Source organism: Gossypium raimondii, chromosome 12, assembly GCF_025698545.1.
Source record: "Gossypium raimondii isolate GPD5lz chromosome 12, ASM2569854v1, whole genome shotgun sequence".
Taxonomy (NCBI): domain Eukaryota; kingdom Viridiplantae; phylum Streptophyta; class Magnoliopsida; order Malvales; family Malvaceae; genus Gossypium; species Gossypium raimondii.
The window spans coordinates 1,507,121-1,579,209 of NC_068576.1; the positions used below are offsets into that span (position 1 = coordinate 1,507,121).

General features: G+C 35.0%; 4 protein-coding genes and 2 long non-coding RNA genes across 6 annotated transcripts in view; 3 read left to right on the forward strand and 3 right to left on the reverse strand.

Annotated features, from left to right (window-relative positions):
* Positions 1-10,092: 10,092 nt before the first annotated feature.
* On the forward strand, positions 10,093-23,043 carry LOC105786966 (uncharacterized). Its single transcript, XM_052625411.1, has 15 exons — positions 10,093-10,324; positions 10,409-10,548; positions 11,473-12,018; positions 12,391-13,608; positions 13,723-14,047; positions 14,279-14,534; positions 14,630-14,846; positions 15,071-15,423; positions 15,536-16,075; positions 16,830-18,027; positions 18,359-18,706; positions 19,141-19,378; positions 19,457-22,182; positions 22,324-22,475; positions 22,591-23,043. The coding sequence occupies exons 2-15, from the start codon at positions 10,477-10,479 to the stop codon at positions 22,880-22,882; spliced, it is 8,481 nt and encodes a 2,826-aa protein (XP_052481371.1). The 5' UTR covers positions 10,093-10,324; positions 10,409-10,476; the 3' UTR covers positions 22,883-23,043.
* Positions 23,044-47,647: 24,604 nt separating this feature from the next.
* Positions 47,648-49,591, reverse strand: LOC128035421 (uncharacterized). Its single transcript, XR_008191918.1, has 2 exons — positions 49,321-49,591; positions 47,648-47,975 (listed from the first exon to the last, which is right to left on the reverse strand). It is a non-coding gene; the product is annotated as an uncharacterized LOC128035421 (long non-coding RNA).
* A 1-nt stretch (position 49,592) lies between these two features.
* LOC128035420 (uncharacterized) lies at positions 49,593-50,426 on the forward strand. Its single transcript, XR_008191917.1, has 2 exons — positions 49,593-49,726; positions 49,845-50,426. It is a non-coding gene; the product is annotated as an uncharacterized LOC128035420 (long non-coding RNA).
* A 2,465-nt stretch (positions 50,427-52,891) lies between these two features.
* Positions 52,892-60,381, reverse strand: LOC105761889 (uncharacterized). The gene is given in 9 exon segments (XM_052624813.1): positions 52,892-56,523; positions 56,795-56,940; positions 57,178-57,476; positions 57,479-57,969; positions 57,971-58,035; positions 58,081-58,603; positions 58,694-58,765; positions 58,895-59,150; positions 59,295-60,381. Coding segments are annotated over 9 exon segments (6,399 nt in total). The 3' UTR covers positions 52,892-53,063.
* A 4,931-nt stretch (positions 60,382-65,312) lies between these two features.
* Positions 65,313-70,734, forward strand: LOC105762701 (exopolygalacturonase-like). The gene is given in 7 exon segments (XM_052625086.1): positions 65,313-69,040; positions 69,161-69,301; positions 69,373-69,549; positions 69,632-69,866; positions 69,869-69,920; positions 69,992-70,220; positions 70,317-70,734. Coding segments are annotated over 7 exon segments (1,260 nt in total). The 5' UTR covers positions 65,313-68,842; the 3' UTR covers positions 70,545-70,734.
* Positions 70,735-70,771: 37 nt separating this feature from the next.
* The window catches only part of LOC105762702 (cysteine protease XCP1), a 1,526-nt gene continuing 208 nt past the window's right edge, over positions 70,772-72,089 (reverse strand). The window contains exons 1-3 of the mRNA XM_012580546.2: positions 71,473-72,089; positions 71,220-71,360; positions 70,772-71,139 (exon numbers count right to left, since the gene is read on the reverse strand). The exon at positions 71,473-72,089 is cut by the window's right edge and continues 208 nt beyond it. Coding sequence (XP_012436000.1) covers positions 70,924-71,139; positions 71,220-71,360; positions 71,473-72,089 — 974 coding nt within the window. The 3' untranslated portion in view covers positions 70,772-70,923. The remainder of the gene's footprint in view (positions 71,140-71,219; positions 71,361-71,472) is intronic.

Genomic DNA, 72,089 nt, shown 5'->3' on the forward strand with positions numbered 1-72,089 from the left:
GTTAGTGAAAGTGTTTCATAAGAGTTGGAAGTAACTTCTTCTGATAAGATTTTTGGGGACGAAAATCCCTAAAGGGGGGAGAGTTGTAGTAGCTCGAATTTGGGTCTAGTCAGAACAGTGGTTTTGGGACCACAAATTCGACGAGAAAAAATGTAATGGCCTGAATTTTCAGAGGTGTTGGAACGGTGATTCGAGATCACTAAATTCGACAAGTGGGTAGAAAATATTATTAATTTAGTAAGTATAAGTTAAATGTGAAGTTAGGAAAATTTTTGAAATAGTGAATAGTGCACTAGAAATAAATATTAAAATAATTAGAATCAAAATGAGGTATCAAGACCTCGGGGATTTTAAACCGAGCCATAAATATTTCTATAAATATTTATGGAGTGTTAAAAAGTTAGTATTAAAGTTTCGTTAAGAAATTTTAAAGTTCCGATAATTAATTGAACAAAAAGGACTAAATTGTAACAAATGCAAAATTTTGGAAAATGATTAAATAGCTTAAATGATAAAAGGAAGAGGGCTTAAAAGGAAAATAGACCCAAGGTATATTTGGGCTGGACGGCAAAGGCATGAAATAAGCAGGAAAGTAAGGAGAATTAAGGGTAAAATTTAAATATTGCAAAATTTGCTTAATAAAGTTAGGACCAAAGTGGAATTATCTAGATTTCTCTTTATTTTTCTGCATTCTCATCAGCTAAAACACCATTGAAGGGTTTTCTTAAGCTGGTTCTTCATATTTTTACTGTAGGTAAGTGCAATTCTTGATTATTTCTTGAAATTTTTATGTTTTTGTGACTTTTACTACTAGGCCCACTTGTTGTATTCATTAGTTTTTGATTATATAAAAGTAGTTGAAAGTTGCTATGAATACATACTGGAAGTATATGATGATTTAGCATGGAATTAAAGCTTTAAATTGTTCATATGCTGATTTGATTGAAAGAATTGAATAGAAAGTGAATGTTTGGGACCTAATAGTAAAAGAATTTGAAGTTAAGGTTTTATGTAGAAATTTTGAATTTCAATAGTTGTGAAATAATTTATAATGTCTAGGTAAAGTACTAATTGAGAAAATTTAGGTTAATTGAGGGGTTAATTGAGCAAGGACTGAATTGTATGAACTGTGAAATTTGAGGCAAAATGGAAATCAACTGACAGGGGATTGCGCGTGGACCAAGATCGAGTTGTCAAGTCACAAAAAACTCCTACGAAGCTCTAGACGATCAGATCTGAAAACAAAACAGAGAATTAAAAATTAGATCCAATCAGATCCGAAAACAAAATTCCCAAATCAATTAATGGACAGCAAGAAAGAAAACACCTCAAGAGATGCAAATTCTTGGAAGCTAAGAACTCAATTTGAGTTTAGAGAGAATTCCCAAACTGCCGAACCTATCAGCACCAAGAGAAAACAAATTAAAATTCAGATAAAAAATAATCAGATTAAATAGAATGCTAGGGTTGGGGAGACAAGAGAAAAGAAAAATTGATGAATCAAAAACAATTCTTGATGCTCAAGAAGGTTGCAATTCTGCCCAAATCGAACCAGCAAACTAATTTCCCTAAATTCTAGCAATCGAGTTTTCGAACAGAATGGAGAGGAAGTAACGGCAAGATCTCTGGAAAAGATGGATTTTGATCGATCTTTGCTGCCAAGAAAGGGGGCCGACCAATTCTTTAATGTTGAAGAGGGCTGGAAACACAACAAGAAGATTTAAGAAGTCAAGATAAGAAATCGACACAAAACATAATTTAAAAAGAAAAATTGAATAGCAAGTAATTAAGATAAAGTCCTAAGAAGCCTTGAAATCCCGAAAGATTTCACAACTCCCTTCAAACGGCTCTATTCTCCCCTCCAATGAAGATCAATGGCAAGAAGAAGGCTGAAGATGGCTCCCACAATCAAAAAGATTGTTAAAACTACTTCTAAAGAAAACTCAAGAGAAAATTCTTGGAGAACTCAAAGAGAATTTTCACTCAAAGCAAATCTAAAATTTTCAATGTAATTGTAATGTGTATCACAAGGTGGCTGGCCATGCCTATTAATAGGCCTTCTAACTATTTCCTAATCTAATTAGGAAAACTTAAAAAAAACCTAATTAATAAATTGAGAGGGAAAATTCGGCTAAGGCATTTAATGGGCTGCTTGGGCCAAATTTTTTTACATAGATAATAATCCTAAAGTCTAAAAATTAAACTAGGTATTTAAACAATTAAAATTTTACAGATTGGGCCACTTTAACAATTTGGCCTGATTTTCAACTAAGTATGGTTTGGACTTCTTGGTTGGGCTTGGAATTATCTTATTGGGCCTTGCCTTCAAGAACTTGGGCTTGTAGTCTATCTCCTACCGAAATTGGTTTGTTGATGCTCGAAACGGAGATCCAATGCGCTTTAGCTACAAGATTCGATTTCTTGGACCAAGATTTTCAAGATTTGAAATCTTGATTTTCTTGATTCTTGAAATCGCTCCAAACAGCAAAATTGGACCAAGATTTGGTTTCTTGATTTTCTTGAAAACAAGAAAGTGAATCTTGATTTTCTTTTTCTTTCGTGTACGCATCTAAGGCCTTGCTAACAAATTCCTGAATGGTTCCATTTAATTTTGAATGCATTTGTCTGGCCTTTGATCTCATTATTGGGCCTTGTGGTAATTTGAGCCCATCACGTTCTTGAGCTTGGGTTGGGCCTTTGTGACTCGTATCATCAACATTTTACACTAAAATAGTTTTGAATAGCAGTAGTGGTTCAACTTTGAAAAATCACCAAAAATTGTGGGAATTGAATTAGAGGGAGAATAAAATATAAAATTAAAGCTTATTGAGTCTAGTTTCTCATAGAAGAAATGGTGTAAGGAATGGAATTGTAAATTATGAGATATAATAAATTTTGTGAGACAATGTCAGAATGATTTCGGGTTCCCCTATTCTAAATTTGGGAAATCATTAAAAATTGTACAAAAATTATTATGAGTTACAATTTATATGGTTAGAATTCTTAATGAGTCTATTTTTAGAAGAAAGAAACGGAAACATCATCCAAATTCTTTACAACGAGATAATTAATTTTTAGTGAAGAGTGATCGGAACTGTCAGATAGCGGAACATGAGAAATTTTAAAGAATAAAATGTACTATTTGGATGAACCAAAAATTCTGAAAATTTTATGGCAAGAAGATATGTGAGTCTAGTTTTAGGGAAAATTAATGGATCTTAATTTGGAGCTCTGTAGCTCCAGATAAAAATAATTTAGTGACTCTAACTCGGATAAACAGCTTTGAATATACATGTGAGTGAATAGTAAAATTATAGTTAATGTTGTTTAAATGTGTTATACACATTAAGAATGTGGAATGGAGAGGAGGAGGAGGAAAATTGGGAAATATATGAATGATTTGTGTATAATTGGTCATATGCTTGATTATAATTGATAAACGATAAAATAGAAATGATGCTTATATTTGTGAATTATTGGACATGGTCTAAGCTCATGTGTGAAAATAAAGTTTCATAGTATGTGTGAATAGTATATTTGGTATATGATTGAGCATGAATTAATGTCATGAACGGTTTATGAATTAACACATGTTGGTAAGTGTGGTACAGTAATAAATGTTGTGCTCATCCATGCTTATAATGCTTATGCTATATGTGTATTTGGCTATCATATTTGGTATACATGCTTAGACTTTGGCAAAGTTGTGGCTGAATTATGTCACGTTCAACCTAAAAGTTATGCATTGAAATAATAAGAGCATGAATGGAAATATGCTTGTGATATGCATAAGCAACGGGTGTGGAAAGGTAATGAAATAGTAAGTTTATATGGCTGAAATTTAATGATTAAATGTTAAATTCATGAATTATATAATGCATGATGAGATATATTTATCGTTGAAATGAGAACAAAAGAAAAATGTAAAAACTGACTAAATGATCAAATTGAGCGGAACGCCGGATTTGAGTACTTCTGATCAGTGACAAGTGACAAAGTGATAAGTGGTAGCTTTAGCTACACTTGTCTGATCAAGTGACAAAGTTATAAGTGGTAGCTTTAGCTACACTTATCTGATCAAGTGACAAAGTGATAAGTGGTAGCTTTAGCTACACTTATCTGATCAAGTGACAAAGTGATAAGTGGTAGCCTTAGCTACACTTATCTGATCAGGGACAAGTGATAAGTGATCATACATAAGACCATAGTTATACTATGGCAAAGTGAAAGTGAAGTACTCAATTTTCCGTAACTGTTCCCTAATTTGATTAAGAATGGTAAGTGACAAATGGGCCCAAAAGAATTAAAGCAAATGGATAAGTGGTTGTGTATTTATACCAGGATGATGTTGTTATTTAAGCTAAAGTGATATTTTCATTACAAAATTTAGAATTTCATAAATGTGTTAATGAATGGTATAATCGATAAACGTTGAATTAAAAGGTAAATACGTATTAGTGTTAAACTTAGTGACATTGAATTGTACGTGAATTAAATGGAAATTGCTAGTGATATGATTTAAATTATGAGCACGAGAAATTGCGAATTGAATGAAATGGAAACGAAGTATTGAATTGCATGAGTATGTATCGGGTCTCGTAGGCCTTATTTATTATGATTATAATATTTTGAGGATATATTGTGAAGAGTTATAAAAGCATGCTAATAATTTTGAAAGTTTTAATTTAGATGAAATTTTATAACTCGGTTAAATACGTTTACAAGTGTATGTGTTCTAGTAAAGCCTCGTACTCTATACTAGTGTCGGATACGAGTAAGGGGTGTTACAGTTCATGAACCTTATTTTGTTTTAAGACCTTATTGTTTTGCAAACCCTATTCACAGAGGTAACCTCGTCTGGAAAATTTTAAGAATCTTCCAGTATGTAGCACTTAGCAAAGTCATTAAGCAAACCCCTAGTAGCCAATAGACGAACCCCTATGTGAAACTTTACTTGTTAAAGTATGTAAACCCTTATTTGTTCCGAGCTGTGACTAAATGGAACTTAGTTAAGTGCTTTTATTTAAGCGTTTTTACCTTCTTGAAATTTCGCTGCATATGAGTAATTTACGCATATATATCTTATTTTCATGGTGGTGTGATGGAGGTTAGGTTGGGAGTTAACGAAGAGTCATTGATGTGGCTAATGTGGCGTTCCATAGCTCAGGTTCGACAATCAGACTGTGTATAGGGTGTTACATATACTATCCTCAACGATTTTGCACGCAAAGCAAAATTGGAGCAAATATCAGCTCACTAGTTATCTAACATTTAACTAATATTAAGAAGTATTGCATTGACTGATCGTAATACAAAAATGCATCTTATATTAGTAGATCATCTAAATACATTACTAGTCTAATCAGAATTGAGCAAATCAATTGAAAGGCTAATATGTCGTCTATCAAGTCCAATTGGGGAAATATCTCGTCTTGAGTATTGGAGCGAATAACTCCTAAAAGATAAAGACATAGATGTGACTAATTACACTAATAGTACATCGAACAGGACCCAAGTAGAATAGATCCTAGATTTGTTTATGAATTTATTCTCTTATGACATTCATAGTGTGACATACCTTAATCCTTAGTGGATGATGGATTATGTCTGTGTGACTCATATTCTTTGATGTAAATGAAAGCCTAAGTTCAAATAGATATGAAACTAAAAGCTAGAACGTTGGGTGTATAACTTCGCTTGCCACCCCAACCTGACTGTTCGATGTTCTGCCTGCCGCGGTGTAAATCAAGGGTCGAGACAGATGAGTGTTTTCCCATTGATAATTCCGGGATATCATAATGAGAAGTTTCTAACAAAGTGGTGTACCCACTACACAACTGTGTTGTTGGACTATCGGCATGTTCTTCCGTTCTGGCATCCAAACATGAACAGATGTCGACGTCTGAGGGCCTTGGTGGCATTGAAAACTCGACATATAACTCAAGAAACAATGATCCACTATCCAGATGCGTTTGCACCATCGCCTCCAACCCCATCGCACTCTGATATCGAAAGCATCATATCTGACGGGGTCATCTGAAGCACAAAATCGATATTTAAGGGACTATACTCTCAGTTGGTTGGATCCAATGATTTTTGCCTAATTCTTGTTTGTAGTTCTAGCAATTGTATGTTTTGGTTAAAAGTGAGTCGCATTGTGTTATTTGATTAAAACCCCATTCTCGTCGTCACGCACTTCACCGTCATAACAAATAATAGCATTAATCCATCCATTCATTTTCAACCAAATAATCAGTCGGGAGACTTTCGAAACAAAAGCATCATGCAAAAAATTAATGCTGCAACTAAAAATGAACAACAAAAATCAATGCATACTTTTACCCAAATTGTGTCATTGCTCCAACTTATTCGTACCCCACGAACTTCTCTTCTTCTAATCTCCTTAAGAACTTTTTTTCCTCGTAAATGGCTTATGCACTCGAGCCTGAAATATATTTCATTTATAGTCAAAGATGAACTCCAAGTTCATTCTGAAAATTTTCCTCGGCTAGTGAGGGGTTAAAATTTGTAGAAAGAAAACGCTCCAAGTAGGATGCACTGTCAGCAAAAGTATTGAAAGCGCGTCCAGCTGGAAGCGGTTTCAGCTGACATGGTACTGAAAATGCTTCCAACTGGACGCGCTTTCAATACTTTTGCTGATAGTAAATGCTGCTTGGAGTATTTTCTCTCTACAAATTTTAACCCTACTTGGACATAAAACATATCATATATCCTGGGAATCTTGGGATATATTTTTAAAACCCATATCGTAAGTATTAAAAATGTGCAAAAATTTTAAAACTAATATTTCATTCCAAAAGAGTACTCCGAGTTTCGATGAAAATAAGATGTTTTTAAATTTCAAATGCAAAAAACTTATTTAATATTTCAAAACCCTAAATAATCTTAACTCAAAAACTCTAACCTTAAATCCTAAAACAAATAACCTTAACCCTAACAAACAAAACCCTAACACTGAAAGACACATGAGAAAAATGCTTCCAGCTGGAAGCTTTTTCGATTCACCTGTCAGAAAATGCGTTCACCTAGAAGTATTTTTCTGACAACACATTAAAAACGTGTTTACGTGGAAGCGCTTTCAGCTCACAACTCTAAAAACACGTCCATCTAGGAGCATTTTTCTAAATTACACTTGAAAACGTGTCTACCTGGAAGCGCTTTCAAAAAGTCGGCCTATTTTCATAATTATTTCAAAAAATAGCCTAATATGGTAACTTTCAAAAAAAACCATCAGCATTTTTTTGATAATTTAGTCCATTGGTTTTGAACATTTTTCTTAGATTATGATTTGGAATTTTTTAGCCGTTTAACTATCAGAGTACAGAATCTTTACCAATTTTTGCAATTGTTAGAGTAAAATCAACCCAGAAGAAAAAGTGTTATTCATTGTTCATTGTTCCACTTCCACTGTCAAAAAGGAGAATGGGGGACGGAGATAGGAATGGCTTTTGGCATTCATGCATTTCAATTGCCCTTGTAATTATGTCAATTAAAACAAAGACAAAGAAGAAAAACACATTGAATCAATAATGATTCTAAAAAAGAACTAAAGAAGGAAAAAAAATGGCAATTTTGGTATCATCTTCTTCCCTCATTCTTGACTCATTTATCTTCCATATGCCGAGAGGAAAACCAAATTGAAAAAAAAAAGTAGTTTTACCAATGAGAATTTTTTTTTGTTCCTTTCATATTTTAAGTTTTGCGGTTTTATTCAAAGATTTCTAGGTTTTCTAAGATTTTGGGTTTTCTCATTCAGATTTGTTGCTAAGATTTCTAGCTTTCCTATTTTCTCAATGCTTTAGTTAAAAACAGAAGGAAGGAAACACTAATTTTTATTGGTTTTTCGTATTCTAATAAGAATGAGAAGATGAAGGGGAATTAAGAAAAACCTGAATGAGAAAATGAAGGAGAAGGAAATATAGAATTAAAAACATAGGACGTGGGAAAGATAGAATTTAAAATATATATAATTTTATTTTTATTAATAAAATCGTAAGTGTACTTTTAATTAAAAATAATTATTTCTTATATATATTTTATATATAATTTTATAATTTTATTTAGATTTTATATAGTTTTTTCTCAATTTTATATATTTAATTACTTCTTATATAGTTTAGAGTTTATATATACTTTTTATAGTTTGTTTCCTATTTTTATATATTTTTAGATTGTATATATATATATACATATTTTTTGAAATTTTATATATTTATTTCTATTTTTATAATTTTTAAGGTTTATATATGTTTGGTAAAATAAAATATATGCTTTTTAAAAATGACAAGTGGTGTCTTCTTGTCGACTAAAATACTTAAAAGCGACCTTCTTTTATTGTCTATATATTTTTTTAATGTCTAGGGTTAAAAAATATAACTTATACAAATTTAAGTACTAACTTGGGATAAAAAAGTTTAAGTATCAAAATGAAAAGATGGGTATACTTCAAGCGTAGAGTTGCTCATGGGTTGGGTTGAGTCGGGTCCTAACAAAATTCTAGGCCTGATCGATATGCTTAGACCCCACCTAACACGAAAAAATAGGTTTAAATTTTTACCCAAACCCGACTTGGATAAATATGCTAAAACTTCGGTGTGACCCGCCCCGTATTAAATTTTTTATATAAAAAATTAAAAAAATATATAATACATCAAAAAATTAAAATAAATGCTTCCCAACAAATTGCAAAATAAATTTAAAAAATCTTTATATTTAAACAACACTAGATTAGGTGTAATTTAATAAGCAAATGCCTCTAAAATAATAGCAAAATTCACAATAAAACAAAAGTTATACAATACTCAAACAATAACAACAAAATAATAGTAACATAATAGTGAGATAACAACAAAACAATGGAAAAATAGCAGCAAAATAATGAAAAACAACAACAAAACAACAAGTTTTTTTTTGCCAAGTCGGCCCGACCCGAGCCCAAAAAACCTTACTCAAGGCTCGACCCATTTCCTAAACGGGTCTTTGTTTTTGCTCAAACCCGTTTTTTGGGCCTATATTTTTGTCCAAATCTAACCCAATTTTCCGGCAGGCCTTCGGGTTGGGCCACTCGGACAAGTCTATTCAAGAGTCAAATCATGAATTAAAACCTTTTAATTTTTTTTATAAATTTTTAATAATTTATTTGATTGAATCAAAAAATTAATCAAATCGAGAACTATTAGTTTGGCTGGTTAATCTATTAGTCTAATCTTTTAAGAAAAAATTTAAAAATAAAAACAATCTATATAAAAGAGAAAATAATACTTTTTGTCTTTTTATTGTTGCATGTCAATTTTTTAATTGGTTATCTTTTTAACGAATAAACTTAAACAATTTAACTAATTATTGAACTAAGAGAGGTCCATATTGGGAAAAGAAACTAGTTTAGGTACTAATTCTAACAAAAAAATATTTAGGTACTAAAATGAGAAAAATATATAGTTTAAGTACTAGGTTTTTAAAAGCGAAATTAGTGGTTTGATTAATAGAGGAACCAACTTGAAAAAAATGGTTTGAGTACTATTTGTGACAAAAAAATTTAAATACCAATTTGTGAATTAAGTTATTTAGAAAATTTGACATTTTTTTGTATTTTTGGTCTTTATTTTGTATTTTAGAAATAAAAATATTCTTTTTATTTTTGGGAATTTGATATAATTTTTATAACTTTCCTATTTTCTAACTCTTTTTTATATTTTTGCTATTTTCTAATTATTTTTCCATTTTCCTTATTTTTGAATTTATTAAAAAGAAATTAAGTGATGTGACATGTTGAGACTAAGCAGCGTATCTTTTACTAATGCTTAAAGTGTCGAAAATTTTAGCAAAGTGATAATTGAGAGTAAGTTTGAGGGTAAGTGATGCATTTATCCAAATTTTTTGTTCAATATGTAATATTTCATATCGTGTGTATTGCAATAAATACTAAACATTTTCCAAAGGAAACAAAATACGAGACATGACAAAACCAAAAAAAAAAAAAAGAAAAATACGAGACGTGAGACCAGAGCGCTAAAGTAGAAGAAGAATGGTCGTCCTTTAAAAGAAAGAAAAAAAAAATAAAGGCAAAAGAGTTAGAAGACTTTTTTAAGACGATTAAGACCCATTTTTTTCTCTGATTCTCCTTTTTAAGGTTTCTTCATTGTCATTTGGCGATATAAAAGCATGGCAATGGAAATGGCTTTCTATTTCTGTTGGTGATGTCGAATAAAGTGTGATAAAGCTTAGCTTGATCATGTCGAATAAAGTGTGATAAAGATTAACTTTCATATATGATATATTCATCTTTCTTCGGAGCTAAGAAACCGTACACTTTCTGTTTGTTTTTTTGTGGGTTTCTTTTGAAGGTTGAAAGTTGAAGTGAGCTTCTAACTGTGTATGTTTGCAACAGATATTCAGAGGAACGATAGGAGGTATAGGTTCAAGTGAGCAGAGTATTGAGTATTGATTAAAAAAGATATGGGTTTCATTGATATTGTGTTTCAATGGTCTCTTGAAGACATATTCAACGATAATCTTTATAAGGATCAGGTGGGTTTGCTTTGTTCTCCATCATAATCATCATCATCACCCTTGATTCTTTGGTTTTCTTTTTTTGTTAGACCTTATTTATGGGTTTTCTTTGCAGCTTTTGGAATATCCACTTTTATGGAAGTTGAAAATGATTGCTCTTATACTTAAAAATAGCTGTAGCAGTGAGCTGGAATAAACTTTCTTTGTGTGTGTGTGTGTGTGTTGCAGCCCTAGCCCATTGCTGCATTCTATATTGTGTACGTCTTCCTTTTAGTCGGTCATTGGCAGCTATTTAAAAGTGGCATATAGTTACGTAGGTAGTGAATCGAGTATAAGACTTGTGAAATTTTTGCTAACAAGGGAATTAGGAACTAATGGCAGCTAAAACACAATAACTTGTTATTTTCTTGCTATTAAACTCTTTTGAAATTTTACTAATAGAACTTTTTGTTACTATAGTTGTTGTGCACGTTATAAAATACCTCAGAACATTAAAAGCCCTTGAGTTGATCTTAAGCTTGTTTAGTTCAACCAGAGAGCTGAATAAAGATTGAACATAATAAATTTGTTGAATGGTTGAGCTTGGCTTCTAAAGGCTGAAATTTCCTTAAGTTTAAGATGAAAATGAAAAATCAGTTAAAAAAGCTGAAGTAAGTAGCTCATATATGCCTCATGTGTGTTAGTGCATTCTTTAACCTTAATTATGTAGTTTGATCTAATCAGTACCTTTAGGCCTTCCATTTGTTATGAATTTAGTCCTTGAGTTATTTGTTTTGGAAAGCCAGGGAAAACGATATAAGAGATTTGTTATTGCACTAGTCTCCAAAATGGTTGTCTGAATCAAAGGATTAAACAATTGCAACTTTTTCTTCTCTCTCTATTGTTAGTCTGTTGACTGTTATGGATTGATTTGATCTGTTTCAATTTGATCTCAATTGCTAGGTGGAAATGATTCCAGTTTCATTTCAGTCGGTGGAACAATATTTTGGGTCATATCTTTTGCCTTTGTTGGACGAGACACGCGCAGCATTGCGCTCATCTATGGAAGTTATAGCTAGAGCACCATACGCCGAAGTGACATATCTTAATGAGTCAAAGTCACATGGAACATTGCTGCTTGATGTGAATGTTGATTACTGGAGAAACAGGTTCAGTGATCGTGAGAAGGAACCATACAAAACATTGCCTGGAGATGTTTTTGTGATAGCAAATGTGAAACCTGAAACTGCTTCTGATTTACAAAGGGTAGGAAGAACCTGGATTTTTGCCCTAGTCACAAATATTCAAGAGGATGATGATGAGGATAATAGCTCATCTACTTCCTTCAAAGTGAAAGCACTGGAAGACTTTGTTTCTAAAGATGAAGCGCAGAAATCACTATTTGTAGTTCACTTGACAAATCTAACCACAAACACACGAATATGGAGTGCATTGCACATGGAAAGAAACTTAAAGATTATCAAAGAGGTTTTGCACGCCGATTCCATGGTATGGTACCACAGTGCAAATATGTTTGAGATTTCCTTCTGTAAATGTGGCATTATACTGGATGATTTGCAATTGCTTTTCATCGTTAGTGGTTGCTTATGATGCAAGTGGCTATGTTTATTAAGCATCATGCAATATGCTTATTCTTTGTGTTGACAAGTTGAGACCTTGCGTTTGTCCTGCACAATTAACGTACCATGAGTTTTGCATTTCATATTTTCCTTTTCGTTTACATGTGTTTCAATATAACCTCATAAACAGTTTCCATAAACTTATTGTTATTACTTGAGGACCATGTCTGAGGAATTTATTGTTGCTTTAATGGTATATATTCGCAGGAATGAATTTTGTTAAATTTCATGTTGTATGTAGGTAGCAGAAAGCTGCAGTCTCTGTTCCTCAGATATTGGTGGAAACTGGAATGAGATTTTTCTGAAAAACTTGCTATCTAAACTGAATGAATCTCAAAAGAAGTCGCTTGTTGCTTGTCTCAACAAAATGTTGTGCAATCACAAGTCTCATGTGGAACTTATTTGGGGTCCACCAGGAACTGGGAAAACTAAAACTGTTAGTGTGCTGCTGTTTGCTCTGTTGAGGATGAAGTACAGAACACTCGCTTGTGCCCCGACAAATATTGCAATTACAGAAGTAGTTGCACGTGTCTCAAAGCTGGTAAAAGAAGCAAAGAAAGCATGCTCTGTAGCTGATGATCAGTTTTGTTCGTTGGGAGACATCCTCTTATTTGGCAGTAAAGAGAGACTTAAAGTTGATTCTGAGATTGAAGAAATATTTCTGGATTATCGTGTAAAAAGGCTTACAGAGTGCTTTGGGCCACTAGGTTGGTGGCACTGCTTTACTTCAATGATTACTTTTCTTGAAGATTGTGTTCCTCAGTACCATATTTTCTTAGAAAATGAATCAACCAAAAAGCAGGAACATGTTAGTGAAGATGAAAACCAGGAGAAAGGATGTTGCAGTGAAACTGATGATAAGAAGGGGATACACAAATCATTTCTTGAATATGCAAGAGAAAGATTTGCCACTACTGCATTACCACTGAGAAGATGTGTGTCAATTTTACACACTCATATACCCAAAATCTACTTTCAGGCACATAATTTCAAAGACCTTGAAACTCTTTCAGGCCTGCTCAATTCATTAGAAACATGCCTGTTTTTTGATGGTTTAGCTTCTGAAGAAGTGGAGGAGCTCCTTTTACGTTCAAAAGATGATAAATTGCTTCCCCAAAATCTTTGTGATCCATATCGCTTGTTGTGCTCAATAAGAAGCCAGTGTCTTTCTGTTTTGAGAAGGCTCCGTGATTCTCTCGGTCAACTTAAACTGCCAAGTGCAAGGAACAAAGATTCCTTAGTACAGTTCTGCTTTCAAACAGCTTCTTTATTCTTTTCCACTGCATGCAGTTCTTATAAACTATATAAACTGGAAATGAAACCACTGAATGTGTTGGTAATAGATGAAGCAGCGCAGTTGAAAGAATGTGAATCAGTCATACCCATGCAACTGCCGGGTATTGTACATTCAATTCTTATTGGTGACGAATGGCAATTGCCTGCCACAGTTCTAAGCAATGTATGTAAATTATACTTGGTTTCTTGTCTTCTTTTATCTCCAAAATTCCTTTGCAAATTTCCCCTTCATTTATTTCCGAAAGCAACGTTATCAATTTGTATCTTTTCATTATAGGTTTCTAATGAAGCTGGCTTTGGAAGAAGTTTATTCCAAAGGTTGACTACTTTGGGTCATTCAAAGCACCTACTGAATATTCAGTACAGAATGCATCCATCAATCAGTTTCTTTCCAAATGCGTGTTTCTATAATAAAAGGATCTTGGATGCAGCTGGTGTTAAGCATAAGAGTTACGAGAAACATTATCTTCCGTGGCCTATGTTTGGCCCCTATTCCTTTATAAATGTCTCTGGAAGAGAAGAAAAGGATGATGCTGGGCGTAGCCACAGAAATATGGTTGAGGTAGCCCTTGTGCAGAGATTGGTGCAAACTCTGTTCAAAGGTAATTATCTGGAGCTTAATTTGTAATGCTATAATATATATATTTTAATATAATTTTGCTTATATCTGGATGATTAATTTTCTGCCCTTCGCTGCATTGCCTTAAAGGAGATGGTTCAATTTAAGGGCTAGATGAGGCCTTTCCAGTTCACTTTATATTAAAATCAGAAAGCAATATTCATGTATTATTAGATTGATTTATTTTTGTTATATTGGTTGCTTTTTCATACAGCATGGAATAGCTCAAGAGAGAGGCTCAGCGTTGGCATAATTTCTCCCTATGCTGCTCAAGTTGTTGCAATTCAGGAGAAACTTGGTAGGAAATATGAGAAAACTGATGGCTTTGCAGTGAAGGTGAAGTCAGTTGATGGGTTCCAGGGTGGTGAAGAAGATATTATAATAATATCAACTGTGAGATCCAATAGTTCAGGAGCACTTGGTTTTGTATCCAATGCTCAAAGAACTAATGTTGCTCTTACGAGGGCTAGGTATTTCCTTGGATTAACCTTTTTTTATATCTCTCCAGTTTCTGCACTGCTGTGATAAGTTGCAATATATTACATGTTTTTTTTTGCTTTCTCAGGCACTGCCTCTGGATTTTGGGGGATGGAAGAACACTGGCCAAACATGAATCTGTTTGGCAGGGTTTAGTTCATGATGCAAAGATGCGTCATTGTTTCTTTAATGCTGATGAAGAAAAGGGATTGGCTAAAGCTATATTTGATGCCAAGAAAGAGTTTGATCAGCTTGATGACTTGCTTAATCACGATAGTGTTCTATTCAAGAATGCCAGGTGGAAGGTTGTAACTTATACTGGTTAAAACTTGTTATCATGCTAGGTCTATCAAGTTATTTTTGTTGGCATGAAATCATGTTTGAATTTTGTAAGTTTGACATAAAATTTTTTTATCGAAGCTAACAGTGACATGATTTGTCCTTATTTTAGTTGACGAGATTGCATTAGATACTATGACATTTTACACTTAGTGGTGAATTAATTTATTTTCATTTTCTATGACTTCAGGTTCTTTTCAGTGATAACTTCAGAAAGTCATTTGGGAAGGTGAAATCTGCCCAGACTCAGAAATCAGTTTTAAACCTTCTGTTAAAACTTTCCTGCGGCTGGCGGCCTAAGAAGAGAAATGTGGATTTAATTTGTGAAAGCTCTTCTATGGTCTTGAAACAATTTAAGGTTGAAGGTCTTTATATTGTCTGCTCAATTGATGTAGTGAAGGAACAGAGGTACACTCAAGTATTGAAGGCTTGGGATCTTTTGCCATTAGAGGATATTGTGAGGCTGGTTAAGCGCCTTGATGGCATCTTCAAAATGTATACAGATGATTTTATCTGTCATTGCAATGAGAAATATCTGGAGGGGTAATGACCATAATGGTAGTTCTAACATGTAAATGTGAAATTTGCCTTTCTTGAATATGATTATTATGAATATGCAGTAATTCTTAACTTTTCTTCTTTTTTATTTATTTAGGGATTTGGAAGTTCCGAAAAGTTGGACAACCTCATTTGATATTGTCAGGTTTAAAACTTTAAGCCAAGATGAAATAAAAAACAGTTCATGTGGTAGTAGTGCCTCAGATAATAGATGTTACTTAGAGAACTCAAAAGTCAGTGAGAGCTTACTGCTGATGAAGTTCTACTCTTTATCATCGGGTGTTGTGAGCCACCTTCTCTTTGATCATGATGGAAGAGAACCAGAACTTCCATTCGAGGTGACGGACCATGAACGTGATATAATTTTATTCCCAAGAAGCACTTTTATATTAGGCAGGTCAGGCACCGGGAAGACTACTGTGCTGACTATGAAGTTGTTTAAGCAAGAGCAACTGCATCTGTTAGCAACTGAAGGTTTTGATGCAGTTAACACAAATAGGGTTAGTGATGTCTGTCTGGCAAACAGAAATATGGGTGGTGTTGGAGGCACTGAAGCAACTCCATTGCGCCAGCTTTTTGTCACAGTCAGTCCTAAACTTTGTTATGCGGTGAAAAATCATGTTCTTCAATTGAAAAGGTGTGTTGGATAATGAGATAAAGCGCTAGCTTAATGGTAGTATGAATACCTTTGAAATTATAGTTGGCACAGAAAAAAACTATAATATTTTGGATATATAACATGGCTTACCGCAGTGATAAAATGATAGGCTTAGACCTTATGAAGTCTGAACTCTAAGTCCTACCACTCTTTTATGTTTTAATGCAATGAAACCTTTTTCTTAAAATTTATTTTCTAATATTTTGGAAATGTCTTATCATGTTTGTGGTTAAATCATAGCATTTGCATGTTTCACGAAGTGCTTCCTTTTAGGGTAGAACATCAAATTAACTTTTTTTAAAGAATTCAGTAAATGTAATTGATGATCAGAGCATCATATATAGACTCTAGAGTGGAAAATAGAACTTCGATGTCTTGCTATGTAAAAGCTGATAATCTTGCATCTTCTCTTTGAATTTTGGAACAAAACAAATCATTGAAAAGATTTTTGTCTAAAATTGTTGGCAACTCTTCTCTATTGTATAATCCTGAAAAGTGTTTTCTGACTTTTCAGTTTTCAAATCTATGAAGGTCTTTTGACTACGTTTAACGAATTCTGCTTTCCTATGGTAAAGTGTAGAGGTTTCTTTGTTACTGTTTATATGGTTTGTTATTTTGTTGACTTCCATGTAAATTAATTTGATTAACTTTTCTTTTAATTAGCGCTCCGGTTAGGGTACTTTATTTAGATGCATGTATTTGTTTTCCTGGTTTAACAATCCTTGTTATTCAGGTTTGTTAGCGGTGGAAACTTTTCTCTAGAGGGTGCTTTTCAAGATGTTGATGATACTGATGGTGCAGCACAGTTCAAGGATATTCCAGATTCATTTGTGGATATTCTTCCCAAGGCATACCCACTTGTCATAACTTTGCAAAAGTTTCTGATTATGCTTGATGGAACAATTGGCAACTCATTCTTCGAGAAATTCTATGATGCCAGGGAGCTATCAAATATGGAAGTTGTAAATGCTCCAACTTTGGTACGAAATTGTATAAGAACAAAGGAGGTAACCTATGAGAAGTTTTGTTCAATTTATTGGCCTCATTTTAATGCTAACCTGACAAATAAGCTTGACTCATCCAGAGTCTTCACAGAGATAATGTCTCATATAAAAGGAGGCTTGAGATCAGGGAATTCCTATGATGGTAGACTCAATGCGGAGGATTATGTAAAACTATCTGAGGGTCGGGCGTTTGCCTTAAGTTCACATGAGAGGCAAATGATATATGATATTTTTCAAGATTATGAAAAAATGAAAGGAGAAAATGGTGAGTTTGATATGGCTGATGTTGTGGTTGATCTTCATGATAGACTTCAAAATGAAAGGTATGAGGGTGACATCATGGATTTTGTTTATATCGATGAGGTGCAAGATCTTACAATGAGGCAGATTGCTCTTTTCAAACATGTTTGCAAAAATGTAAGTGAAGGCTTTGTTTTCTGTGGGGATACAGCACAAACTATTGCCAGGGGTATTGATTTTAGGTTTGAAGATATACGATCCCTTTTCTACAATGAGTTTGTTTTGGAATCAAAATGTGAAACAAATCATGGGAAAAAGGAGAAGGGTCAAATATCTAAAAATTTCCACTTAAGCCAGAATTTTCGTACTCATGATGGCGTCCTGAGGTTAGCGCAGAGTGTCATTGATCTTCTTTACCATTTCTTTCCTTCATTTGTTGATATTTTATGCCCTGAAACTAGTCTTATATATGGGGAAGCCCCAATTTGGCTTGAATCTGACAACGAAGACAATGTAGTTGCCAAAATATTCACAAACAGTGGTAATGCTGGGGCACATATGGTTGGATTTGGAGCAGAGCAGGTCATATTAGTACGTGATGATCCTGCCAAGAATGAAATTTTAAAGTATGTTGGCAAGCAAGCTCTTGTTCTGACCATAGTGGAATGCAAAGGATTAGAGTTTCAGGTATTTCGGGTTTAGTAAATATCCTTGTTTTCTATCATCCTATTATCTGCTAGTTTATGCATGTCAGTGTTTGTATTTACTAGAAATGCTCATTGATAGTTTTGTGTTGTCTAGCTAATGTTTTCTTTCTCGAAAGTTCAGAACCTAAGCTCAAGTTGGCTGGCTTGGCTTTGACCAAAAAAAAAATATGTTTACCATTTGTATTCACTAATTGATCGGGTCTGCATGCATCTATGTGGAGCCTTTTTCACGTCTTCCTAGTCTTTGTTTCAGAAGATGTCAAAATGATTTGTCCATGTTATGATTAGTTTTGTACATGACATTTCTGTAGGATGTATTATTGTACAACTTTTTTGGTTCATCACCTTTAAAGAATCAGTGGAGAGTTGTATATGAATACATGAAGGAGCAGGGCTTACTTGATGCCAGTTGTCCATCCCCAAGTTTCAAACAGGCAAAACACAACATTATGTGCTCTGAATTGAAGCAGTTATATGTTGCCATCACCCGCACAAGGCAAAGGCTGTGGATTTGTGAAAATGTCAAAGAGTTTTCCGAGCCGGTGTTCAATTACTGGAAAAGGAAGTGCCTTGTTCAAGTTAGGAAGCTGGATGATTCTCTTGCACAAGCAATGCAAGTTGCAAGCAGTTCAGAAGAGTGGAAGTCACGTGGTTATAAGGTTTGTTGTTTCTTGCTTTAAGAAGGTGTTCTACAACTCATCTGTTGTTCTAGTCAGATAAATCTTATTAGTAAATTCAATTTGTTAAAAATAGATTGTCGATAATGGCTAGAAAAGAGAGAAATAGAACACACAGATTTTAAGTGGAAACCCTTTTGGAAAAAAACCACGGATAGAGGAGAAGAAAATTCACTATGTCGAATTCGAATGATTATAAGGAGTATAGACTGCTAGGTTTAGAAAACCTTATTCTAGTCAACATCTAATAGAATAAGAATTTGGGTCACAACTCTAACACAATTAATTTAATTGTATTAATAATCTATTGTTAATATTTTTCATACATGATCCAAGCTATATCCTGCTATTTTCCAAAGAATTGATCTTTGTGCAAATCTAACTACTCTTTTCTCCCACTAATTTGTGTCCTGCAGCTGTTGCATCAGGATAACTATGAGATGGCAACAATATGCTTCGAAAGAGCAAATGATACTTATGGGGAAAAACTAGCTAAGGCCCTTGGACTTAGGGCAAATGCTGACCGATTGCATGGATCAAATCCCAAAATGGCTTCTATTGCCAGGAGGCAGGCTGCTGATATTTTTGATTCCATTGGCAAGGCTGAGCGTGCTGCAGAGTGCTTTTACATGTTAAAGGAGTATGAAAGAGCGGGTACAATTTCATTTTCCCTCTTTGTAACTAGTTTATACCAGGATTTATGATTCTGAAAGTATTGTTTTGAAAATGCAGGTCAGATTTATTTGGAAAAATGTGGGGAATCTGCTCTGGAGAGAGCAGCAGAATGTTTTGTTCTTGCTGGATGTTACATTACTGCAGCAGAGGTGTATGCAAAAGGCAACTATATCTCAAAATGCCTGTCTGTTTGTACGAAAGGAAAACTCTTTGATATGGGATTGCAATACATTCAATACTGGAAACAACATGCAAAAGCAGATGAAGAAATGGTCCAAAGAAGTAAGGATTTGGAGGAGCTTAAGCAAACGTTTCTGGAGAACTGTGCCCGTCATTATCTTGAGATTAATGATAAGAGAGCAATGATCAATTATGTCCGAGCTTTTGATTCCATGAATTCAAGACGAAAATTCTTGCAGTCCTTAGAATGCCTTGATGAGCTCCTATCATTGGAAGAAGAATCAGGGAACTTCTTGGAGGCAGCAAATATTGCTAAGTTGAGAGGTGACCTTCTGCTTGCAGCTGATCTGCTTGGGAAGGGTGCACAATATGAGGAGGCTGTGCATCTTATTCTCTGGTTTGTGTTCGCTAACTCTCTTTGGTTGGCTGGGAGCACAGGGTGGCCGTTAAAGCAGTTTAAAGAGAAAGAAAACCTTCTATCAAAAGCTAAGTCATTTGCGAAGAATTTGTCACGCTGGTTTTATGGGCTTGTTTGTTCAGAGGCTGACATTTTACTGAACAAGCCAAGCAACTTGTTCTTGATGAAACAATATTTAAGTGCTTCTCAGATGCACAAGAGTACCCGAGGTGAAATGTTAGTTGCTCGAATAATTCTAGATCATCACCTTCATTTAAATATATTGAATTATGAATGGATAGATGAATTGGTCTTTGATCTAGCAAGCTATTCAGAAGAGCAAATTTATAATAACAGGGTTTCCAGCGAGACACTGGTCTACTTTTGGAATTTCTGGAAGGATAAAATTTTGAAGATATTCGAGTATCTTGAGCATGCTGAAAACCAATATGGAACTAATGATTCTAGAAGATATGGAGATTTCTGCTTGAATTATTTTGGTGTATGGAGACAATTTAACAATCTGAATCCTGTCTGTCTTCTGAATTCTGACGCTGAATGGCTGAGAAAACTGGAGAACAAACATGTTTGCAGAAACCAGAAGCAGGTTTCTATTTCAATCCATCAATTTGTCTCAGCTGCAAGGAGTTATTGGTGTTCAGAATTGTTCTCTGTTGGCCTGCAAGTCTTGAAAATGCTTGAGCTACTCTACAATTTCTCACACCGGAATTCTTTGTCATCTTTTAATCAAAGCAGGTCTCTTACTCATATCTATGAGGTTGCAAGTTTTCTCTTGAATTCCAAGTTTCTGAACAGCCAGCATGCAGAAAAGGATTTGATGAAGTTCGTCAACCTGTCAACAAAACACTTCTTTGGCTATATATTTCCTCTTGATTGGCGAGAATCATTGAGAGAAAACATGATTTCTCTTAGAGAAACTGAAATCTCAAGGAAGTTACTTGAAGAAGTTATATTGGAAAGTACCGGATCAAAATCTAATAGCTTGTCATATGGGGAAATTGGAAAGGTGGCGTTGATAATTCTTGGATCTGGTGAGCTTACTACTGAATTTTATGGGAAGATTTTTGAATGTTTACACTGGAATAGAGCATGGAAGAACTTCATTTTGAATCTCAAAGAGGATAGAGGTTCTCCTACATTTTCTACGACTGACAATATCAGTGAATATATTGGGGAGAATAGAAGCTCAGGAACTACAACTGAATCTGCTGCTTGTCATATCAAACAAATTGGGATTATTGAGCCAGTTATTTTGAAGTTCCACGAAGCTTTACAAGATACGTATAAAGTAAACTGGAGGACAATATCTGATTATATGTCACCGGTTTGTTTCTTGTATCTTGTTGAGCGCTATCTAATGTTGTTATCCTTCGTCAACGGATACTTCTTCTCTACAAAGACGACATTTGTGGAATGGGTTGTATATCAGGATGGGAGACCCAGCTCAACTTCCAGTTTTGTGGCTGTTGATAAACAATCCTTGGAAGACATTGTTAAATTTGTAATTGACATGGTTCAGCAGTTCCTGTTTTGTAAGAGAGAGACCATAGATTGGATCAAGAAGTCTCGTATAGCTGTGAAGGAGTACCATTCACTGCTGGTTTTGCGATTGGTTCTCATTACATGTTTTCTTCATTTGAACTTTGGCAAGGGCCTTGATTTACTTTTTGACTTGCTGGGCCAAAAGAATATTACAGAACTACTCCCCTGGGAGTTTTATGATGCTCTTCGGAGAAGGCAGAGAAATAATCGTCTGAATATTGATGTGAATCTGCTTGCTGATGCATTTAAGAAAATTGGAAACCCTCTGGTAATAGTGAGCATGCATGGAAACTGTCCTAAATTTGGATGCAAAGATGCTATATTTGTAGATATGAAGCTCAACCCATGCAAGGAGGAATTATTGAGAATTTTGTTCCCTAAAACTGGATGTTCTCAATATCAAACTGCTGGTTTCTCTTGTGAAGTACTTCTTCCAGCCAATTACAATGAAGGGACGAGCTCAGAGGTTGTTCCGTTTTCAAGCTCGGTTTCTCTGTCAGATCAAGACTTGAATACCCAGAATCAAAATGTTGGTGATCTGCAGTTTAACCATGATCGTTTTTGGGAAATTATTGAAGCATTAACCGCGGTGGATGGTATCAAAGATCTAAGGACCTTTATCTCGTATGCTTCAACACTGATGGTAATGATTATATGCATGTTACTAAATAACCTCAGATGTCTTGCTGCTTTTTCCATGTATTTTATATTTCTAGTATCATTTCACTGTTATGATCTTTCTTATTGTTGTTTTTTGTTCGTTTATCATCACCGTTTTCTGTAGGTGTTTCTAGGAAAACTTGTTTCCATCATCGATGCTGGAACAAAAGAATATTTGCTGAAGAAACCTGCGGGTGGTGAAGACGACGACTTTTCAAGGGATGCAATGAGCGTGCTCAATCTAATGAATCAACTGCATAGTGAACTAGAACCGAGGTTGGTATCGTGCATTGCTTTTCCAGTTGTAGTTGAAAGATGTCAATTTACATGAAATGATTAGTGAAGCATATTTCCTTACAAGTTCCCGCTGCTTTCTCTATTTCCATTTCAGTAAGCTGAAACTTGAATGTAGCGTTCCAATAATTGGTGCCCTTTGCGAGGAGCTGCGTTCAGGGTGGTCTATAATGATGCCTCTCCTGCAGCAGCAAGGCTACTTGGTAAAAGACGGCAACCATGCATCTGAAGAATCTGGTGATCATTGTGATGTGGAAGAGAGTATAAGTAAGGCTCAGGAATGTAGTAAGGGTAAGAAGCCAGCTTCAGCAACTACTTTCAATTCCAAACCCCAAGGAAACAGTAAATCTAAGAAAAACAAGAAGAGTCGAGGCCGAAATCGGAAGTAGATAAACATTCCTAAAATTCAGATCTTCGTTTTAACTTGATGGTTGAAAGTTATGATAGAAGTTCTGGGATGACTTGAAAGCTCATCTATCTACTTGATATTGAAATCTGTAGTCTGAATTGGGTTTGCATTCTGTTTTTTGAACTGCAACCTTTCTGAAAATCTCGGCAGATTCCCAACTTTATGGCCTAAACATATGGCCACCTTTCTCATAACTGATCCAGCTAATGAGAGCAAAACAATAATAATAAGAATAGTAAAGCCAAGCTAGTTGAGCTTGTTATTGAACCCCAAAACTCTGGAAGCAACTTATTCCTTTAAAAAGAAAGTCCCACCATCTTATTTTTGAGAAAATAAACAGTCTCATCTCGTTATTACCTCTGAATTAAAAATATTATATTTTTTTATGGGTAATTATTTGTTACATAAGTGGTGGACAAAGGAGTTAAATGTCATTTTTTTAAAGGGTAAATTATGTTCATGGGTATAAAATTTTAATCATATTTGTGGAATTAAAACTTATCAATCTAGGGTACGTTTGGTTTAGTGTAAAGGAATAGAGCTGTGACTGAATAGAGTTGTAATTAGTAATTCAATTGTTTAGTTGAATGGAATGAAATAGAACTGTAATAGTATTCTTGTGTTTGGTTGAATGCAATGATGTTGTAATAGCATAAGAAAAAAATTAAAATGACTAGAATACCATTAGCGAATTTTTTTAGGTATATAATTATTGTTATTGTTATTAAATTTTAATAAGATTATTATTAAAATAATTTAATAAAAATAATAAAAATAATTAAATATAATTTAATAAAATAATATATAATTTAATAAAATTCTTAATATAATTATTATTATATGAATTAAAAATCATAATATATAATACTATAAAATAATATATAATCTACTTTATTATTTTTAAACGCAATACATATTTAATGTGTTAAAATATCATTAGTGAAACAAATAATTTAATTATTCTACAATAAAAAACAAAATATTAGAAGTAATATATAACTTGAGAATTATATTTCACATCCAAATATAATATTCATATATTAACAAAAAAGTTACATGATTTCGTTAGTTTATATGTCATAACCATATGTTATAAAATTTTACAACATCAAAAAGTTACAACATTGTAATGACATTCTATCATGTCATTATACCATCCAAATATTACAAATACAAAAAGTTACCAAAATATCATCAACACAACTTCTGACCCATTCCAATCGCACAGAAGAATGTAAACTAAAGAAAACGAGCATTTGCGTTGGATGATCTGGAATTTTGCTCAATGCGCAATAACGCTCATCCTCAATTAAACCTCCTACTTCACATAATGTTGGATATAAATTTAGAGCTCTTTCTTGAATGATCATTTCTGACTTTTGTTGAATTAGCACTTCGGAGGCAATACTCCTGCTGATTTCAACGCCAACGGTATGTATGTTTTTCGCCAATAAAGTGGCAGCATCATGAAATGAAGTAGAAGAAATATGGTCACTTGCATCAGAAATCTTTTTTTTTTCTTTTTTAAAAATGTGGAATCACCTTGATTTCTAGCTGGCTGCGGTTGTGTAGCTGAAACATCCATGTCATCCAAAGAAACATCAGCTTCGCATCCATAGAAATCGTTTCTTTCTTCATGAATATTTGTAGTAGCTACATCCTCAACATCTATTTCTTCAATAATATCAGCGGTTGTTTGAGCATCTTTCCCAGTGGCTCGATCTTTTGCATAGATGGCAGTAAGTTAGCCATAATAAGGGAAACTACGATGTTTGAATTGACCGGCTTCTTCATGACTCTATAAAAATGAGGAATTCATACTAGATATAAGTTTGGTCAAAATAAGATAATAAAGACTTAAAATAATTCTTACATTTATATATGAGTTCCACATCGCATCTTCAGCAACAACAAGCTGCCTATGCTCATCCCAACCAAAATCGCTATTCCTTTTTCCACTAAGCATGTCATAAACGATTGACCAATCCCTTTTCAATGTCCTAATCCTCGATTCAAGATTAGGTTTAGCCTTCAACATGGCATTGGGTAAAACTTTTTCTAATATTTTTTCCAACTCATTTAAATAACCAGCTTTGAATCCCGTATCAGCATTAAAGGTTCCAACATTGTGCAAGTCAACCATACAGGCAACCAACGCAACATCTTCTTCTGGAACCCATTTCCTTTTGGTTCCTCAAGAATTTTGGGAAGAAACACTTGATTGTGAAAAACCTGACATAACTATCTTAAGAAAAAAAACAAATTAAAATTAAGTTCAATATTATGAATCAAAAGATCAACACTTTATAAAATTATAACACATGATGAATCAAAAGAAAATAAATTATAATTCAACAAGTCTAGTACATTACAAAAAACAATTCAAACACCACCAAAGTTTCATACACTAGATACATGAAATAACATAAACTTAAATATTAGCGTTTACTATTTTTACCCTAAACCTAACTAATTTTTAGATGGTTGCCATTCATCGAACATTTGGTTGTCTAGTTCTATCCTCCAAGTGGCCCATGCATCCGATGGATGAATATTTACGATATTCGGTTCATCGTCATCTATCACATTACTAGGTAATTCTTCTCCCAACTCCACTTCAATAGGATCAAGACTCATATAGGTTCGAATAAAATTATGGAGCAAACAATATGCAATAATGATTCTATTGTGCACCCTCACAGGATAAAATGATGGACTCCTAAGTATTTCCTATCTAAGTTTTAATAACCCAAAGCATCTTTCAATAACATTATGTGCTGAAGCATGTTTCATATTGAAAAATTCTTCCAGAGTACTTGGCTGGTAACCCTGACGCCACTCATTCAAATGATATCTTTGTCCTCTAAAAGGTGCAAGAAATCTCTCACAATTTGTGTATCCAGCATCAACTAGATAATAACAACCTATAAAAAAATTATTTGTCATGGTTAATTTCCCCAAAAAGTATGATCTTAAAGATTAATTCAAAGTCCTCTAATTTTGCACTTTACCATGAGGAACTTTTAGTCCATGTCTCCTACTAATGGCATCTTGAAGAACCCGTCCTTCAGCAACAGAACCTTCCCAACCAGGAAGAACATAAACAAAATGCATATCAGGTGTACAAACACCTAACATATTTGTTGCTATGTCACCTTTTCGCTTTCGATATCTGGGTTTATCAACTGTTGGAACCCTAATCTTGATGTGGGTTCTATCTAAAGCACCTAAGCAATTCTACATCACATGTATAAAACCTTGAGTTAGGATACTATATTTAAATCTAAATCAACTATATGTACAAGCTATATATAGAACTCACTCCAATACCTTAAACCATTTCCACCTTGGGTCAGTAGAATAAGCTATAATTGGCTTTGCTTTTTTAAATAACACATATTGTAAATGTATGACACCATTTAAAACATTGTGAAATGATCTACTAACGGTTTCCCCGGACCTATTAAAGTGATACTTAATAACTCGATTTTTAAGTTGATGAGAAATGATATGTAAAAACATTGCCACTTGCTCATCAACAAGCATGTTCCTTGACGACTTCAATCCCCCTAAAGTTTGCAACATCTCACATAGTTTAAAAAAGGTAATTCTATTCATCCTAACTTGTTCAATATAGGTCTATTCACTAGCATATACAAGTCTTTTCACATAATCTCGTTTTGCATAAAAATTTAAAATATAGGATCGAATCCTTGGTCTATAAGTATGTAGGCTATGAATGGCACCCAATGTAAGTAAGAACCAACTCGCAACTGTACACATTTGCAACCATATTGTCAATGCAAGACCAATTCTCTTACGCCTCACACTTTGTACTATTAAAGGCAGACGAGCCATTACTGCAAGAGATTAAAGTGTTACATATCTTCAAATCATAGTAAAAGGGTCACATTTCTCCAATACTAATTTCAATAACAGTAAAATAAAATCAAAGAATTTAATTACCAAAGAACTTACAGTGATTCAGTGAATACAAGACGCTCAACTGTGGGTGGAGGAAGCAATCAAACAAGCCAAAGAAGAAGAGGAAGCAATAACACACTATCAAAGAAAAATGAACAATATATATTAAGAATTTTTACAAAGCACAAAATAGAAATTACAACTATCTTTGCAAGTAAAAAACTAGAAATTCATTTCTTTATCAATCATTAGTAAAAGAAAAAAGAAAGAAAGAAAAGAAAAGAATGTGTTTTTGTGGATTTGATTAATTGATGACTGACGTTTAATAATTATTTTTAAAAAAAATACCCATTTAACACATCCACATCCAAATAACATAGTTTCCAGTTCTACAGAAATATGCATATATATATTATATGAAATTTTTTAAAATATCCAATCTTTAATTTACCTTCTAAAAAGTTTGTATTCATCCTCACTGTACAAGCCCAATAATGCCCGGGCCCATAAAATACTAGCAGGCCTAAACCCACCCAAGCCCAAACTAAACCTAATACCCACCTAAGCCCCAAGCTAACCCTAGCCCAGCAGTTAGCAGCAGTCTCCAGCGCCGCCAGCAAGACTCCAATCGGCGCACGATTCGCATCGGCCTTCTTCGCCCGTCGCGCACGCCACACCTGCAGCAACAAATAGAAACAAAATAGCAAAAAAGAAGGCATACAAACGCAGCAATAACAGAAAATAAGGACGCTTTTCATATTTTGCGGGATTTTTTATTTGGTTTTTTTCTTTGTTTTCGGTTATAAAAATCGAGGGAAAAATCTGTAAAAAGGGGGGTCAGTGTAAAAAAGATACGAAAATAGAAGCAAAAAAACACAGAGAAATAGAACAAGAAAATAGAAAGAAATATGGAGAATATAAGATTTTAAAAGGTGAATCGGGGTCCATTTGGTTTATTTTCATTTTTTTTTCCTTCTCTCCTTGCGTTTTTAAGAAAAATAACAAAGAAAAGGCGAAGATCTTACCCCAATCGTTGAGGACGCCGGACCGATGGCCATCTCCGTCGCGACCGGAGCGCTGGCCAAGCGAGCGGCGGCGCGAGGACGCTAGGGGTGAAACCCTAGCAGAGCAAAAGAGGGGTGTTTGTTTTTTTTTCCCTTTTCATTCGGTCGAAAATGATTTTGAAAGGAAAATTTTGTTTTAAATAACGCTACAAAAACGACGTCGTTTTAAGGCCCTGATCCGCGCGGTGACCCAACCCGAAGGGGAGGATTCGCGCGTTTGGCTTCGAAGGGGAAATTGCACATTGAGGCCCTCTTGTTTATGGCGCGTTGCAATCAAACCTGCTTTGCTTCTTTTTAAATTGAGTCACGTTTTTTAATGGTTTTTCAATTTATCCCATTACTGCGCAGCGTTTTGAGGGGAGGGAATAATTTCCCTTTTGGTCCTCCACACTTGTGCGCGCATTCAATGTGGTCCTGTTTTCAGATTTATTTCGAATTTAGCTTCTTCTTTTTTTGCCTTTTTAGTTCAATTTAACCTTTTTATTTTATTTTATTCATTTTTAAAAAAATTTATGTTATACTATGACTTTATTATTATTATTATTATTATTATTATTATTATTATTATTATTATTATTATTATTATTATTATTATTATTATATACGCATGTTTTAAGTAATATACATACATACTTTTTATTTTATATTTTATTTTCCTAACTTTTATACATTTTATATTTTATATATAGGCATATATATTATATAACATATACACTTTCCACACCTTATAATTCAAGATACCCATACATTTTCTATGTATTTATGTACACGTTTTTCTTTAAAATCATTTTTTATTTTCATATACCCCATTTTTATACACATATTGTACATATTTTTTATATATTTTTTATTTTCACAATTCTCATATACGTATATACATGCATTTTAAAAATTACTATAAGTTTTATGTATTTCATTCCCTTTTATATGTATACTTATATGTGTGTTTTATATATACATTAACTTTTAATATACCTTTCGGAAATATATTTTGGTTTTTTTCAAAACATTAAAATCATCATATTTTATAGATTTTCAAAATATTTGGCATTCATGATTCTCGAGAAAGATCGTGTCCTAACTTACTGGATTGCGATTATTTTTCGATGAATTTAGAAAGCCAAGTATTTATTTTGCAATAAATTCACAAATTTCAAATAAAGCTTATTCTCGAGAATTCAAAATGTTGGGTCCTAACTTACTGGTCATGACATTTTTCTCGAAAGAAGAATTTCAAAAACAAAAGGCAATATTCGGTGTTTTGGAGATTTAAAAATATTGTGCCCTAACTTACTGGGTGTGATGTTTTATTTCTTTAAAATAGGAATATTTTATTATTTTGATTCGTCTGCGAGTTAAAAGTTCTCTTTTAAAATCTTTTCAAATTTTCGACACTAAGACATTAAATAATCAGTTTGGTACCGATTTTGGGCGTTACGAGGGTGCTAATCCTTCCTCGTGTGTAACTGACTCCCGAACTCATTTTCTTAAAATTCGTGGACCAGAATAATTTTTAAGGTGAGCCGATCACACCTTAATAAAGGATCGGTGGCGACTCCAGTTTTGTTTTTAAAGTCGACAACTAAAATTTTTGTTTTCAAAAAATGGTTTCGACACTCACATTGTAATTAACTAATGTTTTATTTGAATTAATAATTGTGAATAGAAAAATATATATTATTTTATTTGAATAGTTAAAATTAGTAAAAGGAAAAAAAAATATGAATTTAATAATTTTTATGAGAAAAGAAAATAAGGTCTTAATTTCTTTTATTTTGTATTAACTCAATTCGATTATAGGTATATAGTGTGTTAAATATCTTAAAATTATGTATTTTAAAATATTCGATTATTATTTGTATTTAAATAAAATCTAAAACTCCATATACATTACATTCTTACCATAACATGATTTGTTTGTAGCATTTTACTTTCTTTTTTTCCGTTTCGTTTGTTGAGATGATTTTTGTAGTGTTAATTATAATTTTAATCGAACAATATAAGTAATATAAAACATTGTTTGAAGACCAAAATTAAATATAACATAAATTAAAGATATCAAAAATAAAAATAGTTTAAAAATATATTAAAAGATTAAAATAGTTTTAAATGAAACATATCAAAAATAAAAAATATATATCGAAAATTAAATATAACCAAAATGTTCTTGTTTAAAGTGAAAATATTAAATCCAATTGTAAGTGTAGTTTAACATGTATATATTGTCTTGTTGCTACCTTAGCACACCCTTAAGTGATATTTTTCCCCTTCTTGTTGCTACCTTCAACCACTTCTTTAGCTAAAACACAAATCATTCCATTATTTCAAGAGGATACACATTTAACACATAATGGTTCCAACTAAAAAATCCAAATAAAAATAAACTTAATAAAAAACCAAAGGCCAAAGGAATAGAAAACATGAAAATATCCTTAGCAACCATGTAAATGCCAAATAAACACTACACCAGAACAGGTTTTTAGCGGTGTTTTTTTTTACTTTACAAGCGCCGCTAACGAGAACGTCGCTAACGTTTGCAGCGTTTACAGAAAAAACGCCGCTAAAGGCCATGTTCTTTAGCGGCGCTCAGAAAAAAAAGCCGTTAAAGATCATGTTCTTTAGCGACACTTTAAAAAAAATGCCGTTAAAGGTCATGTTCTTTAGCGGCGCTTAAAAAAAGACGCTGCTAAAGGTCATGTTCTTTCGCGGCGCTTAAAGAAAAACGCCCCTAAAGATCATGTTTTTAGAGGCGCTTAACGAAAAACGCCGCTAAAGATCATGCTCTTTAGCGGCGCTTTGCATAAAACACCGCGAAAGATCATGTTCTTTAGCGGCGCTTTTATCACAAATGCCGCAAAAAAGTAAAGTTATTTAGCGGCGCTTTCTTCACAAACGCCGCTAGAGAACATGACTTTTAGCGGCGCTTTTATGAAAAACGCCACTAATTTTGGGATTTTTGTAAAATAAAATTTTTCATTTTTCCAGCCCTCTTGCAACAAAAAATCAAAAGCAACCAGATCTATACCAGCCAAAAACAATAAATTTATATAATATTTCAAATTAAACGAATAAAATAATATTAATATCAATAAATAAAGGTGAATTCATACTTTTCTTTACAAAAATGTTAAAAGTTAAAATGATAAAAATATTTATTCAATACACTATAACGGCGGAAGTTGCGACTACTGAAACATCTTCATCATAATCTGAAGCTGCTGTTGAAGTTCGTTGTACTTTTTGCTCTGCTTTGCTTCTCTCGATGCCACATCTGCTTTAAGTTTTAGCTAGAGTTCTTCATATTTCTTTTGAACCTCTGCTTCTCTCGCTGCAGCCTCTGCTTCCCTCGCTGCCGCCTTTGCTTTAAGTTTTAGCTGGAGTTCTTCATATTTCCTTTGAACCTCAAATGTGGTCGCTTGCATCTGAGCCATCTGGTCTTTTAACTTTTGAACTTTAGCTTGAGCCTGACTCCCCGAAGTCATGTATTGCTGCGAGCTGGATCCAAAATATTGGGTTGGGCTAACAAAAGATCCTTGAAATCGAACCCGACCATACCTTTCAGGACCCAAACTTCAGTAATAATCCGGTTATCAATGTCTTTAGGATGAACAAAACTATCACTAGAAGCAATCGCTTCGTACTCCGTTTTTTTATCCTTTAGTTTTTCCTAATAAATAAATCACATAGTTAGGAATGCAATATATATTAAAAAAACAAATGCAACATAACAATAGTCGTATTACAAGCAATGAATTAAACCATTAGAAAATAAACACTATAAATAACTAAAACAAGTCAAATCATATTAAGTAAACGTACCATAATTTCACCAGCTTCAGGAGTCATAGCAGATCCATCTTTCTTCCTATGTGTAATTTCAAAAAGTTGAAGGCGTCCAACTTTTTGACCGGACGACCGTTCCTACAATATAGTAGTAAAAATATTATTTAATGAAAAGTTATACATATTTGAGAATATTGAAAATTAAAATACCTCCTTCATTTACACATGCAAAACTTCTCGACTACTGTGTGAGTTAATTTTTGTTTTTGCCTGCTGCTTTTTCCAACTCGTTCACGATCCTACGTTATAAAATTTTTAGTACGTAAATAGTTAATACTATAAACCAAAATAATTACAATAGTTTGGAAGTACGTCATACCTCACCTTTCTTCAAATGCCAAAATCTAACCGCATCTTCCCATTGGTACCTCAGCATACCCGGCGGGACATTTTGCAATTTCTCATCGAGGGTTGTTTTTGTCTTATAATAATATTTCTTCAAAGTACTTTTATTGTCTCTCCATCTTTTTCCCAATGCCTACAAAAAACACAAGTTAATAAAGTAAATATAAATGAAACTATTTCCCAAGCATTACAGATGACATTAACATTTTGTTACCTTAATATTATCGAGGGCTTGGTTTTTGTTGCTATCAGGCATTTGATGCCATGACTCGTAGTTGATAGGCAACATATTCGCATTTCGTGCTAAAATGCCCATATATCCTGTTAAAAGTCGAGCTTCTGATCCAACAGGCTGACCAAAACTGTTTCGTCCAACTTTGACACACTCATTGGATCTAACTCAGATAACTCTCTAAGTAGCGTCGTCCTCGACCTCTGCGCGCGTCCACTATTTTCAGCAACAAATGGTATATTATAATATAAGAATTTGAAAAATAAATCAATTATAAGTCAACACGCATGTAAATTAAATGTAAAATTACTTTGAACTTCAGAGGATCCTCGGTGTAATCGGAACATTCAAGATCCAATTCTTTTGTTGTTCAAGATTATTTGTTTCATCGAGTTTGGATCATTTTGAACAATGCTTCCCCTTAGAAATTTTCTTCTAGGCATTTTATTTGCAATACACATAAAATAGTTGAAAACTTAATAACTAATTACAACAATAACAGCACATATAAAATAGTTGAAATATATAATAAGACCAAGATTTAAATTATGATATTACATATAATTAAACAATCGTAAAATCTTACTACGTCATTATTCGTAAATATCTTCATCTGTATCCTGACGAACCCATTGAAATTGTGCACTAGTACTAGGGATATTATCGTTTAAGTTTTGTTCTGGAAAGGGCAAAGTTTCTGATCTGTCGTCGATGTTATCTCTACTTCCACTGCCCATGTCAAACAAGTCTCTAGGGATGTCACGGAGTACAACGTACCAACCCTCATCAGTTGGATCTTTTGAGTAAAAAACTTGTTTGACTTGAGATGAGAATACATACAGCTCATCTATCAGTTGTTGTCCTGTGTGAATCAATCGGGCGAAGTTCACCATTGTAAAACCAAATTGATCTTGCTTAATTCCACGGGCAGTATTAACATCGGCCCAATCACCTCGGAATAAGACAACTTTCCATTTGCCGTAGTAATCCAACTCAATTATGTTAGTAAGAAGTCCGAAATATTCTATATTTCCCTCGACAGGATTATTGTCCCTAGCACTATCATAACTTTTAATTGAGGAATTAACAACTATTCCACAATTTTGCGTTCTCCTCAACCTCTCGCGATATTTTGAATGAAATATGAATCCATTGATAAGGAACGCACTATGTCTTTTAACCACTCGATTTGGACCTTAAGAGAGCCATTTAACTTCGTCGTTTACGTTCTTCCCACTCCGAACCTATTGAATGGAAAGTAACCCGAGTAATTAAAAATGTTATGAGAAAACATTATTATTTGTAAGCGGAAGCTCCAACTGCATACCGTTTTGCTTAACCATTCATAAAAAGATTCTGTAAACAATTTATTGATATCTCGATGTTGTGTTCTTCGGGAGCGCGAACGAGATCTCAATATTTGTTTGTACTCACTATGTTAAAAAAAATGTTCACTTTGTTAGAAGATAAACAATTTTTAATTTGATAAATATTTATCAAATTTGTAGAACTTACTTCCGTAAAGGTTCAATTGATTCATGGTGAAACAGAACATATTGATGTGCTTGTTCTCACGATAAATGATCTAATTTTGCAATTTCAACTTTGCCGATTGGTTATCCAAAACTTTGGAACAAATAAGTATCGGCGAAGTTATGGTCTGTGAGTCCAGCATTCCTATTTGGTCTGTTAAACCTTGTTTCAACATCTTCCAAATATCTTGAGCAGAAGGTCATACATTCCTCTGCCAAGTAGCCTTCAGCAATCGATCCTTCTGGATATCGCTTGTTGTGACAGTAAGACTTTAATTTGGATAGGAACCTAAACACGATATACAACACTATTAAAAGTTGTAACTAAAGGCATGGAGGTGAATGAAGGAAAATTTTAAAAATTTTAATTAACACCTTTCTATGGGATACATCCATCGATAGAAAACGGGTCCGTCAAGAATTGCTTCATGCGGGAGATGGATTATCAAGGGAACCATAATGGTGAAAAAAGAAGGTGGGAAGATTTTCTCCTTGTTGCATAAAGTCAAAACGGCTCGATCTTGTACCTTCTGAAGTTCTTGAACATCCAAAACTTTGCCACAAATGACTTTCATTATATTGGATAGTTCAATTATACAAGACATCACCTTCTTGAACATACAACATCGTAGAGCAACTGGCAGTAAATCTTACATCAAGATGTGATAGTCATGTGATTTTAACAAATATAATCTTCGATCTTTAACACTAACACATCGAGATATATTTGATGCATACGCATCTGGAACCTTTATATCCTTCAGCACCCTATAAAACAGTTCTTTCTCCGTCTTGGACATTGAGAAAATAGAAGGCGGCAACCAATATTTCCCATTCGGAAGTGGATTTGGATGAAGATCAGGTCGAATTCCCATCTGAACTAAATCAAGTCGACTCTGAAGATTATCTTTTGATTTTTCATCTACATTCAAAATTGTACCGACAATGTTCTCGCAGACATTTTTCTCAATATGCATAACATCAAGATTGTGTCGTAATAGGTGGTTCTCCCAATAAGGCAACTCAAAAAAAATACTTCTTTTTTTCCACAAGTCCGCCTCATTAGGATCATCATCTTCATCGGAGTCATCATCAGCTTCATCATTTGATCTTTTATTTCTTTGCGTGTTTGTCGGTTGGTTCATCTTCCCATAACTGAAATTCATATCTTCCAACATGAACAAGATTTCAGAGCCACTGGTCTGCGAAGGAGCTTCTCTGAACTCTTCATGCATCAAATCTGTAACTCAAATCTAAATCTATGATTTTTCGGTAACCACCGACGATGCCCCATGTAAGAGAACTTCTTCCCATTGTACAACCATTGCGAACATGTTTGTGCAGCACAATAAGGACACGCATAACGACCCTTGGTACTCCAACCGGATAAATTGGCATAAGCGGGAAAGTCATTAATGGTCCACACCAAAGCTACACGTAAATTAAAGTTCTCCTTTCTCAGCACATCGTATGTCTCAACACCAGCCCATAATTATTTTAACTCTTCAATATGTGGCTGTAAATAAATGTCGATATCATTCCCGGACCCTTTCTCTCCAGGGATAATCATAGATAAGATAAGGGAAGATTGCTTCATGCAAATCTACGGAGGCAGATTGTAAGGAACAAGCACTACTGGCCAAGTACTGTACGCAGTGCTCATGATCTTGAAAGGATTAAATCTATCAGATGCTAGCCCAAGCCTCACACTCCTAGGATCGCTTGCAAAGCTTGGAAATTTATTGTCAAATGATTTCCAAGCTAAAGAATCTGTCGGATGCCTTAATAATCCATCATCGGTTCGTCCATCATAGTGCCACATCATAGACTCCGCTGTCTTTGACGACATGAAAAGCCTTTGAAACCTTGGTATAAGGGGAAAATACCGCAAAATCTTGACTGGCTTCTTCCTAAACTGTGCATCATTTTCAGCGTCGTTCCCATCTTCTGTGTTTCAATTTATCCAACAAGATTGGCCGCATACATGACAGCACTGTTGGTTTTTCCGATCGCCCCAATACAACATGCAGTCATTTGGGCAACTATGGATTTTGTTGTACCCAAGGCCTAAATCTTTTATCATTTTCTTCATATCTTTGCATGACTGAGGGATTTTTGCAAACAGAAACATTTCTCTCTAAAACTCTAACAGCATTGTCAACGAGTTTTCGGTCCACCCTCCCAAACATTTTAACTGAAAAAGACGAACACAGAAGGAGATTTTTGAAAGTTTTGATCCCTCATACAGTTCTTCATTCATGTCATTAAGTAGAGCGTAGAACTTCGCCGCTTCTCCATTCGGCTCTTCATGAGGTACACTACTTCCCGGTTCGGTAAAAGTAGTTCCACCAATATTACAATCATCAGATGCCACAAAATCCACTGGGAACGACTGCACACCATGATTGTGCATATTAAATGCATCCCGCAACATACCTTCCATGTCATCCCCTCTATCAAACTGATGGTAAGCAGTACCAGGATAAGATACATCCATCATTGAAGAGGAAGTACTAGGTGGGCATTCTCCATGAAATAACCATTGTTTATAACCCCGAACAAACCCATCAACAATTACATGCTCGTATACAACCTCACGATAATGCCAGTTTATGTTGACACACTTCTTACATGGGCAAAGAATCATGTTCTCTTGGCTTGCATATTGAAATGCAAAATTTAGAAATACTGTACTCCATTTCGATAACCGTTGCTAACCCTTGACAAATTCATCCAAGACCGATCCATTTTTTAATTCTTGAAGTCTGACGTTGACAATAATTTGCACGGGTAACTTAAAACACCAGTTATAACCATAAATGAATTACAGAAATTTGTGATATGATATATTTTTATGTATTATGTAAGTTATGTAAGTTATATATTATGTATTATGTAAGTACTGTAAGTAATGTAAGTTATGTAAGTAATGTATTATGTAAGTTGTGTATAATATTAATTATGTGAGTTGTGTATAATGTAAGTTAAGAAGGTTATGTATAATGTAAGTTATGTAAGTTATTTAATTTATGTAAGTTATGTAAGTTATTTAATTTATGTAAGTTATTTAATTTATGTAAGTTATGTAGGTTATGTATTATGTTAGTTATTATGTTATTATATAAGTTATGCAAGTTTCTATATATGTTTATATATTGTATGTTAGTTATTATGTTATTATATAAGTTATGCAAGATATATAAGTTATTTAAGTTATTATGTTATTATATAAAGTATTATGTAATTTATTATGTTATTATATGTAAGTTATGTAAGTTATTATGTAAGTTATGCAAGCTTATATATAAGTTATGTATTATAACATAAAGTACTATGTAATTTATTATGTTATTATATATAAGTTATGTAAGTTATTATGTAAGTTATGCAAGCTTAAATATAAGTTATGTATTATATAAGTTTTGTAAGTGGTGTATTATGTAACTTATGTAGAAAACTTATAAAATTAATACTAATAAATTTTATTACTAACAAATTTAGAAAACTTATTTAGAAAACAAGTAAATTTAATACTAATAAATTTTAATACAATTAAATTTAGAAAACTTATTTAGAAAACTTATAAAATTAATACTAATAAATTCTGTTACTAACAAATTTAGAACACTTATTTAGAAAACAAGTAAATTTAATACTAATAAATTTTAATACAAATAAATTTAGAAAACTTATTTAGAAAACTTATAAATTTAGAAAACTTATATAGATATTAAAACAATATTTACAATTATTTAGAAAACTTACAAATTTTATAGTAATAAGTTTTAAATATAGGTTATATACCCATACCATATATGGGGTGATATATTAAAATATTAGTTTTAATAGATATTAAATTATGATTTACAAATCTTTTTAAATTTAAAATGTTATTATTACAAAATTGAAATATAGGTTATATATCCATATTAATATATGTAACATATAAAAAGAATATAAATTTAAATATTTACGATATAATATTTCATCCAATATTTTAATATTTACGATATAGTATTGCAAACTGAAATATATTGCGTTTTTGGCACGAATGATTGCTAGGAAACTATCTTTTGTGTTCATTTTCTAAGCATTGCAAACTATTACCAATTAAGTAAAATATTCATTTCAAATAAATAAAACCTAACACATGAGGTAGATCTTGTGATTTAAGCAAACTGTAAACGGACTGATTATGAATCAGATTACAAACCATAAACCGAAAATTTAGAAACCGAATTCATAGTTTACAAACCACAAAATGAAAGTGGAACCCAACATTATATTTCAACAGACAGTATTAAATTAAGAAATAGTGATAACTTGTAACTGAGAAAAACATATGAAAATAGACAAACTCCAGTTAAGTAGTAAAATCATACAAAAAATCAAAGACAATAAGAAACAAACAAAGAGTATATATATCGAACTTAAAAATCATACTAAAAAACAACATGGCTTAATAAAATTCAACTTAAACATCCAATTCATTACCTGGAAATGTAATCGGCTGCACCACATTTAAAAGAACAGTTTTATAAATTAATAAATTAAACCCTAAACTAGACATCAAAATTCCATACTTTAAAAACAGTACCAAATGATTTCAACAAATAAACAGTAACAAAGCATGTGTTCTGTACCTTCAGAATGATGAAGAAAACTGAAATGAAAGCAATGAAATGGATTGAAATGACTGGAGAAAAAAAACAAACAACTTAAAATCAGTTCCTAACAAATTAAAACATTCACAAAAACAGTAATGAACAATAGAAGCAGTAATGTACCTTCACGAGGATGAACAAAACAGTCGAACACCGAAAACCCTAAACACAGAGAATAATTTTTTTTTAATTCCAGTATCACCAACCAATAAGAAAGCAAAATCAAAATTAAAAATACGACAAAACCCAATGTATAAATACGGAGAATCAGACATTCAAACCGAACTTAAAAATCATACTAAAAAACAACATGGCTTAGTAAAATTCAACTTAAAAATCCATTTCATTACCTGGAAATATAATCGGCTGCACCACATTTAACAGAACAATTTTATAAATTAATAAATTAAACCCTAAACTAGACATCAAAATTCCATACTTTAAAAACAGTACCAAATGATTTCAACAAATAAACAGTAACAAAGCATGTGTTCTGTACCTTCAGAACGATGAAGAAAACTGAAATGAAAGCAATGAAATGGATTGAAATGACTGGAGGAAAAAAACAAACAACTTAAAATCAGTTCCTAACAAATTAAACCATTCACAAAAATAGTAATGAACAATAGAAGCAGTAATTTACCTTCACGAGGATGAACAAAACAATCGAACACCGAAAACCCTAAACACAGAGAATACATTTTTTTAATTCCAGTATCACCAACCAATAAGAAAGCAAAATCAAAATTAAAAATATGACAAAACCCAATGTATAAATACGAAGAATCAGACATTCAAACCTTAAGATGTTCCTCGACGTTCTCCCTCTTCTTTGCCGCAAATAATGTTAAATGTTTTCAACAAATAGAATGTATGAAGCCTTTTTAATGGTTTTTTTGCAAGAAAGCGAAACACCCAAACAGAAATACGAAAGAGATGAAGAAAACGGAGGAGGGGAAATCGGAGATGCTGCGCTGAAAGGGTTAGGGATTTGATTGAAAAATGGGATTTGGGGCTGGGTGCGGGGATATACCCCAAAATCGATATCCCATCAAAACGACGCCGTTTAATTTTAATATATTTGTGGCACTTAAACGAAAACGCCACTAATCTTACAGCTTTTTGCGGCGCTTTGAGAAAAAACGCCACCGAACCCTAAACTCGTCAATGAAACGGCGCCCTTTTTTTCAATTTTTAAATTACAATTTCCGGCGTTTTGTTCCAAACGCCACTAAATATTCACCTTATTTATAAGTATTTTGATTTTTAATAGATTTTTAAATTGGATAAATGTTATGGCATTCTTTTAAATTTAATATATTATTTTGAATTATACATATTTAATAAATTTATAAATATTCAGTTTTTATAATATTTAATATGTCTTTATTTATAAGTATTTTTATTTTTAATAGATTTTTAAATTGTATAAATGTTATGACATTATTTTAAATTGATGCATTATTATGAAATTATTAATTCTATTTCAATTAAAATAATTTAAAAATATGACATGATTTAACATATTATTTTTATTGTACAAATCTTAATAAACTTGATAACTAATTTTATGTAAGTATGTATTATTTAAATACTATCAACATTCAAATTTATTAATTATTGACACTATCAACATTGTGTAACGAACCCTAAAACCCCAAACCGTATACGATTATTTATAAATATTAATCCCTAAACCCTAATATATTATTTCTTTTTTGCGGCATTTTTGCTGAAAACGCCGCTACTACCACTAGAAACAATCAAAAGCGGCGCCGTGTTATCGAACTTTCCACCAAAGAAGAACAGCAGACGATGTCGTATTTTAGAAGTCTTTGCGGTGTTTTATCAGAAAATGCCACTAAAGAAATATACTAAAAGGAAAACGAAGTCGTTTTGATATATTCTTTGCGGCGTTTTACGTCTAAGCGCCGCTAAATCCTATCTATTGCGGCGTTTTAGTTTAAAACGCCACTAATTATTCAGTTTTTATAATATTTTATATGTATTTATTTATAAGTATTTTTATTTTTAATAGATTTTTAAATACTATCAACATTCAAATTTATTAATTATTCACACTATTCCAATAATGTCTTACAATTTCAAATTTATGCTCTCTTTTAGCAAATATGGATAACGCTCAGATAAATATTAAAGTGTTTCAACATATATAACGACATATATATATGTGATATCGTACCATGCATATATATATGTTTTATACCCTTGTCGTTCTAAACCTAATAATGACATAATAAGAAGTAAAAAACATAAGTATTTGAAATTTTTTTGACTTTTGTATCAAAATAGTAATTAAACACTGAAACCCTAAACCCTAAACCCTAAACCCTAAATACTATAAATCCTAAATCCAAAACACAAAAAAACCATACATCGTAACCCTTAAATCATTAACGCAAACCGTAAACCATAAACATCAAGCCCTAAAAGAGTAAATTTTATTATCTTATAAGCCATAAACCCTAACCTGATATTAACACTGAAATGTAAACTATAAACCTTAAACCCCAATCCCCGAGCCCTAAACCTAAACTCTAAACCCATGTCGTCAAAACTGTAATCCTAAAATAATAAACATTGTGTAACGAACCCTAAAACCCCAAACCGTATACGATTATTTATAAATATTAATCCCTAAACCCTAATATATTATTTCTTTTTTGCGGCGTTTTTGCTGAAAACGCCACTACTACCACTAGAAACAATCAAAAGCGGCATCGTTTTATCGAACTTTCCACCAAAGAAGAACAGCAGACGATGTCGTATTGTAGAAATCTTTGCGGCGTTTTATCAGAAAACGCCATTAAAGAAATATACTGAAAGGAAAACGAAGTCGTTTTGATATATTCTTTGCGGCGTTTTATGTCTAAGCGCCGCTAAAGCCTATCTATTGTGGCGTTTTAGTTTAAAACGCCACTAATTATTCAGTTTTTATAATATTTTATATGTATTTATTTATAAGTATTTTTATTTTTAATAGATTTTTAAATACTATCAACATTCAAATTTATAAATTATTGACACTATTGCAATAATGTCTTACAATTATAAATTTATGCTCTATTTTTAGCAAACAAATGAATGCTCGTATACAATATTAAACTGTTTCATCATATATAACATATATATATTAAACTCGTATAAACCATAAATCTGAAACGCTAAAACCTTGCATCGTAACCCTTAAATCATTAACGCTAAATCGTAAAACATAAACATCAATCCTTAACACAGTAAATTTCATTATCTTATAAGCCGTAAACTCTAACCCGATAATAACGCTGAAATATAAACTCTAAACCTTAAACCTCAATCTCCAAGCCCTAAACCTAAACTCTAAGCCCAGAACACAAAACTGTAATCCTAAAATAATAAATATTGTGCCACAAACCCTAAAACCCCTAACAGTATACGATAAAACTTAAATATTAATCCCTAAAACCCAAAAATGCCGCTACTACCAATAGAGACAATCAAAAGTTTAACGAACATTCCACCAAAGAAGAAAAGCAGACGATGTTGTATTGCCGAAATATTTACGGCGTTTACTTAAAAGCGCCACTAAATCAATATACTGAAATAAAACGAAGTCGTTTTACTTAGTCTAGTTCCGGCGTTTCTTAATATGCGCCGCTAAATCCGAACCGTTTCCGGCGTTTTTTAACATTGCGCCACTAAAGCATAAAAAGGAAACAACAAAACGGTACCATTTTGCTCAAAATTTTTCCTCAAATTAGATATCTTTACCGGCGTTTCTCCAATAATGCCACTATATCCCAATATTTGCAGCGTTTTTTACAATGCGCCACTAAAGAAATAAAATGAAGCAATAAAACAGTAGCGTTTTGTCCAAATTTTTTCCTCAAATTAGATATCTTTACTGGCCAATTCAATCTTTTGCGGCGTTTTTTACAATGCGCCACTAAAGCAATAAAATGAAACAATAAAACGGTACTGTTTTGCTCAAATTTTTTCCTCAAATTCGTTATCTTTACCGGCGTTTCTCACAAAACGCCGCTAGATTCCAATTTTTTGCGGCGTTTTTAAGTAAGCGCCACTAAAGTCATAAAGTAACCAAAAAACAGAGTCGTTTTGCAAAGAAGTTTTGTGGCGTTGAGGTAAAAACACCGCTAATGCAGGTCAATTGCGGCGTTTTTATTTCTTGTGCCACTAATAACCATTTATTGCGGTGTTTGTCTCTGGACGCCGCTAAAACTCTATCTTTTGCGGCGTTTTTTGTTTAAACGCCGCTAGAACCGCCGCTAAAAACCTGTTTTGGTGTAGTAAAAACAGATTATGAACTACTATTTTTCATTACAACATATAAGTTTACATGGACAACTATGCTTAAATAAGCTGAAAATGATAATAAATAATTACAACTTGGCAAATCTTGGAACCTGTATAGTACAACTTACCTTTCTATTGGTTGAATTTAGTCTAATTAGAAACCAAAACATCTCATAAAAAATTATCATCATTTCAGTGCAAGTTGACAACTTGCAGAAAAAGGGCTCGCATGTATAAGCTTCTTAACAAAGTTAGCACATTTGGTGACTTCGCATTTTTAGTGAGCTCGTACATTTGATAAGCTCGCAATTTTGGATGCGTTCGCAGTTTTAGATGAGCTTGCAAGTGTCCGATCTGTGTTCGCCATTGCATGGATTGCCACTTTGCAACACTCCTCATTGGCCTCCATGCTGTGAACCTCAGTATCATATCGTAGCTTTTCGAACTTCATCTTCCCAAGAGGTTTTGTTAGAATGCCCGCTAACTGATCTTGCGAACTGCAATGAAACAAAGTTTCTTCTTTAGCTTGTTCCACATCTCTCACAAAATGATACTTGATTTTGAAGTGTTTTATTCTTCCATAGAATACTGGATTTGCAATTGTGATAGCAAATTGATTATCGCACTTTATCTTTATTGCTTCCCATTGGTTTAAATTCAAACCAGTTAGTAGCTTCCTTAACCAAATGGCTTAGTTTACAGCGACTGTAATATATTTTGCTTCAGTAGTTGATTGTGGTACTGTTTCCTGCTTTTTTGAGCTCCAATAAAAAAACTAGATCCTAAAATGAAGAAATAACCTGAAATGCTCTTCATATCTTCAATAGACCCAGCCCAATCACTGTCAAAGTACCCAAGTAACTTGATCTTTTCAGTCTTTTCAAACTTCACTCCATGGTTTAGAGTTTCTCTTACATATCGCAAAACTCTTTTGACTGATCTGTAGTGGTTCAAATCGCAGCAATGCATGTACCTTGACAACAAACTTACATCAAACATTATGTCAGGTCTGGATTCAGTCAAATAAAGCAAACATCCAACCAAGCTTCTATAGTTTGTTTCATCAACTCATTCAACATCTTTATTGCAGGCGAACTTCTCACATTGTACGATAAGAGTGTTTGTTGGCTTACAATTCTCCATACAGTATCTTCGCAAAATCTTCATCGCAAACCCCTTTTGGTTTATAAAAATTGTATCGCAAGCTTGAATTACTTCTAGATAAAAAAAGTACGTTATTTATCCCAAATCTGACATTTAAAACTTCACTTGCATCTGCTCTTTGAAATCTACCACTAGTTCACTGTTGCTGCCAATCACAAGTAAATCATCAACATAAAATGATATAATGTGACGAGTTTCATTACCAGCTTTCTTCACATATAGTTTGGGTGACACTGCTTTCAAATCCCAAATCTGTTAGATGATTGTTAACCCTTTCATACCACGCCCTTGGTGCTTGCTTTAGGCCATACATAGCTTTCTTCAGCTTGTATACCTTTGCTTCACATCCAGGCATTACGAACCCTTGAGGTTGATCGACATAAATTTCTTCCTCTAGGAAACCATTTAGAAAGGTTGACTTCAAATCCATTTGATGTATTCTCCAACCCTTTTGAGTTGTAAGAGTTAGTAATAGCCTTATGGTATCTAACCTCGCAACAGGTGCGAAGGTTTCAGTGAAATCCACTCTATATTGCTAGCCAAACCCTTTCGCAACTAATATGGCTTTGTATCTATTGACTAAACCATCAGGATTCAACTTAGTCCTGAACACCCATTTAACTCCAATTACTTTCTTATGAACGGGCCTATTTATCAGCTCCCATGTTTTATTTTTGTTGATCATGCTAATTTCATCTTTCATGGCACCTCGCCATTCAATTTCTTAGGTTGCTTCTTCGAATGTGACTAGTTCTAGCTTCGCTAAATTACACATTTGATAGACTTCAGTGATCAACCTGGTCCCATGCACAGGATGGCCATCAACTGTTTCATTTTCAGTTTGATCTCCAGTGGGTTGTAGATCGAGTTTTAGTCCCCATTGTTTGCGCATATCCTCCTCTATGGCATTCCATTTCCAAATTTTCCCTTCATTGAACTTCACATTTCTGCTTATGATCATCTTCTTAGAGAAAGGATTATAAATTCTATAACATTTCTTAACACTGGAATATCCAACAAAATTCCTTGGTTGTGATCTACTGTCCAACTTGTTTCTTTTCTCTCCTAGAACACGAACAAAACATGTGCAACCAAACACTCTTAACTGAGAAACAGAAGGTTTAAAACCATACCAGGCCTCGAATGGTGTCTTCTCTTCAGCAGCTTTAGTTGGCAGTCTATTTAGCAAGTAAACAATAGTGTTTACTATTCTGCCTAAAAATCATTTGGCAGTTTGCTCTCAAACAACAAGCAGCGAGCCATATTCATTATTGTTATATTTTTTTCTTTCACTTACTCCATTTTGTTGTGGAGTATTTACATTGCTCAACTGATGATGGACACTAACCTCTTCGCAAATTTTCTTGAAACTTTTCTGAAGTGTACTTTGCCCCATTATCTGACCTTATCATCTTAAGTTTACAATCAATTTGATTTTCCACCATATTTTTAAACTTGAAGAAGATTTCAGCCATTTTAGACTTTTTCTTCATATAGTACACCCAATAGAACCTTGTACATGTTGGAAAATCGGGTTTGAAAAACGCAGCGAAAAATAAATTTAGGGAAAAACTAAAGTTTTAAAAACAAATTTCTAAAACAAGAACTTGGTTGTGATATCTAAAGTAATAAACACTTAATCAAAATTGTAACTTTTCGATTCATCTAGGATGAACATTTCGACCGAGTAGTCTTCTCTACTACCCTTAAGCTCACGTTTGTCGATTGTGGGCTCGCTTCGAATAATAAAATTTTTCACAAAAATTACCAGTGGGGTAATTTTATAATTTCTCTAAAATTTTGGGCCAAGTTGTAAGTAAGAAAAATATCTCTAGAAATTTTCTGAAATATTTTTTTCAGAGAATTTTCTCTCTACAATTTTCTCTTGAATTTAAGTGTGTGAAATAATGACTCTTTATATAGGGAGAGTTTAGAGAATTCAACTATGATTAAACTTAATCACTTTAATATTAAATTAATATAATACTTATCAAGATAAATATTATATTTAATTTAATTTAATATTAAATCTATTAAAATAATATTATTTTTAGAATAGTTAATCTGAAATCAAATTATCCAGTAGAGTCCTAGTAGGACTGTGATTCCTCCACTACTCAACCGTCGAAGACCCACCGTCGTCGACCATTTTCTAGCCACTGGAATGCTGCCGTCGTAGTCACTGGCACCTCAAGTTGGTTCAGTTTCTACCGATTCGGTCTGGGCCAGTGACGGCTCGATTGATCTAGTCCAGCCATCGGTTGGACCGTTAACTCGATTTCACATACCAAGCCCGATTCAACTAGTTTTTGGGTCTTGATCTCAGTTTTAGGCTCCCGAGTCCAATTTACGATTTCAAGTCCAATTTTCAAATTCAATTACCCATTGGGCCAATTGTTTGACTTGAAAATTAATTTCCAAAAATATCATATTAATTTTAATTAATTTGATTAATTTAATTTTAGTTTATCAAAATTAATTTTCCCAAAAATCACTTATATTTTTCAAATTAATTTTTCAAGAAAATTTTTTAACCAAATTATCTAATTGAACAATTCTTACAACCGCTCAATTTAATTCCACATCGAATAAATCAAATCAGTTGAATTATTTCCAAATTTACAGAATTTTCTTCTGATTCAAATACAATTCGATCGAGTTTTTGTTGAGCTAGTGAAGGGACCAATCAGACATATACAAAGGCTCTATTAATTGCAATTATGTCTAGAAGTATTTTTTCGATAATTTGCAATTACTTAATCATGAAGTCAATTTACAAAAAGTACCATGATTGAAAACTCTTTATCGTATACTCTTTATGAAAGCAATTCATCCAACTGTTTTTTCAAATGACCTCGTCATGTGTGTGTTACCCTCATATGATATTATTGATCCTTTGAGTTAAATCTATTCACTCAATACAATTATATTTTATCTTATTGTCACCATTGTATCTTTTTAATGATTAATATGATTATTGTCAACAAATGATTGTGATAAATTGCTCGTTCAAAAACTAGCAACCCGTGGCAACGTTCCATATTTATAATCAATTCACTCAATGCCAATGAGAGGATATTTTTAACTCTTTAATTGAGCTATAAATTTCACTATTGCTAGTAAAGCCATGCCATACACAAGTCATGTACCCAACATACCAGTTATCGACTCAATCATCTTTAGAGCATAAGCCTCCACTTATATCAATGCACATGAGTTATATACGTATGGTCAATGACTAACTCAAGATTTAGGTAAATCATACCATGAACGTCACAAGTGAATTAATTCACAAATAAATTTAGAATTAATTCATCTGGGGTTCAGTTAAATGTATCATTCTGCCAATGAATACATCTTTGTCTCTCCCCATGGAGTCAACTGCTCTGATAGCCAAAACTAGCCATCTCTTCAATTAGAATTGTAGACGGTATAATAATCCTTCTCAATATTTGAATCAAATGCTTACTTTGATTCTTTTACAGGATTACAAACTCGTTTAGATTACCTACTAAAGTAAGTTGTCTTTCTCGCAATGTAAATGTTCTTACAATGCCATTTATCATCGGTTTGAACTTAGACAATCAATGAGTTAATATTTGCTTGTCACAATTTCACTATGCATGCAAAATATGAAAAATAGAAATACAAAAGACATAATAGTGAAATATGAAATTAACTTTATTTATTTATTTATTCATCGTTCAAATAAACAGAAAATAGTTACATGTTTATTACAATATGGACACATTTTTGAATAGTACAATCATCAATAAAAACCACAAAGTACCTACTTCCATTTGATGAACTTGTTTTAATGGGTCCGCAAATGTCAATATGTACTAAGTGAATCTTTTCACTAGCCCGCCAGGCTCTGTTTGCTCGAAATGGAAGCCTCGCATGTTTCACAAACTGGCACACTTTGCATACATCTTCATGATCAGCAATGCTTGATAAGTTTTCAACCAAATTATTTTGGGACTGTAGCGACCTAAAAATTTTGGGGCACGGGTGCTGGTCGAAGTGATTATTGAAAATTTAAAAGCAACGTTTCAATTTTATTCGAAAAAGGAGTTGCCACCGATCTTTTTTCTAGGTGTGATCGGACACCTACAAAATTCTCTTTTTAGAAGAAAATTTTATTTTTAAACTTTTCTAAAAAAGAGGTAATTTTAGGTCCACGTAAAAATCCAGAGAAAATTAGGGTTCGGGAGTCGGTTACGCGCGAGGAAGGTATTAGCACCCTCGCGACGCCCAAAATTGGTATCTCGTAAAACGCGCGTTGTCTTGATTTTCAAAAATACGAGTTCAATTTAATATTAGTCGTGACCCGATTGAAACACGAGAATTTTAAAGCACAACAACTTTTTCTTTTTTTTGAACACACAAAATTTTTTTAAAATACAAGAATTTTAGAAACACGAATTTTTTTAAAAAAAGACACGAAAATTTTGAAACACGAGATTTTTTTTTGAAAACACGAATTTTCTTTTTGAAACACGAAAATTATTAAAACACAAAATTTGTTTTTGAAAACATAAAAATTTTGATAAAAAACGAAACACGAGGATTTTTTTTTGAAACACGAAAATTTATGAAACACGGTCAATTTTTTGAAAACACGAAAATTTTTGAAAGACGAGAATATTTTTTTAAAACACGGAAATTTATGAAACACGGAATCTTTTTTGAAAACAAGAAAATTTTTGAAATACAGGAATTTTTAAAAACACGAAAATTTTTGAAACACTAGAATTTTGAAAACACGAAGATTTTTGAAACATGAGAATTTTTGAAAACACAAAATTTTTTTTTAAAACACGGAAGTTTTTGAAACACAAGAAAATTTTTTTTTGAAAACACGAAAATTTTTGAGACACGATTTTTTTTAAGAAGTACCGTATTTAACACAAATCAATGATATTCATCCCTACATGGCGATGAAATCATCGAGTTAGTGCCAAATCGACTCAACTTAATATTTAATCGTGATTCTATTAAAACACGAGAAATTCTTATTTTTAATTATTTCATTTTTTAAAAAACACGAGAAATTTTGAATGTTTTCAGTTTTTTTAAATGGCGTCCCGTATTTAACTCGAGCCATCAATATTCACCCAACATAGCGATGAATTCGATGACTTAATGTTAAATCGGTTCATTGCCTTATGCATTAAAATGATTTTTCTATTCTAAAAATGAAATTATTTAAATTTAATATTATAAAATAAAATAAACAAAATAATATTTCAAAAATACCATAAAATGCTAATTTAATTAAAATGAGACAATATTTAAATAAATGGACTAAATTAAAATGGATTTAAAGAAATTACCAAAAGCCCAAAGTTATGGGCTTGAATTTTGGGCCTTTTTCTTTTTCTCCATTTTTTGTTTTCTGTTTTTTGGGCCTGCTGCGAATTGGGCCTGCTAAGCTGCTGTTGGGCTGCACCGGTCGGGGCCTCTACACTGCTGGGCAGAATTGGGCCGAACACCCGCTGGGCCAAGGGGATAGGCCTGGCCTGCTATGGGTGGCCTGCTCTTTGCTGAAAATGGCCTGCACTTTATTCTTTTTTTTTCCTTTCTTTCTTCCCCTTTCTTTTCTTTCTTTATTTCTTTTTTTCAGCCTTTTTTTCTTCTCTTTTCTTCCTTTCTTTCTTCCTCCCCGATCAGCCCCCCGCCGATTTCTCTGCTGCTGCCGGTGCTTTCTCCGCCTGCGGTGCAACGGCCGACGACGGCGACGTGCGGTGGAGCTCTCCTTTTCTCCCTCTTTTCTTCTTTGCTTGCTCCTTTTTTTTTTATTTTCATGGGTATTTTTCTTTGATGATTTTTTTGCTTGATTTGCTTTCTTTGGTGGTAGTAGATGGGAGTATAACGGTGGTGGCGGTTTGACGACGCACGGTGGCGATGAGGCTGCTGTTTTTGCTTGATTTTTCTCTCAAAAATTTTGTTATTTTTTTTCTTTTTGCTTCCTTGCTTGGCTGCTGAATTGGGGTTTGAAAACCCTTTAAATTGTTGATTTTTTTTCTTTTTTGCAGGTAGCAGGTGGTTAGGGGAGAGGGAGGCCATGCATTAGGTCGGCTGTCGCAGTGTAGGTGCGCAACTTGCACTGTCGGATGCCAGACGGACCAAATTGCAAACACAGCAAAACTTTTGGGGCCAAAATATAATTTTGAGAAAATTTAGGGCTTAAAATGTAATTTCAAAAAGCTTAGGGGTCAAAATATAATTTTAGGAAATTTTAGGGTCAAAATGCAATTTTAAAAATTTTAGGGGTCAAAATGTAATTTTTTATTTTTTGTATTTTTTTGAAATTTAAAAAAAAACACGAAATCAAGCCGGACAAAATTCAGTGATTACAGCTGCCCCTCTTTGCTCATCGCTGTGAAACAGGGATAGAACAAAGACTTAAAAGCACTGAATTTTGTTCGACCATCCAAAATTTTCTTTTTATTTGAAAAGCAAAAATCGAGAACAGCTCGGCGTGCGACCCGAGGCTCAACTCACCTCTCGCAATATGAGTTGATTTTTGAAAAAGGAAATTTAAAAGAAATACCTCGGCATGTGACCCGAGGCTCAATTCACCTCTCGCAATATGAGTTGATTTTTGAAAAACAGCAATTGAAAAATAACTCGGCGTATGACCCAAGGCTCAACTCACTTCTCGCAATATGAGTTGATTTTTTTGAAAAAGAAATTGAAAAATACCTTAGCGTGCGACATGGGGCTCAACTCACCTCTCGCATTATGAGTTGATTTTTAGAAAAACAGAAATTGAAAATACCTCAGCGTGACCCAAGGCTCAACTCACTTCTCGCATTATGAGTTGATTTTTGAAAAAAGAAATTGAAAAATAAATACCTCGGCATGCGACCTGAGGCTCAACTCACCTCTCGCATTATGAGTTGATTTTTAGAAAAACAGAAATTGAAAATACCTCAGCGTGACCCGAGGCTCAACTCACTTCTCGCATTATGAGTTGATTTTTAAAAAAGAAATTTAAAATAAATATCTCGGCATGTGAGCCGAGGCTCAACTCACCTTTCGCAATATGAGTTGATTTTTGAAAAACAAGCAATTGAAAAATACCTCGGCGTGTGACCCAAGGCTCAACTCACTTCTCGCATTATGAGTTGATTTTTAGAAAAACAGAAATTGCAAATACCTCAGCGTGACCCGAGGCTCAACTCACTTCTCGCAATATGAGTTGATTTTTTGAAAAAATAGAAATTAAATTAAAAAATACCTCAGTGTGACCCGAGGCTCAACTCACCTCAGATTATGAGTTGATTTTTTGAAAAAGCGTAAATTAAATTAAAAAATACCTCAACAGGACCCGAGGCTCAACTCACCTCAGATTATGAGTTGATTTTTGAAAAAGCGAAATTTAAAAATACCTCAACAGTGACCCGAGGTTCAACTCACCTCTATATTATGAGTTGATTTTTGAAAAAAAATGAAATTAAAAAATACTTCAACAGGACCCGAGGCTCAACTCACCTCAGATTATGAGTTGATTTTTGAAAAAAGTAAATTAAAAAATACCTCAACAGTGACCCGAGGCTCAACTCACCTCAACGTGACCCGAGGCTCAACTCACCTCAGATATGAGTTGATTTTTGAAAAAATAGAAATTAAAAAATACCTCAACGTGACCCGAGGCTCAACTCACCTCAGATATGAGTTGATTTTTGAAAAAGCGAAATTAAAAAATACCTCAACAGGACCCGAGGCTCAACTCACCTCAGATATGAGTTGATTTTTGAAAAAATGAAATTAAAAAATACCTCAACAGGACCCGAGGCTCAACTCACCTCAGATATGAGTTGATTTTTAAAAAAGATAGAAATTAAAAATACCTCAACAGGACTCGAGGCTCAACTCACCTCTGTATTATGAGTTGATTTTTTGAAAAAACAGAAATTAAATTAAAAAAATACCTCAGCGTGACCCGAGGCTCAACTCACCTTTGTATTATGAGTTGATTTGAAAAAAAAAGACATAAATTACAAATACCTCAGCGTGACCCGAGGCTCAACTCACCTCTGTATTATGAGTTAATTTTTAAAAAAAAGACAGAAATTAAAAATACCTCAGCGTGACCCGAGGCTCAACTCACCTCTGTATTATGAGTTGATTTTTTGAAAAAATGCAGAAATTTAAAAATACCTCTTGAAAGAAACAGGGTTTCATAAAACATCAGGTGAAACTAAAAGCCTTCTTCTTCATTGATTCTGTGCAGCTTTCTCCTAGTATTCCTTGCTCTACTGGTATACCTGTATATGTCATGTATGATGTTATTACGATATGCACATGTTTGTCCTAAATGCTTTTGTGTCTACATGATCATGCAATGCACCGTAATCGTTTGTCACGTGCCCCACTTTTGATTTTTGTGAGGGTCCGCATTCATTTCCTCAATTCTTGACTTTTCTCTCTAGTTTTGTACTCATCCTCAAGTTTGGTGAGTAACCCACATTTCTTCGTATATCACCCTCTTGCCCCCTCGTTGAACTTTGTTCTTGCTTCAGGGTCCTTGTATTTATCAAATTCTCATCCAGGTAATGCTCAACATTCCTTTTGTTTAGAGTATGTCATCTTACCATTTATCAGTTAAATGAATCAAACACGAGATGCATGAAAAATGGTAAAGTAGGCATGAAAGAAATACCTCATATTCAAACTATTTCAAAAGCAACAAAGAAAATTAACAAGGAATAGTTCAATAAAGAAAGCATCACAAAGAAAGGAAAGTGAATCCAATGGCTACAAATGCTTTAGATATCCAACGCATGAACTTCTCCACGTTTCCTCGTCCTGGATCCTTTCGAGCACGGCTTCTGTGTAAAAGATTTCGAGCTTCTGAGAATGTTTCAAATATAGCGACTTCGTCATTCAACTCCCCATTCAAGTCACTTTGCTCCTTTAAGCCTGAGCGCACCTTATTAGGACTCCCTTTCGAGTTTTCATCCTAATCTTTTTGTTTATCAAGACGCCCTTTTCGGGTTTTCATCTTGATTTTTTCTTTCTTTTCTTTTTTCTTTTCTATTTTTTTGTTTTTGTTTTTTTTTCTTTTTTTTTAGGCATAATATTTCTTCACAGCATCTGAGTTCACTGGATTAAGTAATTCTTTTCCGTCCATCTCAGTGAGAATCAGAGCCCCTCCTGAGAATGCCTTTTTTACAACGTATGGCCCTTCCCAATTTGGTGACCATTTTCCTCGAAAGTCTTTTTGTATTGAGAGGATGTTTCTTAGTACCAGTTCCCCTTCGCGGAATTCTCTTGGCCGCACCATTTTATCATGGGCCGTAATCATTCTCTTCTGGTACATCTGTCCGTGACAAATTGCCTTCAAGCGTTTTCCCTCAATAAGATTTAGCTGATCATATCGAGCTCGAACCCACTCTGATTCTTCTAGTTTTGTCTCTATCAAGACTCGCAAGGACGGGATCTCTACTTCAATAGGCAAAATGGCTTCCATCCCGTAGACCAAGGAAAAAGGAGTTACCCCCGTAGACGTCCGTACCGAGGTACGATATGCGTGCAAAGCAAATGGTAGCTTCTCGTGCCAGTCCTTATATGTCTCAGTCATCTTCCCGATAATCCTCTTGATGTTCTTATTAGCGGCTTCTACTGCTCCGTTCATCTTCGGGCAGTAGGGTGAAGAATTATGATGGTTTATCTAGAATTGCTCACATACTTCTTTCATCATCTTGTTGTTCAAATTTAAAGCATTATCTGAAATGATTCTTTCAGGCAGACCATATCGACATATAATTTCCTTTTTAAAAAACCTACAGACTGCAGCCTTTGTCACATTAGCAAACGAAGTAGCTTCTACCCATTTTGTGAAGTAGTCTATAACCACAAAGATGAATCGATGCCCATTGGAAGCTTTCAGGGAAATTGGCCCTATAACATCCATGTCCCACATAGAAAAAGGCCACGGAGAAGTCATGACATGAAGGGGCGACGGAGCTGCATGAATTTTATCGCCATAAATTTGACATTTGTGGCATTTTCGTGCGTAGCCAAAGCAATCCTTTTCCATCGTCAGCCAATAATAACCAAGTCTCATGATCTGCCTGGCCATGGTGAAACCACTAGCATGTGTTCCACAAATTCCTTCATGAACCTCTTCTAGTATCTTTCTGGCTTCAACAGCGTTTACGCACCTCAAGAGCACTTGATCTTTTCCCCTTTTGTATAGAATATCTCCGTCAAGAACAAATCCAATCGCCAATTTCCTGATTGTTCTTTTGTCATTCTCATTTGCTTGCTCGGGGTACCTTTGATTCTTGATATACTCCAAGATATCATGGAACCATGGTTGTCCATCTGACTCCTCCTCAATGCTAAAGCAATGCGCGGGGGTCTCATATATACTCATTTGGATGGACATTATCTCAGTTTCCCTGTTTGCTTTGAACATCGAAGCCAAAGTGGCTAGGGCATCAGCCAGTTGGTTCTCCTCTCGTGGAAAGTAGTTAAAAGTCACTTCCTTGAATTCTTTGACCAATTTCGCAACGAGATCGTGGTACTTGATTAATTTCGAATCCCTCACTTCCCAATCTCCACGAATTTGATAAATGACTAACGATGAGTCCCCGTGTACCTCTAAGATTTTGATCTTCTTCTTGATAGCTTCACGAAGCCCCATGATGCAAGCTTCGTACTCCGCTATATTATTGGTACAGAAGAAATCCAATCTGGCAGTGAGTGGGTAATGGACCCCTTCAGGTGACACTAAGACTGCTCCGATCCCATGCTCCAATGCATTTGATGCACCATCAAAGCTCATCTTCCATGACTTTCCTTTTGATGACTTGCCCTCTTTTTCTGAAATGCACATCAAATCTTCATCTGGGAAATCAAATCTCAAAGGCTCGTATTCCTCCGTTGTTCGACTTGGCAAGAAATCAGCTATTGCGCTTCCCTTTATCGACTTTTGGCTCACATATACAATGTCATACTCAGTCAATAGGATCTGCCATCGTGCCATCCTCCCTGAGAGTGCAGGTGACTCCATCATGTACTTTATTGGGTCCAATTTTGAAATTAACCATGTCGTATGATATAACATGTATTGTCTGAGCCTTCGAACCGTCCAAATTAATGCATAACAAAAATTTTCAATTGAAGGGTATTTCGCTTTATACTCTGTGAACTTCTTGCTGAGGTAATAAATTACCTTTTCTCTTTTCCCCGACTCGTCATGTTGTCCCAGTACGCAACCCATTGAGTTCTCAAACACGGTCAATTACAATATTAATGGTTTTCCAGGGGTCAGCGGTACTAGCACAGGAGGATTAGACAAATACCGTTTTATCTTATCGAATGCCACTTGGCACTCCTCGTTCCATTCTCCCGGGTTATGCTTTCGAAGGAGTCGAAAAATTAGATCACACTGATTCGTAAGTTGGGCAATGAATCGAGCAATGTAATTCAACCTTCCTAACAATCCCCTGACTTCCTTTTGTGTGCGCGGGGGAGGCAATTCTTGTATAGCTTTTATCTTATCTAGATCAACCTCGATACCTCTTTCACTAACAATGAAACCTAGCAGTTTTCCTGAGGTAGCCCCAAACGTACATTTGGCCGGGTTAAGCTTCAACTGGAACTTCTTTAATCTTTCAAACAGCTTCCTAAGACTCCCAACACGCTCTCTTTCTTCCCGAGATTTGGCAATCATATCATCGACATAAACTTCTATTTCTTTGTGCATCATATCATGAAACAACGTCACCATAGCTCTCTGATATGTTGCCCCAGCATTCTTTAATCCGAATGGCATTACTTTATAGCAGAAGGTTCCCCATATTGTTATGAATGCAGTTTTCTCCATGTCCTCGGGAGCCATCTTTATCTGATTATAACCTGAGAAGTCACCCATGAATGAAAACAAAGAATGCTTTGCCGTATTATCCACCAAACTGTCGATGTGCGGTAAAGGAAAGTTATCCTTAGGGCTTGCTTGATTCAGATCACGATAATCCACGCACATTCGCACCTTGCCATCCTTTTTTGGCACTGGGACTATATTAGCTACCCATTCTGGATACTTTGAAACTTGTAGGAAGCCAGCGTCAAATTGTTTCTTGACTTCTTCTTTTATCTTTAACAGCATTTCGGGTCTCATCCTTCTTAATTTCTGCTGAACGGGCTTACATTCTGGTTTCAGTGGGAGCTTATGGACCACAATATCTGTGTTCAACCCTGGCATATCCTGATAAGACCAGGCAAACACATCCTTGTACTCATGGAGCAAGGCGATCAAATTACGCCTGGTGTTTTCTAAAGTGGAAGTCCCAATCTTCACTTCTTGTTTCTCTTCTTCATTCCCCAAGTTCACTACCTCAACAGATTCTTGATGGGGAAGGATCTGTTTCTCCTCTTGTTCCACCATTCTCAGTAAGTCAGGAGACGAGACACAATCTTCAGCATTTTCGTCGGCTTCGAATTCTCCTAAACAAACAGCCTTCTCAAAATTGATTTCAGGATTCATAACGGGATTATTCATGCCATTGATATCTAAGCACCTGAAAGGTGAATGGAAAAAGCTATAGAAGAGCATTGAGGTATTGGAATCAACATATGATGATATGAGATGATATGAGACATATGCTGGAAAAGGAAATGAATAGAAGGAGTAGTCGTGAAGTTAATGGAAATGAAAAGAACATGACAATATAAAACAAAATGCATCTTCATTAATGATCATTAAAATGATAAAGAGCAAACATAAGCTCTTACAAAAGGGACCCTACTATTTAAGGACACACAAAATGAAGGGTTAACATTGAGCATTACTCTGAAGGAGACTTAAAAACTACAATGAGGTCCACAGCAGTCCAGTTGTTCAAAACATATCCTGGAGGACAAGGGCCTATCATCGAAGCGTTCTTAATTTCATCATTCTCATTGTCAATAGCATTTAGACTGAGATTCTGAAGACCCTTTTCAATCAATAATGTGGCTTACGAATTGTTCTGCCCTGGGTACATCACTCCTGCTGATGTAAATGTTCTCGACAAAGGAGGATACGCCAACGGCCCCCATTCTAATTCCTGGCCCGAAGCTCTTGCGATTCTTCTTTCTCGATTTTTCTGAAATTGTTTTCGTTTTTTATGTACATCTGGCTTAAACCCCAAACCGTATCAACCCTTGTGGTACGTTGGTTTCAAAGCTCTAACCATCCCTTGTTGATATTTTCCCAAACTTTTCCTTGCTCGAGCTCTTTGTCCCACAGTCAGCTTAATTCCAATCTTGGTATTCCTCGACAGTTTGGGAATGGGGATCTTATTCCCTTCAGCAACAAATGCAGCATTGATAAATTCCAAGGAGCGAAAAGAACATTCTACAGCATCTTCGCTTATTTCGATGTAGGGTGCATCAGTAGAGATAGATGCGACGATGTCTTCCTCGCCACCAACAGTAATCAAACGACTATCCATGATGAACTTTACTTTCTGATGGAGAGATGAAGGAACTGCCCAGCAGAATGGATCCAAGGTCTTCCTAACAGGCAATTGTATGAAGGCGTGATGTCCATGACCTGAAACTCAATATCGTATGCACATGGCCCCACTTTTAAAGGAATTTCGATCTTTCCCATGACCTCTCACCGTGTCCCATCAAATGCCCTTACTATAGAATGACAATGCCTCAGATAGGACATATCAACCGGCATCCTAGAAAGCGTGGCCAAAGGCATAACATTGAGTGCAGATCCATTGTCGATGAACACATTTGGTAATATGTAACCTTTGCAATTGGTTGTGATGTGCAATGCTTTTATGGAGCCTCTTCCATTTGGCGGTATTTCGTCGTCACTAAAGGAGATGAAATTATCTGCATTTAGATTATTTGCCCACCTATCAAACTTTTCCACAGATACATTGTTCGCCACATAAGCTTGATTTAACACTTTTAACAAGGCATTCCGATGTGGCTCCGAATTCAACAATAGAGACAGTACCGAGATTGTTTAATTGTTCTACAACGCTATATTCACTGTGCTTAATGAACTTTAAGAACTCACATGCTTCCTCCTAATTCACAGCCTTTTTAACTTCTTGCTCGGGTGGTATTTCAACATCATCCTCAGCCTCATACATTGGTGCTTTTCCTTTTTGGCTCGGACCAGCAACCTTCTTCTTTGGCTCAACCGTCTCGGGAGAATAACATCTTCCGCTACGAGTAAAATGTCCTACTCCGCTAACACCTTCACTCACAACCTTGGACTTTTCACCCTCAGGTACAATGATATTAACATCATACTTCCACGGCACTGCCTTGTTGTCCTTGTAAGGGAAAGGAGCAGGTACTTCGATTATCAAACTTGGTTTAACTTCTCGACTAACCTCTTCCTTCTTTGCCTCGTAATAAATCACCAAAGGTCTATCGACGCTATAAGGGAAAGCCATCAATTGATTATCAGAGGCACATATTTCTCCTTCTTCGGTCCCCTCCACCCTATCAAAGACCTTGACCTCTTTGTTATCCATCATGTCCTGAAGTAATTTCCCAAATTCCTTACAAGATTGGATGTCATACCCTTGGACGCCATGAAAATCATAGAAACTTTGGTCTTTTGTACTTTCTTCTTTGAGAATCTTACTAGACAGACAGAGCAAGCCACTTTCAATCATCATCTCCCATACCTTCCGCAAAGGTGTCTTTATTTTGGTAACATAAACTTTGGCTCACCAATTGTCTTCGTTTGTTACCGCATTTACATTTCCGCCAGTATGATTAGGAAGAGGATTCCCCGTCACATTGCTAACACCATCGAATCGTAGAACGCCGGCATCAATGAGACCTTAAACCCTCCTTTTAAAAGCAAGGCAGTTTTCTGTAGAGTGTCCCTAATTCCCAGCGTGATACATGCAGTTAGCGTTAGGATCATACCACTTCGGATATGGAGGCTTCAGGGGCGCCATGTAATGTGGGGATATTAACTGTTTTTCCAACAGCTTCGGGTATAATTCTTCGTATGATACAGGAATTGGAGTAAACTGAGGCCTTTCAAGATTGGGTCTTGTTGGTCTTTGTTCATTTTTCGGTTGGCTTTGTGTAGGCACGATGTTTGGTGGGAACACGGTGAATGGTCTTTGGTTATTCATAGCATAAACGGGGTAAGGCGAAGGTGCTTGATAGTAAGGACCTTGAGGAGGAAAGTAGAAGTTTGAAGGTGGGCGATAATGAGGTCGTGATTGGGTGGGGTACGAATTGGGAGCACAGTGGCTCTCGGTTCCAACCATATGGGCCTCCACCTCCTTTTTCTTTACAGGTACTGCCCTCTTCTAACTCTCAGAGCTTTCTATTCTCCCACTCTTGACGGCGTTTTCAATAAGCTCCCCAGATATTACAATATTCGCAAAGTCCTTTGTGGCACTTCCTACCAATTTGTCGTAAAACGGTGCTTTTAGAGTATTAATAAAGAGGATCGTTATCTCTGTCTTAGTTAACGGAGGCTCCACTTGAGCAGAGATATCCCTCCATCTTTGTGCATATTGCCGAAAAGTCTCTGTCGGCTTCTTTTCCATCATTTGTAAAGTTAATCGATCAGGCACCATAACCGATACATGCCTATATTGCTCACAGAATGCTGACGCCAAATCTTTCCATGATCGGATTCTCTCTCTGCTAAGCTGATTATACCATCGAAGGGCTGAGCCCACTAAACTATCTTGAAAGCAGTGTACCAATAACTTATCATCGTTCATGTAGCCAGTCATCTTTCGGCAAAACATGATAAGATGCGCCTTTAGACATCTTGTTCCATCATACTTCTCAAAATCAGGTGCCTTGAATTTTGGGGGTAGAATCAAATCAGGTACCAAATTGAGCTCTTTGGCACTCAAAGCAGAGAAAACTTCAGCGCCTTCTACTGCCTTGATCCTCTCTTCCAAGATCCTATACTTATCCTGAGCGTTATTGTCATCAATTCTCAACCTTGCTACTTCTACAGGATCATCTAGGTCTGGAACAATTGGATCTGAAGGATTAGCCCCAGGGTTCGATACAAACATTCCTTGTCCTAAATGAGCAGATGGAGTAGGATGTTGTTCCAGGCCTGTAGGTTCCCTTTGGGGGTATCCTCGTTGCATTGCGTGGACATGAGGTGGAGTAAATCCCGGGGAATAAAGTGGGTCTTGATTAGCTCTTGACTGAGGCGGTTCTACGACATCAGGGCTCTGCATAGGTCTCTTTCCTTTGACCAAGGCCGTCATCATTTCCATCATTTTGGCCATTTGTTCCCTTTGCTCGAGCGATTCCTCTCGAGACCTCACCATCAAATCTCTTGCCTCTTGCTGCGACTTGGCCAGTTGCTCCTGTAACTCTCTTTGGGTTCTTTCCATCTTTTCCATCCTTTCATTGAGTTCGGCATCCATAGCTTTAGCTCTCAAGCGTGTCCTGTAAGAGTGACGTGATTCCAGACTCGTAGTGTGGTAACTGTGGATTAGATGGTTTTAACCTTAGCGAATGATTAGGGAGATATGAGCATGCAATGAATAAATGAATGAGTAACTAATAAATGTTAATCATGCGTAAATATGCAAAAATAGGTGTTGATTCCAAAATGGCCCCATACTTGGGTGTTTTATTTATCAAAAGAGTCCGTTACAAAAAGTTTTGCCATATTAATTTTAACAGTTACACAAACTTCTTAGCCACATCGCCTTGTTTCTTTATACGTTCCAAGAACTCCGAAATGCTCGATCTTTGGCTAGGAGGGTATTGACAACTGAGAACTTCCGCTTCATCTGATAATTGTACAACATGCGCCGCCACCTTACGAATTTCATTGATCAAACTACCGAGATGCATATCCTTTTCTTGGAGGGCTCTTTCATAGGCGCGAATGTCTCTGTCATGCTGACCATTCTTCTCTTCTAAAGCTCTCAAGAGGTCATCCAAATGTTGCTGATGAGCTTGCAGTGTACTCTCTAGACTTCAGATTTTTCCTTTTAGCTCTTGATGCCCAGACTGACTAGCCGTTAGTTCTGCAGTCACAGTTTCGTATTCAGCGTTCTTCTTCCTCAACTCTATCATAGCACGTGCAGCTCTTTCCTCTTCTTTCTTCGCTTTGGCTTTCCAGAATTCCATTCCACCTTTGATATTGCTTAGTTCCTCCTTCCATTCTGCTGATGCTTTGCCTAATCCACTATTTCTTATAGTGCCTCTTAATTTCTTGTTTTCCAAATGAAGGTCCTTTAAATCCTTTCTCGTGACTTCACCTTCTTTTTAGACTTTTTCTGTTCTGGATTTTTCAATTTCGACATCAATCTTCAGCTGGAAGTTTTCCTCCTGGAGAGAACTAATATCTCGCAACATTTTGGCTTTTTCACGTTCAAATTCATGTCTTGCAATTTCTAGCTCGGATGGGATTTCCTCTGAGAACGGATTCCGGTAAGCTTCATCGATCGGTGGGGTTATTTGACTCTTCACTCGTCGTTGCCTCCATATGTCATAGTCTACAGTGATAGTATCAGCATAGAGAGCCAATTCTATTAGGTAGATTTTCTTCCAAGAATTCGCAGTATCTCTAACCTTTCTTATGTAACCCTCACCCATAAAGGCAAACTCCGATTGTGCCAATCCATCGGTAACTGGTACAAACTGTCGCGAAGCGAACTGTCTTTGAACCAACAATGGAGCATATCCAACTCCTCCCCATAATCCTAGTAAAGGCACCCAGTCTTGGTTTCCACACTTGTATAACAAGACAGAGGGATGAATCCAAGGTGCTCTCCAAGTTATATCTTCGGCACGGAGGTTCTGAAAAACCGAGACCCAATGTTGTTCAGTGACATCCTTCGGCCAATCTTTTTCAAGGTGTGCTTCCAACGGGGAGAATGTCTTTGAAAACATGTGGAAAGGCGAGCGCTCCACCTTCCAAAAGTGGCTAAAGATCCAAACATTTAGTAACTGAGCGCATCCGATAAAGCGTCCTTCCCCTTTTCTCCTACAAGCATTTAGAGATCTAAAAGTCTCAGCCAAGATGGTTGGGACCGGGTTGACTCTTTGCTTCAACTTTTCGAAGAAATCCACAACCGCAACTTCAATATGCCCAAGAACCTTCGGGAAGACGACCAGTCCGTAAATGGCCAAGGCAAACAAATCTACTCTTTTCAAAACATCTGGGTGATTCTGAACTAACTCCCGAAGAGGAAACCACGGAACACAACTGACTTCATACTTCTTCTTTATCTGTTTTTCAGCCCATGTATCAGTCATCCCCGTCAACTTCATTAGCTTTTTCTTAAAGGTCATTGGTTTAGGCTCCTTCACATATATTTTGTTGAGTTGCACATTATCGATGCGAAGCAAAGCGGCATACTCTTCTATGGTTGGAGTCATATCTTCCTGATTGAAAGTGAAACATTGATAGGCTGGGTCCCAGAATCGAACCATGGCTTGGATCAACTGCTCGTTCACATCGATTGCTATCAAGTGAGCTATATCCCCATACTTCTCGGTGAAAATGCCTCTAGTATCTGAGTCCCACTGTTTCCAAATCCTTGTCAAGTCTTCAAGATCATTCTGGCGCACATTCGAGGTCACACGTTCGGGAAGATCAGAGGTGTATCCTTCCTTCAAACTGTCCCCTTTCGCCTTCTGAGTTCTCAAAGACCAATCTCGAACTACAGCATTTTTCTCGGTTACTCGTGTAATTGACTCCTCCATCAGAAACCCGTTTTTGGCAACCAATATTTAACCAACACCTTCCTAATGAGATGTCTACGATGCATGATGAAAAATAAAATGAAGAACAAATAACCTTGGTCAGAGATCAAAACAGATATAAAAAGAAGAAAGAAGAAAAATAAAGACTATGGAAAATTTAACGAATTAAGCTATTCAATTATGCAATTTGGTGGAACAGACCCACATTTTTTTTTGCCCCAACATGCTTTATAAGAAATCTACCCCACATACGATCAGACAATCTATCCGGCCCAATTTATTAAACAGACTCAATTCATTAAATAAGTGTAAATGCAAAAGAAATAAAAGGTAAGAGGCGTTTCTCCCGTGTACTTATTTTGGTGACTATTCGACGGATGGAGGTTCGGCATGGCTCTAAACGGGTGGCTCGTATGGTTCGCTATATGTGATTTCAGTTCTAGGAAGGTACTCGAATTGTCCATACTGCCACCTACTAAGGTTAGTACGGAGCCTCGGTCATCACCCATCACAGGCTCGCGAGCACAATTCGAGGGATTACATTTACTTATGCCTATGCGGAAGGACGAGTTAACTCACGAAAGCATAAGTCATATGTAACCCTGAAGTATTTCACTAGCTTTGTCTTGAGGGACGAGTTAACTCACGAAGGCGTGGCGTTTACTTCCACTTAAATGCAGGCGGAGCCCGGTAGAGAGCTCATGTTATGCAAGAATGCAAGTGCACAGTGTGTGGGGAGAAACTCACAAACCTTTTTATTTTTACTTTTCTAAAAAACAAACTAAAAAAAACCGTAAAACTTAGAGCTGACAAAAAAGAAAAATAAAACACGTTAGAAAATCATAAATTTAAAAACCGAATGCAAATGCATGACTTTTAAAAAAATAAAATTCAAGGATCACGATTAAAAATTAATTTGAACAAGAAATTTTGAAAATTTTGACAACACGCGTTTAACATTAGACTCGACTCTCGAAAAAAAGTCCCCAGTGGAGTCGCCAGCTGTAGCGACCTAAAAATTTTGGGGCACGGGCGCTGGTCGAAGTGATTATTGAAAATTTAAAAGCACCGTTTCAATTTTATTCGAAAAAGGAGTCGCCACCGATCTTTTTTCTAGGTGTGATCGGACACCTACAAAATTCTCTTTTTAGAAGAAAAATTTATTTTTAAACTTTTCTAAAAAAGAGGTAATTTTAGGTCCACGTAAAAATCTAGAGATTATTAGGGTTCGGGAGTCGGTTACGAGCGAGGAAGGTATTAGCACCCTCGCGACGCCCAAAATTAGTATCTCGTAAAACGCGCGTTGTCTTGATTTTCAAAAATACGAGTTCAATTTAATATTAGTCGTGACCCGATTGAAACACGAGAATTTTAAAGCACAACAACTTTTTCTTTTTTTTGAAAACACAAATTTTTTTTTAAAATACAAGAATTTTAGAAACACGAATTTTTTTTAAAAAGACACGAAAATTTTGAAACACGAGATTTTTTTGAAAACACGAATTTTCTTTTTGAAACACGAAAATTATTAAAACACAAAATTTGTTTTTGAAAACATAAAATTTTTTATAAAAAACGAAACACGAGGATTTTTTTTTGAAACACGAAAATTTATGAAACACGGTCAATTTTTTGAAAACACGAAAATTTTTGAAAGACGAGAATGTTTTTTTAAAACACGGAAATTTATGAAACACAGAATCTTTTTTGAAAACAAGAAAATTTTTGAAATACAGGAATTTTTAAAAACACGAAAATTTTTGAAACACTAGAATTTTGAAAACACGAAGATTTTTGAAACATGAGAATTTTTGAAAACACGAATTTTTTTTTAAAACACGGAAGTTTTTGAAACACAAGAAATTTTTTTTTTGAAAACACGAAAATTTTTGAGACACGATTTTTTTTAAGAAGTACCGTATTTAACACAAATCAATGATATTCATCCCTACATGGCGATGAAATCATCGAATTAGTGCCAAATCGATTCAACTTAATATTTAATCGTGATTCTATTAAAACACGAGAAATTCTCATTTTTAATTATTTCATTTTTTAAAAAAACACGAGAAATTTTGAATGTTTTCAGTTTTTTTAAATGGCGTCCCGTATTTAACACGAGCCATCAATATTCACCAAATATAGCGATGAATTCGATGACTTAATGTTAAATCGGTTCGTTGCCTTATGCATTAAAATGATTTTTCTATTCTAAAAATGAAATTATTTAAATTTAAAATTATAAAATAAAATAAACAAAATAATATTTCAAAAATACCATAAAAATGCTAATTTAATTAAAATGAGACAATATTTAAATAAATGGACTAAATTAAAATGGATTTAAAGAAATCACCAAAAGCCCAAAGTTATGGGCTTGAATTTTGGGCCTTTTTCTTTTTCTTCATTTTTTGTTTTCTGTTTTTTGGGCCTGCTGCGAATTGGGCCTGCTAAGCTGCTGTTGGGCTGCACCGGTCGGGGCCTCTACACTGCTGGGCAGAATTGGGCCGAACACCCGCTGGGCCAAGGGGATAGGCCTGGCCTGCTATGGGTGGCCTGCTCTTTGCTGAAAATGGCCTGCACTTTATTCTTTTTTTTTCCTTTCTTTCTTCCCCTTTCTTTTCTTTCTTTATTTCTTTTTTTCAGCCTTTTTTTCTTCTCTTTTCTTCCTTTCTTTCTTCCTCCCCGATCAGCCCCCCGCCGATTTCTCTGCTGCTGCCGGTGCTTTCTCCGCCTGCGGTGCAACGGCCGACGACGGCGACGTGCGGTGGAGCTCTCCTTTTCTCCCTCTTTTCTTCTTTGCTTGCTCCTTTTTTTTTTATTTTCATGGGTATTTTTCTTTGATGATTTTTTTGCTTGATTTGCTTTCTTTGGTGGTAGTAGATGGGAGTATAACGGTGGTGGCGGTTTGACGACGCACGGTGGCGATGAGGCTGCTGTTTTTGCTTGATTTTTCTCTCAAAAATTTTGTTATTTTTTTTCTTTTTGCTTCCTTGCTTGGCTGCTGAATTGGGGGTTTGAAAACCCTTTTAAATTGTTGATTTTTCTTCTTTTTTTGCAGGTAGCAAGTGGTTAGGGGAGAGAGAAGCCATGCTTTAGGTCGGCTGTCGCAGTGTAGGTGCGCAACTTGCATTGTCGGATGCCAGACGGACCAAATTGCAAACACAGTAAAACTTTTGGGGCCAAAATATAATTTTGAGAAAATTTAGGGCTCAAAATGTAATTTCAAAAAGCTTAGGGGTCAAAATATAATTTTAGGAAATTTTAGGGTCAAAATGCAATTTTAAAAATTTTAGGGGTCAAAATGTAATTTTTTATTTTTGTATTTTTTAGAAATTTAAAAAAAAAAAAACGAAATCAAGCTGGACAAAATTCAGTGATTACAGGGACATTTGAATCAAAGATCTTAGTCAATGTGTCCCATTCTCCTGTGCCATAATTTGGTTTCATCTAGCGAACTGGTATAAGTAACAGAAGTTGCCAAGTTCCAATTAACAGTAAAACTTTTATCAACCATCGTTGTTTATATGAGCTCACATCCACTAAGATAAATTATTAAACCTTTATTGTCCTTGAATACCACAGAATATCTCTTCTCGAGTAGCTAACCTACACTTAGTAGAAACATCTCCCTTTCCTACTGCTTTGATGTACTGATCATTTTCAACTTTCACCTTGGAGTAGAAACTTGTGTCAATGCTTCTGAAGATGGTTGCATTTGCTGTCATGTGACTTGCACAACCATTTTTAACAAGCCAGTTATTTCTTTCATTGTTAGAGGGTTCGCATGGTGCAGTGAACTGGACTTTGTAAGAGGCAACGAACATCAATTCTTCTTGATTGGCTCATGCTGTTTGTGCCTAAACATTTTGTTGTTGTATGTGCCCCTTATTCTTGCACACCCTTTTTTCATGGCCAAACTGCTTGCAATTTCTACATTGAGCATTAAGCCTGAACCAACAGATTCTCTCAAGGTTACCCAACTTCTTGCAATGCAAGCACGATGGATATTTTTTCTTTTAACTATTTTTTTTTTACTTTTCTTTCTTATCTGACCAACTCTTCTTTCCTTTCTGATTTGAGAAGCTCGGGCCTTCCCTTTTTCTAGCTTGAAAGGCTACCTCAATGTGCCCATCTTCTTTGCTTGCCCTTCTTTGTTCTTGAGCTTATAGAGCATTGATTAGTTCAGAGAGTGAGATGGTTGAAAGATCCCTCGAATCTTTTAGTGAGGATATATTTGATTCATATCTCTTAAGAAGTGTGGTAATCACCTTCTCAACTACTCGGCTGTTCGCGAACTGGTCCCTTAACAATTTTACTTGGTTCACCACTGCCATGATTCTGTCTAAATATTGCTTTACAGTCTTAGCTTTCTTCATCTTGAGGTTTTCAAAATCTTATCTGAGATTAATCAACTATTGTTGCCTTGTCTTTTGCAAACCTTGTAACTCATCCTTAAGCTTATCCAAGCTTGTTTAGGAGTTTCATAAGCCATAATTCTTGTAAAAATTATAGTTGAAACACCGTTTTGTAGGTAAGACATTGCCTTATATTTTTTTTTCACATTCCTCACTGTGTTGTCTCATTTGAGCAAGTGTTGGATTTGCTCTCAAGGTTTGTAGTTCTATTTTAGCATTTACGACCTCCCAAAGATCAAAGGCTTGAAGATAAGTTTTTATTTTTACTACCCAAATATAGTAGTTTTCTCCTATAAAAACAGGGTGGAGGTGGTGAAAAGCTTGCTGAAGACATTTTTATAAAAACAAAGGTTAAGGCCCTCAAAGATGGTTATTTGATGAAAGAATGTATTGAAATAAAACAAAGAAGTAAAACAGATTATGAACTACTATTTTTCATTACAACATATAAGTTTACATGAACAACTATGCTTAAATAAGCTGAAAATAATAATAATTAATTATAACTTGGAAAATCTTGGAACTTGTATAGTACAACTTGCCTCTCTATTGGCTGATTTTGGTCTAATCAGCAACCCAAACATCTCATAAAAAATAATCATTGTTTTAGTGCAAGTTGACAACTTGCAGAGAAAGGGCTCACATGTAGAAGCTCGCCTAACAGGGCTCACACCTTTGGTGACTTCGTAGTTTTAGTGAGCTTACACATTTGATGAGCTCACAGGTGTGTGATCTGTGTTCGCCATTGCATGGATAGCCACTTCGCAACAATTTAGTTCCTTAAGGTTCTCATTTGTTCTTGCAGCTTCAGAAATTGTTGGGAGAAAAAGTTAAGGTTCGAGTTAAGAATCTAGGCAATTTGTTCATTAGATGTTGATATTGGGTGTATGTTTGAGGGGGGATGTAGTGTTTTACATTAAGTTGTTGACAATAACAGTTCTCATTAATGTCACTATAGGGTTTATAAGGACGTGTTGGGTTGGGAATACAAGTCTGGCTGACATACCAAGTGGTAGGGTTTATAAGGAAACGTGGGCTACAGTTATCTTCTCACAATTAGCTACTTAAGGAGCATATTAACCTTCTAAATGGGTGGAAATAGGATTGACATAGACTAGATGAGGTTCGTGTGCTCCATTCAAAAACTGATTAAACATTTGTCCTTGACGAGGTAAATTTGAGGTATTCAACGTGTTCATATGCATATGTCAATAAGGTCCATAGTTAATGAAGTATTGCATTCGGGCGAGGTTGTAGCCAACAAAATTGCAAATAGGTGAAGAAGGGTGGCAAACCTATTCTAACGAGATACTGATAACAATTATACTAGAGGTTAAGTTTCATTATATTCCAGATCTAACATCAAATTATAAATGTCTCCAAGTGAAACGAGGGCACCGATTAGTTATGAATTTATACCCTAAGCAAAATATTGGCAAATTTTGTCTGAAAAATCTACATGATTACTTCAATTAACTCTATGATATGTTGTTAAAAAAACTCATGCGAGCAAGACAGATATTGTCCACTTGAAGTGGCGGAGGAATTTAAGTCCTAGAATGAATTTAAACTAGGAGTTAACGGAGCAAATTCTAGGGTTGGATATTGATCAAAAAGGTTAAGGGTAATAAGTTGAGAAGTAGTGGTAGGGAGTTAACGGCAGTTATGGTGACTTCAAACCAACCTAGTTGCCTCTTTACTCAACTGCAGTGTTCAACAGCAAGGACATAACACATTCTGCATTAACATGAGCCTTGAAATCCCCTTCAAATTACTCTTGCCCTTTTCCTCCTTTAGCTTCACTGGTGTTCCTGCAGGAGCAACAACAGCAGGTTTAGGATCTCAACATGGCCAACTGCTACCATATAACAACCAAAGGACCTCTCATTTCTTTAATGTCAAGACATTTGGTGCTCAAGCCGATGGACTCACTGATGATACCAAAGTTTTGTTTCCTTCTCTTTCTTTCTCCATTCAAACACCTGCATATCATCTTCAATACTTGGTATGTTATTTTATTTTTCCATTTATAATTTTGTTTAACTTGTTACATTCAAGTTTCCAGGCCTTCCTATCAGCATGGAACAAAGCATGTCAGGCTACTGGTGAGGTAGACATTATGATTCCTAAAGGCACATATTTGGTTGGTCCACTTAAATTTGCAGGCCCCTGCGAAAATGTGTCTAAAATAGTAGTCCATATGAAGGTATTCTTCTACCCTTTTCTGCATTTTCCACTCTTATTTTTTTTTACCATGAATGAGAAAGAAGCTTCCAGGGTTATCTCAAGGCAACAACAAACTTGTTTAAATACGGAGATGGTGCTGGTTGGGTTGAATTTCGATGGATAGAAGGGCTAACCTTGACTGGAGGAGGGACCTTTGATGGTCAGGGTGCCAAAGCTTGGCCTTACAATAGCTGCTCCACAGACTTCAATTGCAAACTTCTTCCAACTGTATGTTTCTTTCATTTAGCTCATCAACTATGTTTGCAATTGTCCATGTTATCAACAATCTTTTTCCCCAAAGCTTCAACAGAATGTGAAGTTTTTGGCGATGAATCGGACAATTGTAAGAGGCATAACATCAGTAAACAGCAAGTTCTTCCATATGGCTCTTGTCGAATGCAAGAACTTCAAGGGCAGCAAAATCAAGATTTCAGCACCAGCAGATAGCCCTAACACTGATGGTATCCACATTCAGCGGAGCTCCGGTGTCTACTTTTCGCGATCACTTATAGGTACAGGTGATGATTGCATCTCAATAGGTCAAGGGATTCTCAAGTCACCATAACAAGCATCAGCTGCGGACCGGGTCATGGCATCAGGTACTCCATCAGTTTCTGCTTCAATATACAAAACTAAAGAAATGTTAATTTTGTTGAGTGCTTGTTAACAGCGTCGGAAGTCTCGGAAGATACAAGGATGAAGGTGATGTAAGTGGTTTGGTGGTTAGAGATTGCACCATGATAGGGACCTCAAATGGCATTAGGATCAAAACATGGGCCAACTCGCCTGGCAGAAGTGAAGCAACCAACATGACATTCGAAAACATTAACATGGAAAACGTGACCAATCCAATTATTATCGATCAATCATATTGTCCATTTGCATCTTGCACACCAATGGTAAACTCTCCAGATGATGAAACTACCTACACTTTCTAAAATATCTGCAAAGAAACTGACCTAAAAAAGAAATGGTACCAAATGAGTTGAGTGCAGGGACCATCTCAAGTGAAACTGAGTGACATTTATTTCAAGAAAATAAAGGGAACGTCGTTATCTGCAGTGGCAGTAGCACTAGAATGTAGCAAAGGGATTCCTTGCCAGGATATTTACCTTGAAGATGTTCACTTGGAGCTGGCAACTGGGGAGAAACAAGTCACTTCCACTTGTAAAAATGTTAGGGCTAAATACATTGGCACCCAAATCCCACCACCATGTGCTTAGCTTTCATGTTAAGGCAATTTTGATATATATTTTGAAGTAACCCTGCAGTAAATTAGCAAATATATGTAGCGCGTATATATATGCAGTTTGTGAAGTTGATTAATGCTAGCTATCCCTGCCTGGATAGTTTGATACAAGTGAACTTGGATGCTGAATCTTGGCTACTGTTAATTATTGGAGAAAAATTATAATCCAGAGGCATTTTGCTTCAATTTGTTGAAGCGAAATTGAAAGAGTGAGCCATTTTTATAATTTTATTAACCAAGGAACATGGCCGAAGAAGGGCCAACAAATTTTATCAATACAAGCTAGTCTGGAAAAAAGATAAAATGAAAAGAAACACATTTTGGTTGAACCCATATGTTGAGGTTAGAGCTCTTCACTTGTTTTTCATAGGGTAAGAAGCCATTTTATTGATACCACAGAGACCCTCGGGTTTTCCAGTGTTCCTCTTCATCCTTATGTACCCTTTTTCTCCCCATTTTGCTCCCCACGAATTCTTTACAATGATGTAATCTGAACCTTTCCATGTTCCATACCCAACTGCTGCTACTCCATGGTCTAGATCAGTTCCACATGGCCCGTTGAATACTCCCTGTAAACTCAGATTTAAATTACGAGCTACCAATGTGTTAACAAATTCTATGATAATCAATTATGGGAAAACAAGCTTACCCCACTATAGAATTGGAAATCTCTGCCAGAAGCCTCAATGGCTACACTTAGGGGTTGATGAGCCAATGCTTTCAATAGACTTTTCTCATCATTTTCTGGCACGTCTTTGTAACCACTAATCGTCACCACGTCCATTTCCTCCTGAAGAGAAACCATAGACATGATTAATCAAATAAGCCTTTTGCTTACAAAATAATTCAGGGTGTAGCTTTCATGAAAATGATATATAATTATGCATGTCTCTATTCTATACCTTCTTTTCTTCACAGGTACCTTGCTCCATAAGGTACGGGTAGTCTTCTTCTTTGTGTAGTCCACCATTGGCGACAATGAACTCGAATGCATAATCCATCAGACCTCCATTGCAACCATTGTTGAAACTTGTATCGCAATCAATCAGCTCTTGTTCGGACAAGGAAGTTAAGTTCCCCGTTACAATCTTGTTTATGCCCTCCACAGCCGCCACTGCTGAGAAAGCCCAACAGCTACCGCAAGAACGCTGATTCTTGACTGGCGTAACAGCTCCTTTCTGTCTCCAATCGACGGACTTGGGCAAATCAACGTCGTCTCTGAAAGTGAACTCTTCTGGTGGTGATCGGTTCTTTTTGAAAACCTCTGGTTTGAGTCCTAAATACTTGTTCTTGAACTCTTCGTGGGTCAAATCAGCAAACTCGTTCAACCCAAGCCAGTAACTGCTGATTTCCTTGTTCCTCTTGTCGATATGCTTCAAGTTATCCTTGAAAACCTCGAACCTCAACAGCTTCTCTTCAAAGGATTCATAGAATTTGGCATGCTTGGATACCCATGATTCAAAGAGCTCAATAAGTTTATCCCTGGAACTCAAATCCTCAGGCGAATAACCCACAATGG

What these genes read in the sequence shown, in the direction of transcription:
- LOC105786966 (XM_052625411.1), top strand. Translation starts at nt 10,477, where the DNA reads ATGGGTTTCATTGATATTGTGTTTCAATGGTCTCTTGAAGACATATTC. An exon ending in GGAAGTCACGTGGTTATAAG is followed by an intron (nt 18,707 to 19,140) that starts GTTTGTTGTTTC and finishes TGTGTCCTGCAG; the next exon opens with CTGTTGCATCAGGATAACTA. An exon ending in CGTATGCTTCAACACTGATG is followed by an intron (nt 22,183 to 22,323) that starts GTAATGATTATA and finishes CGTTTTCTGTAG; the next exon opens with GTGTTTCTAGGAAAACTTGT.